The sequence below is a fragment of the Lactuca serriola genome, chromosome 5 (genome assembly GCF_051521515.1).
Source record: "Lactuca serriola cultivar US96UC23 chromosome 5, Lser_US96UC23_V15, whole genome shotgun sequence".
NCBI classification, from domain to species: Eukaryota; Viridiplantae; Streptophyta; class Magnoliopsida; order Asterales; family Asteraceae; genus Lactuca; species Lactuca serriola.
The window spans coordinates 75021662-75093750 of NC_136412.1; the positions used below are offsets into that span (position 1 = coordinate 75021662).

Below are 72089 nucleotides of genomic sequence, written 5' to 3' on the forward strand. Positions count from 1 at the left end.
ATGGATAAGAAGAATATCCCAACCATACTCTCTCTAATCTAATGTCTACATGGTGCACACATACAAATGACCACACACCTCCGCTATATATACTAATGGAGGGAATATGCTTTCCATACAAGAGAATATTCCAACCTAACTATCTCCCAACATTGTAGAGCATTTCCCACTCTAACAATCCCCTCCTAAATGATCGAATATGATGAGGGTAATATGCAGTGATAAAGGGTGTAACATCCGACTGTAGGCCTGGTGTTGAGAAGTCTTTGAAAATTTGAAGTTGTGATCTCTGAATCTGGAAATGGAATTTGTAACATCAAAGAACATGTAGAGGAACCAACGATGAGTATATATATATATATATATATATATATATATATATATATATATATATATATATACACACACACACACACACACACACACACTAGCCGTTTACCCGCGCCAAGCAACGAGTGATGAATTACTTTTTTTTTTTTTTTTAAAATTAGTTTCTAGAGGCGATTAGTTTCAATTCAGTGATTAGTTTTTCTTTTACGAACAATATATGTGTTATTGTATTTGTCGCTTTTGTGTATATTGGATATATGTTTTTCTATGTTGGATCCATTGGGTAAAAAATAGATCATTTCTATTTCATGATAACATATTCGATTCCATAGAAAACAAAATGCTTTATAAATAGCATTCACCATTTAAATATATGTATGTAAATAATTGTATGACATTTTGGGAAATAGTTTCATTTATTGTTTAGTATTAAGGGTTTAGGGTTTATGGTTTACGACTAGGATGTGAATACTTTTAGTCGGATAATAATTCATTTCGAAAATTAGTTTGTCTTTGGTGGGCGTTAGTTTTAGTTTACCAATGAGTCCTCTTTCAATGAATGGTTATGTTTTAAAAACATGTTAATTACAAAAAACATGTTGTGTATCTGCAAATAGATTCTTTTAGAGTATAGATTCCGTGATTCCCATTTGAAGGTTAGGGTTTTGGGCTTAGAATTTAAGATTTAGTGTTTTCCAAAAATGAGTTATCTAATCAAATATAAGTTAACTTTGTAACAACAAACATAAATTAGGTTAAAAATTGCTCATTTTAGATATTTTGTCATCTTTTTAAAAATGGCATTAGTTTTTAATTTTGAATATTAAGTTGTATTGTTTTTAAAATTATAATATCATATTGTTTTTTAAATTAAACATATGTTGTTATTTAATTTCATAGTTAAATTTTGTTTTCCATGTGGTAAATTCTATCATATGGGTGAATACGTGTGAATAAAGTTGATGTTCTCCGATCTCCAGTTTTTTATTCAATATTTTTAATTATTAAAGAATTAATACTCAAGTTAGATGTATCTCATGTTTTTTGTTATTTGGAAAACAATAGTATTAAATGGTATATATAATTATGATTTTGAAAATATTATTTAAACAATTTTTATCAAACCCAATGAACTCAATTGTAAAGGAATTGCAAATGTTTACTTGAAATTGCTTGTTAGAACAAAAAAAATAAACAAAAAAAATGTCATCAAAAACTAAAATTAAACATTAATTTAAATATTTAAAACATTAATAATCGACATTACTGTGAGAATAAACAAAATAATAACACTAATAAAAAAAAATAATCCTCATTTTATCTTCATTAATAAAAAAAAACAAAGAATAGAATAAAGAAATGGGTTGCATTGAGTTCACAAATCAAAACCCTCTGACGTTGGTTCTTTGGTTCTCCATTATCCGTACCTTGCATTTTCCAACTAAAAAATTAATCAATGTTAGGTCTTTTTTTACTCCAATTTCTTTGACATACCGAATTTATGCATAAAATTTTGCAGCCTGCTGCTCTAAGTTGCTCTGCAAAAAGTAGAAATGTTTAGAAACGTACAAGCAAAAAAAAACAGCTAAAACAAAAAAAATTAAAAGCAGACAACTCCTCTGCTTGTTCTTGAGGTTTGATCTTCAACTATTGGTAAATTATGGGGAGCTCTTTAGGGTTGTTAAGTTGGGTCGGCTGAAAAGAAGAGATTGAATTCACCATAACAGATGAAACTGAGACTGAGGCAGTATCGTCCAACAGGGGGAAAGCCAACAAACTTACATGTGAGTAATCTAAAATCAACCAGAACATCATAGATTGTACTTTAGCATCTTTTAATAATCAATAAATGCAATAAGCAGTGAACTGGAAACGGAAGTTACCCACACCCATTCTGAGGGTAAATTGGTCCAAATTGGCCCTTAATGACTGGGCCATGAAGCCATAAATAAGCTAGAGGCCAAATTGTCAATCCTTGCACTTTTTAAACCATTGGACTTATTGTTGGTTACAAGACCTTGACTAACTTGGAAATATTATCATTACCACACCTGTTAGACAAAAAACATACACACTAATCAACCGGTTTTTCTAAAATACACAGTATACTTTTAATAAAAAACAGAAAACAAATATGAATTTGAGAAAATACAAAAAAAAAAAAAAAAAAAAAAAAAAAATCGAGAAAACAATTATACTCCTAACACAAAGAATAAATATAAATTAGTATTCCATGCATTAAGAACCTTCCTGTTAACTTAACACATACTGTAAATGCATTGAAATATATATAAAAAAGTTATTCATAAAACAATTCCAAGTTTATATTTCAGATATGCATTAGCAACATGACAGTTGGTTTTTATTCAGAATGATGTTGAATGCAAAACACTGAAGCACAAATGTTAAAGGAAACATATCAATGAAGGATGTTTTCATTTATTCTTTAGGGAAACATAACCACAAGTCTTTAAAAATGAAAGTAACATGAAATTTCACTTTAAATGAAAGTAACATGTTATTGTTGGTTTAAAAATGAGAATAACTTACTATTTTAGTCGAAAAAAGAAAGTAGCATGACTATTTTTTCTTTAAGAATGAAAGGTCATACTATTTTTTGCTTCAACTGGCTATGATTAGTCTACAAAATAGTAAAGGAAATAACAACATATACATACTAATTATATTATTTATTTTTTACCTGTGGAGATCCCTGGTTGTGGATCAATCATTGTCACTACTAACCCAACACCCTCCACATCCCTTTTCATGTCAATTAAATTGATGATAACCTTCATCAAAACATAACAAACATACCATATCAACAAACTGATTAGAAATCAATATTAACATAAAAACACACATTGGAAATATGGATCTAAAGAAAGATTAAAATATCTTGCCATCAGATTCGGTTATCAGAATGAGAAATATGAAATAAATATTATAGATATAGCAAGATCTAGCTATGACTGAAATATAGCAACATGCTTGACATAAATATAGCATATCCTACTAAATATTGCAACATGACTTATTTAAATGCTTCAAATAACCACACAAAGAAAGAATGAGGGGCTTAAGTAAGGTGTTTGGTGGTATGAGGCGAACCGGATTTTGCAAACAGATCAAGAGAATGGAGAGATGGATGTTACCTTGTTGCAAGTAGCAGGGTGTGGTTGAGGGCTGCGAACAACAGATCCTTTACATGCATACAACATTTGGCTCATTAAACATTAGTTTGTTTCTAAAAGATCAAGTAGATTGCATTTGTTCATTAGCAGCAACATAGACCTATAAAATAAATAGATTAAATCTTTAGAGAAAAAAAGTACAATTTTAGTCATACCCAAACATCAAACTCATTATTAAAACTCCAGTCAAATCTTTTTTAAATTGGACAAAAATACATATTACAAACCTTTCAAGCTAAATTGTCTGTGTCATCTACAATTTTTATTTGCTCCAGTTGCATCGTGGAGCTATATGTTAAAATGATCGACATTTCTAGGATCAAAACTTGTGGAAAAAAAACATACACACACACACACAATTAACCCATGAATTAAAAAAAATAATGAAAAAGCAAAATCAAAATCTGTATGTTACCTTCTCGTAGGGGTTGTGGTGTACTACGATTTTGGACCAAAGAGCATTGAATGGTAAGATTGAATCTGATTATTGAGAAAAGAAGCACAAATAGAGGTTCAAATCTAAGACTGAGAATTGAAACACAAAGATAGGCGTGAGTTTAGATACATGATAGTAAATCAAAGAAATCCAAACGCTTCACTCATAGAACCCATATCTCGTTCTCCTTCAAAGTTACTCTACTATTGAAACTAAAAATCAAAATCAAAGTTTTATTGGAAGAAAAAAGTAAATCAATAAGATTTGGCTGTGATGTAACAGATTCTCAACATTTATGTGTAAAAAAAGTATATAGAAGCTTACTTGGTTTTTCTTATGAAGATCGATAAGGGTTTAGGTAGTCGGTGAGGGGTTAGGTCGTCAATCACAGCATATGAGAAAGATTAGGTTGAGAGAGAGAGAGAGAGAGAGAGAGAGAGAGAAAGAAAACGACAATGGTTGTTAATGGTTGCTGATGGCGGTGGTATTTGAAGGAGAAAGTGATATCCTTCATAAGATGGTTACATTTCTTGATGCATAAAATTTAAAGAATTGTATGTCGATACCTTCCAAACACATGATCCAGTATTACTCCCTATTTCCCAAATCGCCCCTTGATCATTAACAATAACCAAAATAAGCTTAAAATTCATTCCAAGTGCTTATTTTCTGTAGTGGTGACCAGTGTGATCATAGAGAGGGTAACTGTGATGGTTAGGGATGGCGGAAATCCAGTTGATGAAGATCCTGGTGGTGTTGGTTGTGAAGATCAGGGTAACGGCGGTGATTTAGGGCTTTTTCATACGGGAGGGAGATAGTACAGTAAAGAGGAGAGAGAGAGAGAGAGAGAGAGAGAGAGAGAGAGAGAGAGGTGGATGTGAAGATTGGACGTTGGAAATATATGGGGACGGGCCGAGATAGAGGAAAATGTGATCGAGATATAGGGATTTGGTTTCAGTTGATGACTTAGTCACAAGCTTGAAGAGAGATTCTAAAGCTTACACCCGATTTTCGTGTAGATTTAGTTTGGAGACCAGTTAATTATGCATTTTCGTTAGCTTTCAAATTTTTTTTTTTGAATTAGTCTTTCTATTTTCAACTTAAAATTTAAGAAATATAAAATCCACTATGCATAAATTATAGTACTTAAACCTTAATGGTTTGGACGTCTTAAATTTATTTTTAAAAATAATAAGGTTTGTATAATAATATATATATATATATATATATATATATATATATATATATATATATATATATATATATATATATATAAAAGAAACCCCAATCCTCAAATCTGACCAATCCTTAAAAACCGATTAGGTTCACAGTCCGCCCTACGACCGTTGAACTGAGGATCTTAATATTAAATCACATAAATGCTTGAAATTCTGATCTCGAATCGCAATGCACCAAAAATCTCTAAAAAAAATACATCCAGAAAATTAGAGTCTGAAAAGTAAATAGTTTTGGATCAGGAGAACTTTAGCAATTCAAAATATTTGATCTGTAAAACCAAAAAATCGCAATGCACCAAAAATCTCTGAAAAAGTACATCCAGAAAATTAGAGTCTGAAAGTAAATAGTTTTGGATCAGGAGAACATTTAGCAATTCCAAATATTTGATCTGTAAAACCAAAAATTAATTGCATATCATATAACTAAATAAATCTTCATTTTCAAATGTCCTGAAAATCCAAAATCAAATAATATAATCAAATTTAAAACCTCATGATTTTCCCCGTATTTTTTTATCGAAGCAAGGGTTTAGGACACTGATGTTGTGAAGGCAACGACACTGTCCTCCGTCCCAAACGATGAAGATGATGATGGTCCATATTAAGCGGGGACGACACTAGGGTGAGAGAAGGAGAAGGTCCGATGAGTAGCCTTCGTCGGAGTCTGAGATTCGATGAGAGAGAGAGAGAGAGAGAGAGAGAGAGAGAACAATGATTTTTCTTTTTTTAGTTATCGTAATTAGAAAAAATAGAAAATATAAATATAAATGACAAAATCGTTATTTAAAAAAATCAAATTAAATCGGACATAACTTGCAAAAAAAAAAAAAATTGGATTTCTAATGGTACAACCTTTTTTAGACTAAAATAACAGTTTTCAAACACCCAGCCGACCTTTTATACAATTTAGTCTTTCTAAATCTATAAATATTATATCTATATTTAGTTTATTGAGATTGAGATGTATTACTCTTTCTTTTTAAATTTCTGTTTGCATTCCAAGAAGTTGACTTTTGTCGGCAATTTTGCTGCTGTTAGATTGCGTTGTAGACAAAGGGAACCGATTTGGTCATCCTCAGAATCTTCACAAAATCGATCCATAGGGGTGGGAGTTTGGTAGCGTAATCATCATTTTATGAACCACTGAACAGTCTATTGAGATTTCATCTAAATCGCAGGACATCAGCCACCACAACATCGAATTTTTTTGCAAATCAGCAGTGAATCGTTCTTTTTAAAGCATTAGGCTTTATTCGATTTCCTGGTACTAATTTCTATTCGATTTCCTAGTACTCATCAAAAAACAATATTGCAAGGTTAGCATCTCTTTACCTGTAATTTTACATATCTAAATTTCTGAACATGTTCTTCTTGGTGCGTGTTGTTACTCTATTGTGGTTCATCAATTTTTTCGCATCTCAATTGGTGAACTGCAATTATAAATTTTGATTTCAATTTCAAGTTTAACTTCTAGTTTGTCCAACCAATCTGTAATGTATCTTTGATAAATTGGGATTGTCAATGGTATATTTGTTAGTAATGGGATTAGAAATTTCAAATTAAAACCAAAAAGAAATGTGTGAAGGTCAATGGTTTTGGGGACCTTTTGTTTGTGGCTAATCTTTATGTCCAATGTCATAGGTTGTTAGTTTGTTAGTTTGTTAGCCACTTAGGTTAGTGTTGTATCTGTTATCTTGTACCTTCTTGCTGGTTCTTTGTTTTCAATATATTCTAGCCCGTTAATGATTTTGATTTATATATTTTGGGAAAGAAATCGATTTTGGTTCATGATATTGATGTTCATCTTGTTCAAGATTTCTACTGTTTTTTGCTATAAACCTGCATGCAACCTTTCATTATAAACTCTTTAATTTCATTTTGATGCAGCTGTGCCTAATAATCAATCATTTGTTTGACCATTCTGAATTTTGGGTTTCCAAAGTACCAATCCCATTGAAATTAGTTTTAGGTTTGGGGTTTTGAGTTTCCAAAGTTCCAATCCAATGAAATATTGATGTCTTGAATTCTGTCAATAAGATCATAGGGGAAAACCACAAGAAAGATTTGAAGTGTGTTAGAAAGCTAGCTATCTGCTAATTAAGTTAAAAATTATAGGATATATAAGGGAAGGGGTTATTTTATGTTGTGCAGGATCCCATATTATGTGGCATAGGGTTTTAGGCCATACTAGGGGAAATAAAAAGAAGATAAATGAGGAAATTTTTTAAAAAGTTAGGATAAATCTTCATTTCCGTGACTTTCTTTGTTAAGTTGTTTTTTGTGGTTATATTTTATTGGGATTTTATTTTTGTGCTGTCCCCGACGAAATTTTTTTGTTCCGCACTTGGTTAGTTAATGTGTTTGGCTTTATATATCATCAGTGAACCTCATCACCCTTTGTGCCTTTTCAGTTGTTACAATCTGTTTTCTTGAAAACTTTTCTCAGAAACAAACGAATCATGTCGTCCCTAGAAAAGTTTGCTCACTTAAGAATTCCACTGGAAGATATATTACAAGCAACAAACAACTTCGCTGATGAATATATAATTAGGCGTGGTGGTTCTGGACAAATCTACAAAGGAGTGCTCATTGGGGCCGGAGGCTCTGTCACGGTCGTATTCAAGCGGCTTCGTAGAGCATTTGGCCAAGGATCATCAGAGTTCTGGAAAGAGATTATGGTTCTTTCTAAATATAGACATGAATATATCATAAACTTTGTTGGCTTCTGTGATGAGGGGAACGAGATGATCGTTGTCTACGAGTTTGCAAAAAATGGAAGCCTCGACCTACATTTATGTAGTGCTAACCTCACTTGGTTGAAGCGCCTCCAAATTTGCCTTGGTGCAGCTTGTGGCTTAAGTTATCTTCATAATCCTACAGAAACCCAACAGAGAATCATTCATCGTGACTTGAAGAGCGCAAATATTCTTTTAGACGAAAATTGGCATGCAAAGATAGCTGATTTTGGTTTATCTAAATTTGGTCCGGCAAATATGATGAATACTTTCCTTTTTACCGATATGGTTGGTACACTTGGCTACGTGGATCCTCTGTACATTGAAACTAGCCTACTAACAAAAGAGTCAGACATTTACTCTTTTGGGATTGTGTTAATGGAAGTTCTTTGCGGAAGACTGGTAAATGAAGAGGGGAAACCGTTTCTTGGTCCCATGGCATGCCGCCATTATGAAGAAGGAAAACTTACGGAAATCATAGATCCAATTCTAAGAAAACAAATGAGCCCAGATTCCTTGGATCTTTTTTCTGCTATTGCATATCAATGCATGCAAGGAGACCGCGATGGACGCCCAAAGATCATTGAGGTTGTCGAAAAGCTTGAGCAAGTTTTGGAACTTCAACATAAATTTGAGGAGGCGTTAGCACATCAACAAGTAAGTTACTATATACATTAATTACTCAATTTTTTAAGACCCTTACCAAATAGAATTATAATATGAGATCAAAATAACTCATATTATAGTTTGCCTTTAACTTTTATTTTTCCATTCTTTCTTAATGCTAAGAGTAATTAACATTCCAAATATGTTTTACTTTAATAAATAAATTATAGAGTAAATTACATGAATGGTCCCAATGGTTTGAGGTAATTTGCGCTTGGTCCCTAACTTACTTTTTTAACTTGGAAGGTCCCTACTTTTATTTTTGTTACGCGTTTCGTCCCTACTGTTTGTTTTTGTTACGCGCTTGGTCCCTGTCTTACCTAAAAGTACTATTATTTAAATAGGGAAAAATGGTGGGGTAGGTAAGATAAAGTGAATTGGGGTGAGGTTGGGAGTGTGTTTAATTAAATAAATCCATGTCTTACCTAAAAAGACTGTTTGCTTTTGTAACTTTCTTTTTATCAATATTAACCGTTCAATATATATATATATATATATATATATATATATATATATATATATATATATATATACTAACTTTCTTTTTTTCAATATTAGGTTACAGATAATTTGAAAGACAAACGAGAAGGTGAAGAGGACTTCAAGGTAATGAAATTGAAATTCTAAACATAATTATAATAACTTGTTTTCTTATTTCCTTCAAAAATAAAACTTATTTCCTTCAAAAAATACTATAAGCGAATTTCTAAAAGTGAGGTATAGGTCCAAAACCAACATACTTCCTTGAACTTTGTCATTTCACAAATTTCATCTAACATGATAACTTTGAGGTAGGAGTCGAAATAGCGGCCAATCTCGGCTAATCTCGGCGATATTAGCGGTTGCACTATTTCTGAGGCGGTATTAAATAGCGCTATTTGAAACCGCTATTTCACCTACACGCGCGAAATGCTATACCATCGAGATCTCACCGAGATCTCGGCGCTATTAAATGTCCTATATATATGTATATATATATATATATATATATATATACACACACACACACACACACACTAACTTTCTTTTTATCACTATTAGGTTGTAGATAATTTGAAAGACAAACGAGAAGGTGAAGATGACTTCAAGGTAATGAAATTGAAATTCTAAACATAATTATGATAACTTGTTTTCTTATTTCTTTCAAAAATTCTATAAGTGAATTTCTAAAAGTAAGGTGTCGGGTCCAAAACCAACATGCTTCCTTGAACTTTGTCGTTTCATAATTTTCATCTAACATGATAACTTTGAGGTAGGTGTGTTGTGTCGTTTCAATGGTAACAAGCGCACTTGCACACACACACACACACACAAAAAAACATATCACTGTTAGAAAATCAACATCAACAACAATCATAACCCAACGGAAAATCATTAACATCAAAACAAGTTTTTTTTTTTATTGTGGAAAATTAGCTACATACTTCTAGCATTTTGATACGAATCAGGAGAGACGGGGTCGAATTTATAAGAGACGCAACACAAGGGGGTGATTAGTAATTTAATTAAAGTTAATTATAGACTTTATCTTTGTGATTAAGTTTCCTAGTATTTTGATTTTCGTTTATGTTTAAATAAAGGTTTAAATATGGGTTAGGGTTGACTTAGGGGGGAGGCATAAATTAAATGTTGTAGTATTTTTTATTTTTGGAGATCTCTCTAAATCTTGAATGATCAAAACCCGATTGTTGATTTCCTTTAAGCATTAAGCTAATAGTAATTATAGTTTTGATCCGATTTTATTAAATTGGTATATGATAAGCCCCCACATTTCTGATATCTTTTTGGCCAGGGGTAGAATGGTCTTTTCTGGTATTATGGCTGTTATTGGCTGTTTTGTTAGTGGGAACAACACCTGATTATGTTGGCTATTATTCCCTTTTGTCTTGTCTCTAGTGGTAGTATATATAGTCCTTTTGTTTTAGAGAGACAGAAGGTAAGAATTTGTATGAACTAGAACTTTGTTCTTTTGGAGAGCCCCTTTCCTCTCGAATGACTTGGGAATTAACTTAATATTATTAAGTATTTTTGTTAGTATAGGGAATTATCTTAATATTATCAAGTATTTTTGTTAGTATGTCTGGAGCATACGATAGATTCAACAAGGGTCCATCAGTATAAGAGCGTTGATTATGGCAGCAACACTATTCGTCGAATCGTTATTCACGCTACTATTTACCGGAATCGCTATTCACACTACTGTTCATCGGAATACTATTAAAGCACTACGATCTTGAACCATGACAAAACCAGTTAGTCGTTCTGATAGCACCAAGGACTCAACCTTTGATGGAGATCGCGATCGATTAGAGGAGATTAATTCGATAAAAGCAGATGCAGAAAAGAAACAGGCTATTGCCGACCAAAGGTATGCAAAACTGATTGGATTGCTCTTAATGGTTTCTCAACCCTCTAGTCTACCATCGTCGATTTCTTCATCAGGAAGTCAGCCCCATCCACTGTCGCAATCATCGAGCCTACCACTAATACCTCCGACCACTGTTATCCCAGTTAGTAGTAGTAACCACAGAACCTTTCTCGACATATCTTTCACAATCCATAATGCAGTCGGTAACTCCTCTGGTGAAATCCATACCGACACCTACGCATACTTGAGCGATATTGACCACACACCTGACACACACCACCGACAGACGGCTGGTTCCAATACCAGCCTCATGTTGCCAAGTTTGGAAGGAAGGATCAAAGGGGCCAACCCACAACATTTGCATTCAGAGACGTCTCGGGTTCAAGTAAAGGTCGAGGAAAACAGGCTTACTTGGACATGGGTGGGGGAAGACCAATATGAACCCGGGGGCTATAACGAGGCCTATGTATTCAACCACGACCTTATGGATGGCCATAAAAATCGAGAATGGGTACCAAGAACAGATTATCACTTGCGAAAGTTAAAGATTCCATTGTTTGAGGGTGAAGACGCATTTGGATGGATCTATAATGTTGGATGTTTCTTTGAGATCCAAGGTTTAGTTTTGTCTATAAAAAAACTAAGGACCGCAATATTGTGTTTGGAGGGACCAGTGTTGGCTTGGTATCGTTGGAATTAGCAACGTTCGCTATGTCGTACTTGGGACGAACTCAAAATTAATCAAAATTACCAGTTCCAGCCTTCGTTAGATGGAAGTTTACATGAACAGTTCTTGACACTTACTAAGAAGGCATTGTGCGAGAGTATGTTGACAGGTTTGAAGCCTTGACTGCCGAGCAGGGTGGTATACCCGAGCAAATTCTAGAGGGAAATTTCATTAAAGTTCTGAAATCCGAATTAAGAACATCAATACTTATGTTACAACAGTAGGACTTGCTCAAATATTCAAGTTAACATTGTTGATTGATGATAGCCGCTCGTGTACAATTTCAATAACCGAGAAGGGGATAACAAGGAGCTCCACCACTCGACCTCAAGTTAGTTTCGTCAAACCGCTAGCTCAGATCGTGGGGCCTGAGCAGAAGGTAACCTCGGTCACTAAAGCAGCTTGTAAAGGATTGACAGAAGCAGAAATAGCCATGAAAAGAGCCAAAGGTTTGTGTTTCCGTTGTGATGGCAAGTTCGGGCCGGGTCACAAATGTTCGGGAAAAACATTACATGTGTTATTGGTCGAGGAAGAGGATAATGAAGATGAGGGAGAGGACTCGAAGCATGCTCATCTTGACATGATATTGTTTTCGGCCGTTTCAGTTTGTGATTGACTATACCGCATTACTATGAAACTCAGAAGGCGTATTAATGGGATCGAGGTCGTTGTACTTGGACCATCTGCATCGAGGCCTTTCAAACCTTTTGCAATGCCACTAAGATCCAATATAGGTGCCATGTTTGATTACTCCTTTCTAAATTTGAAAGGCTTGCAAATGATAATAGGCCCCACATTTAAATATAAATTACTTTTTTTGTTTAATATTTTGAATACTCGATATTTGTTTACACTATATAAATATATTTATATTTAAAAATAAATTAATTAGTACTTATTATTTTTTTAACAAATTTCTTTAAATACCAAATTAATCGGAATGAAATAATATAATAATTATATATGTTTTAAATTCTAAAACTGGGAATTAATAGAATAAATTAATAAAATGAAAATTAAATCCTTTATTATTTTAAATCTTTACTAATTTTGTTTTTTTTATATAATTTTCATTGTTGTTGATGAATTCAAAATGTTGTTAGGATACACAACAATCCTTTTAAACCGTTAATTGCAAATGAATTTGTTGAATGGAATCGGAACATTTGAAGATAACGTGATCAATATTTTAATGTTAGGATTTTCAGGTTTTGTAACATCTATTTTATTTGAATCATAAATAGTTATATTTATGTTAATTTACTATTCGCTATTTTTATTTGAGTATATATATATATATATATATATATATATATATATATATATATATATATATATATATATTGTTTCTTACATCTATTGTGTGCCAGAATGTATAGATCTGAACCATCAGATGAAATATAATCAATGGTCATGATCTGAGAGTCTATGATATTACAATGGGATAGCATGTATCATATAATCACACAAATTTCAGCATAAGAGTATTTTGGACAATTAACTATATTTAAAAAAGGAAATTTTTGGATTTTTAGGGATAATTAATTCTCCTAATTTTAAAAGTCTTGATTGTTTATATTAATTCTAATGTAATTTGTAAACATAACCGATTTTATTCCGTTAGAATGTTGTTTTTTGTTAGAATGATGTTCTTTCAGAATTTTATTCTATTATAATATTATTGAAAAATAACATAATTCTTGAATCCTCGTTTGAAGAATAACAACATTCTAATATATTCTTATACATTCAAACTTAAATTCAAATTCTTACATATTCTAGCAGACTAATAGTCTTATACATTTTAATATAATTATACATATTCTAAAAAAATATCAACAAAAATAAATAAAATTCTTAAAAAATAACAATATTCTTAAATTGTGAGTGTGATCAGTCTTTTATTCATTCTTCAAGTTATTCCTATCATGTCTTCAACTTATTATTCCAGCCATTCCTATAAAAAATACAAAGAAAAAAAAAACGAAGAATGGTTAAAAGCATGTTACTTGCAATTCCTCTAACTTTATATATTATGGCAGAATGTGTATAATATGATAGAATCCAAATAATATATTCTGAAAGAATACATAAAATACATTCTAAAAGAATACATAGAATACATTCTGCTAGTTATAGATTTAATTGCCACAATACTTGTTTTTTTTTTTTATTTTTTTATTTTTTTTATTTTTTTATAACTTCATTCCAAGTCTTTCTTTGGTGTGATCAATATTTGATTCATTCTTGAAAGCATTCTAAAAGAATAACATGCATTATTCATTATTACCAGTTAAGCAAAATATACTTGTCAACAAACATTCTTAAAGACATTCTGACAGAATGCATTTATACAAATAAATTCTGACAGAATACATCACAAAATACACTTAAATCATATTATTTTCTTCTATATGACAAAAAATACATCGCAAAATGTTTTTACTTTTCCTATCTTGACAAATAAGGAGATTGAAATCTAATTTTGTCAGAATAATAGGCATCAAATTGCTGAGTGTTACTAACCTCATTCTAAAAGAATATTGTGTTTTCTCATTCTATTGTTTATGTTTTGATCTTTGGTTATGTCCATCAAGTGAAATACAAGTAGCAGAATACATTCTGCTAGAATACACCTAACATGTAATAAGATAAAGTACAACCAAACACACTAACACACTAAACACACTAACACACTAATCAATTCACCTAAAATCAATCATATACAAAATCAATCATGAGATAATGCACATCCAAACCCACCGATCAAACAAATTGTATATATTTTGTCAAGTTCTCTTTTAGACATTTTCACAAACACCTTACATGCAATAAGATAAAGTACAGCCAAACACACTAACATACTAATCGAATTCATCTAAATTAATCACATACAAAATAATCATGAAATAAACAATTAGATTTACAGAAAGGGGAAAAGGGCAAAAAGGGAAAAGTGCTAATGCTTACAGAAGCATCAATATTGTACTCCTCAATTGTCTTGCACCTGAATAAGCCACCAATTCCTGTGAAACAAAACCAAATCTTATTTACAACCCAAAAATCTAAAAAAACAAGTCAATTAAATTAAAAACAACCATTACAAACTTAGGGATATTTATTCAAATGGATTATAAATCAAATTCATCCACCAATTAATAGTTACACGTACAGGATGTAAATCATCCCAAATTACCTTAAAAAACAAGTGGCATAAAAAATTAATCTACAAACAGTAGCTCACCATGTTGGCAGAAGCTGGCCAACAAAAAGAGGGACATACATATCCAATGTGTGTGTGTCTGTGTCTATGTATGTCTGTTTGTGCCCGCCCGTATCTATGTCTCTATGTGTTTGTGTGAGAACATATTTTCCTGTTGGGTTTTTATTAAAAAAATTAGCTTCAAAAACTTAATATTTAACAACAGAAGACTCTATAATTTTAGAATAACATAAACTAGTTTAAACCCACCAATGATCTACTTGCAATGAAGGAATATATAAGAAGATGTCAACCTTTGTAGTCATTTGAATCCTCAAGAGCAGGCATGAATGTTGATGTAGAATGTGGAATGGAACTATCCCTTAGATGGAAAAACCAACAAGAACTCAACTTGATGAAGATGCTAGTTAAAATTCTTAAGCTTTAAGTTCATATCAAAATACAACTTAAAGAGAGCAAAAATACAAGCATGTAATAATACTCTAACACATTAAAAGAGAGAATGAGAGAAAGAAAAGCATGGTACGGTTCAAACAACTAGTGAATGCAAGAGTGCATGCAAGCCCTTTTTACATGTATCCTTTTTCCATATGGTCTTAACAAATAAGACTTAACATGCTCCTAACTTTTTACTTTAACAACATTTTCCATGCATGTCTTCTAGAAGTGTGTTCTTTAGATTAAACAAATCAAAAAGCCGTTCCCCTTTTCCCTTGTTAACTCTTGGCCTAAGAGGAAAAAACAAGACCCAAAATTTATAAAACTTCCAAACTCTTTTATAAGTAATAAACTTTGACTTTTGACTAAGATAAAAGTCCATCTAGTTTCTGGTACTCTTAGGTTATCTAAGAGTACACTAAAGTTCTACACTGACTTGTGTTATTCCCTCAATGATGGTAAAATGCATCACGAATGCATAACCATACTTAACACCAAATCAGATAGGCATTCAAATAACAGACTCTACCCTAAAGCAATATTCAAACACAAACATGCAAAAGGGATAAATCAAAGATGCTAAACCTATGCAATTCAAGTTATGCACACCTTAAGGCTTTTGTTTTATAAGTTGCCAACAACAATCCTAACTGTTCACTTCCACCGGACATGCTATTGATCTATTGGCTTATATAAGCATATAATGCATATAGCACATAAAACAAATAAAACATTTACTCTTATTCAGGTAGTTGTAGCATGCAATTACATCTAATAGTTAAATTTTTCTATCTGCATAATCAGATAACTACACTTTAAAATAGAGTTAGGTCATATAACAATGTTAGTACTCCTAAAGCAACAATCAAACATGAACATGAAGCGTGACAAAGTTCACATTCCTAAACCAACAATTTTTTAAAATTATTTGCAGGAAAAAAGTTTTCTTTCAAAATGTGTCATTTGAAAACTTGTTTTGAAAATTTTGAGCTTTTGGTTTGAGTTTGGACACACACAAATGTGTGCATGGATCCGTCAAACGATGCTATGATACCAACTTATAACGTTTCATTTAAAAAAAATAACTAAAAAAGTTAATGTAATTAAAACTCATCATAATTTAATTGACATTTCATTTGTAAATCTCATAAAACATAATTTGTTCCTTTACAAAGAAAAACTTGAATAACTCAAGTATGAATCCAACATGAATACTTCTATTAAATAATCATAATATTAAATCCTTTTCAAACTTCATTCAAAACATAAAAAGCAGATATCGTAAATAGTCATAAAAGTCTTACACAATCTTGTGCGATAAACACGCACACGCAGCCATACATACAAACATACAGAAATAGATAATCACATACATATATACATTCTGAATTCAAATGAATTATATTTACTCACTTTCTATGTGTTTGTTAATTGTTACCTGTCAATAAGCTGCATGTTATAGTGAGGAGGATAATGACCCGATCGGAAATTGATCCTTAAGCCATGTTTTGGACCAGATTTCTTTGAGTTGTGTGTGATCTGGTGTGTATAGTAATATTACAATAACCAAGGAATTTTAACTTTTATTTTTAAATTTCAACTTGGTAGGTGAAAACTATGGAGTATATGAAGATCCCATTAAAAGATATAAAGTCAGCAACTCATGATTTTCATGAGCATTTTAAAATTGGAAGGGGTGGATTTGGGGAAGTATACAAAGCAGATCTCTTCCACTTCGATTTCAGAAATTATGTTACAGAGAATAGAGTTCAAAGACTTACTTTGGCAGAACTCTCAAACTACCCAAGAAGACAAAGCACAGTTGCTATTAAGCGGTTGGATCGTAGATATGGCCAAGGAACTGCAGAGTTCTTGCAAGAACTCTCGGTGCTTCCTTACTTTACACACAAAAATGTTGTCACGCTTGTTGGATTTTGCGATGAGGATCGTGAGTGTATTCTTGTCTATGAGTATGCCCCAAATGGAAGCCTCCACGATCATATTCATAGTGCTAATACCACGAATAGTCATACATGGGCAAGACGTCTTCAGATTTGCCTCGATGCTGCCTCTGGGCTCCAGTTTCTCCATAACGGTCTTGGAGAACATTATAGGATAATACATCGAGATATAAAGAGCTCTAACATTTTATTAGGCCAAAACTACATTGGCATGATTAGTGACTTTGGGTTGTCAAAAATTGGCCCTGCAAATCGGGAAGCCACCTTTGTCATGACTCAAGTTGCTGGAACACCACTATACATAGATCCACAGTACCAAAAGACAAATATGCTGACAAAGGAGTCTGATGTTTATTCGTTTGGAGTGGTTTTGTTTGAAGCATTGAGTGGAAGGTTGGTGCATTCTGGAAGTTCCAAAGATGACCCAGAATTTGTACTCAAGATGGCTAAACGTTGCTTCGAGCAGAGAAACGTCAAAGAGATTATCCACTCAAACTTCAAGACAGAATTTGAGAAAGCTGGATCTTCCATTCAGGATGATGAAACCTGCCCAGATTCCATACATATATTCGCAGCTATTGCATACAAATGCTGCAAAGACAAAAGAGAGGACCGTCCCACAATGGTTGAAGTCGTGAAAGAACTTGAGAAAGCATTGAAGTCTCATGTAAGTCATTACTTTTATAACAAATATTGATCTGTGAGATGAGTTAACAACTCTTGAGCATAAATATAATTCAATTAATGATCAGTGTACGTACTTTTGTTTGTTATGATAAGTTAACATGACAGTTATATTGAAATAAAAGTAGAGAGATATTTAGCTTAGTGAATCGAATAAGATTAATCAAATGAAAAGTGGAATGGGCAACATGAATGAATATTTAAAAAAAATATCATAAGCAAAAGCTTACAATTATATCTGTCTCTTTTTTAAGCATAATATCGTGTCCCATGACAATTATGCAGGTAAACCGGGTGGAAGCCTTTAGAATAACACTTCGCGACATTAGATCTGCTACAAATGACTTCCGTGATATAATAGAGCAAGGACCACCAGGCGAGGTGTACTGTGGGGAACTTTCGTACTTAAAGGGACGTGGAACAGTTACCATAAAGCGCCTCCATCCTTCAGTGGATTCTTCTGGAGAAGAATTTGTTAAGGAGATTGCAAGACTTTATAGTTATAGCCATGAGAATGTCGTTCCAGTTTTAGGATTTTGTGAAGAAGGGACTGAGAGGATCATTGTTCTTGAGCATATGGTTAAAGGAAGTTTAAAAGATCATCTAACCAACACTAGTCTGATGTGGAAACAACGACTCAAGATATGTATTGATGCTGCATATGGGTTAGCTTACATTCATAGTCATGCTGATCAGACAGAACATATGATTCATGGCGACTTAAAAAGCAGTAGCATTCTACTTGGGGATGACTGGAAAGCTGCTATTTCTGATTTCATTGTATTCAAAGGTGCAGGAACTTTAGGCTATCTTGATCCACTCTATGCGACCACAAGTTCCCTTACACAAGAATCGGACGTTTATTCTTTTGGGGTGATTTTATTTGAAATCTTATCTGGGAGATTGGCAAATGAAAGGATTGAAATTGATCAGCAGCAGCCACTTCTTGAAGTTCCAAATGTTGAACTTCAACTAAACACTGCAAGTGGTACATGCGACGACAACGAGCCAGTGGCTTTTCTTGCAAATTGGGCATCAAAATGTTTCAAAAACAAAAAAATAGAAGATATTATCTTTCATGCTATAAAGAAAGAAATTGAACCAATGTCCTTGGTGATATTTTCAACTATTGCAAACCAATGCTTGATGGAACAATGGACTGACCGACCAACAATGACTAAGGTTGTAGAAGAACTTGAAAAAGCCCTTGATTGCCAAGTAAGTTCACTTAACAAGTAGATGAAGAACATATAGATTAGGGTTTCTTGAATAATATATTTGCATCTTTCACATATACACAGGATGAGTGGGAATGGGAGCAAAAGCTACCTACAGATTATAAAGAAATAATCCATATGTCAAAACGTCCAGTGGCCTCTACAATCAGAAAGAAGGATATCCATTCCCTCCTGTCATCGGGAATGCTACTTCACAACGAAAAAGTAGAGTCCCTTAAATCGTTTATGTATCTTCAATTGATCGCTTTATGAACTATGCTTTCCATAAACAAATTAATTTTCACTCACTCGTTTTCCACTTTTTATTGTCTTTTACACTAATAGTGGTTTTCAATAAGCATGGATGGAGCAAGAAATGAAATGGCATCTGCAAAAACATTTTCATACCGTGATGTTTCTTCTGTGAAGTGGAAATCCATACAAAAATCAAGGTTCTCTCTCATTCATGTGGTTAATTAACAGCATGTTCTATATATAAACTTTTTAGTCAAGTCGTTTTACTAAGAATCCTCTACTTGGTGTAGCCTTGTGGCATACAGCTATCTTTTATGAAATGAAACTTATAATTAGTAGCAAATCTCATGAGGGCTAATTGGTTTGTAGTTTTTCTCATCTTTGAGGCAAATAATGTGATTGCATTTAAAAAAAAGGAAAATGAAATATATTTTCATGAGAATCATATATGGTAACATCTAATATGTACATTTTGAGGAACTACCGACACTTGTTCCTTTTTACAATTTCCGTAGGAAAATGTGAACAATAAGAATGATCAATGGCTAGGAAAAAGGGTGGATTAATTGTATTATAAGATATATCAATATCATATAGAGTTGTTATATAGTTATATGCATGTGCAGATTCCCAAAGGTCGCAAGGATACCTGATATCTCAAATCTCAATATCGAAATTAAGATAAAAACTCAATTTCTAACTCCAGAGATGATGTATGGAGCTTACCTAGTGTTCAAGTTTTGTGATAAAAGAAAGGTTTCTAGCAGGCCGTTATACGTGAACCTAAAATATATGATGGCTGGTGAGACCTTAAGTGCATATTTTGCAGTGTGGGAAGTTGGAACCGAGTGGTTGAAAGTCAAACTGTTCCAATTTTCGAGTAATAATGGAAGTATCGATGTTGAGATTCTACTAGAAAGCTTGTCTCAGTATTATTGTGGCAGAGGGGCCATATATATTGAAGGCATAGAGTTTCAGGCCATTCGAAATGTAAGTCGAATAATGCATGCATCTTTCATGCTTATATTTATGGAAAAGATATGTGAATATGTCATAACATGGTTATTTAACTGTGTATAGGTTGACTTTGAACACAATAACGAATTGAAGGATGGAACAAACAATGAAGGAGTTTTGATCAATACACAGTTGGACATGGACTGGGTGGAAAAAATGTTATATCATTACGAAAAAATTATCAGGAGGTATGGGAAGAATGTCCATGTTGCCAATGGAATTGATAATAAAGAGGTGATTTATCGCCTTCTTTCTGAGGGAATTCATATTGACAAGGGTGAAAAGGTCTGATTTCCTTTCTTTTTTATGTACAAAAACTAGGCAAACCCTACAAATTATCATTCCCCTACCACCAACTTACTGTAGTATCATAATGACAAACTTGCAACTCTATGATGAACAGTTTTTCTCACTAAGCAAAGTGAACATGAAGAAATGCCACATGCTAAGGGCATCATCAGTTATATACAATTCCTTAAGCTTAAAGTTCAGCAAGCCTCCAACTGGATTAAGGTTTGCTTTTTTTGAACTGTCTTAATTACTCCTTTCATATCAAGTCATATTTATGTATATGCATGCGTACTTCAGGTTAAATATTTTTAACTATTTTTATTTGATATATATAGACCTAGAAAGAGAGATATAATTGTTAGCGTATATATTATGAAATGACTAATTAAAAGAGTTAATATAGGTGCAGATTTGCAAAGGTTGCAAAGATTCTGTCTCACCAGGATTTCCGTATCAAATGTGACATAGAGACACAAATGCTCTCATCAGATACAACCTACACTTGTTTCCTCGTGTTCAAACTTTCAAAAAAATGCCGTGGTCTCAAGTGCCCAGTGAAGGCTCGTGATTTAGTACACCATAGAAAGGAAAGAACCAAAATCATTTCTTTCAGGTACCCAAGCACAGTGAATTTGGACAAAATCAAATGGATTCCAAAACAGAGAGAAGATGGATGGATGGAGGTTATAGTGTGGGAATTTAAGGTTGATAACACGCATAATGATGAGTATATTCCTATGGATTTGAAAATGACATGTTTTGAAGGAAATATGTCTGGTCTTATTGTGTATGGAATTGAGTTCCGTCCTATAGCATAAGTGTATATTAAGTAACATTTATAAATGTTGCTCTAAGTGTATGGCAATCTGTTATTACATCTTTTGTACTTTTATATTAACTTAAAGGCTCTATAGAAGATATTTCCCCAATACTTCTTTTTATAAGAGGGAAAATTACAAAGTAAAAGAAAATACACACAAGAGCTACAACATTTGTTTTTCTGTTTATGTATATTGCATCAAAAGTTATAGGGATGCAATACCATTAAAACCAGAAAACATACTAGTAGAATAAATGTAATCCTAAAGTGGACATACATGATGATCATCATAGCTGGAGGAAGCAAAACAGCCATACCAACGATTTTCATATACCATGAACAAACCCTTCATCAACCACTCCAAAAACAGGTTCGCGCTCTTAATTAGATCCCAGATGCTGACAAACGGATGAGTGTTAGCCAAAACTTTCAATCCACTTGTATACGATTAATATCTTTCATGGATAAGGTCATTAATTTTCAAAAGACTCTCTATCTGTATTCAAGACATTATTTAAAAAGGAAGGTTTTAACCAATGCTGGATTATATAGCTACTTGGAATTTGGTAATGAAAATGGTGCAAAAGATTTAGACTGTGAAGAGATAGAAGTTTGGTCCAGGTTCTGTTGATTATTCCCATGGAAAAGAGATTTCATTTATAATGACAAAGCTATTTGGCTTCCCATGCCTTGTCTTCCTTAATCTTTCCCATAGTTGTGGACAATTTGGTAAATTTCTCATTCCCTTTACTCTATCGATTCTGATGACCCTAATCTTTCTTTTGATCGTATCTGCACTCTCTTCCGGAATAAATTTTTATTGATTCTGTGATTAATATAGAGCTTGATGGGGCTAAGATTTAAGTTTCGTATCAAAGAATCAAAAGAGCAAAAGAAATTTTCAATTTTCGGCGGAAATGGAAAATGAAATCGCTTCTGGAGTCGATTTTAGATCCTGTTGGTCAAACATAAATTCCGATCATGATTCCTTTGACTCTGACGAGCTTTATCAAGATGAAGCTGTTCAAAAACATGGTTGTATCTATTCCCTGGTCGTCACCCTTGAAATTCACATTCCCGTCAATCCTCTAGGCGGTGCCTCTGCCGCAGATGCGCCCCTCTGGCAGTTAACACTCTGGCCCTCCCAATATGTCTTTTACTTCATAATCGGTCTTGTATTTGTCGTATTCCTCGACGTGTTTTGGGCTCTTGGAATGCTTACTTTTGCACTAGGCAGCCCGTGAGCCTAGTAATGAGCATCCCATCTGCTCCAAGTTGAGGTGCACAATACAAACTGGTTTTTTGACAACCAAACCCAGAAAACCAAAACCGGTTTTGAAATATCCGAACTGGTTAGAACTGAATTGTCGGTTTGTAACACCCGATTGAAGGTATTTTTCATTTTTTTACCTTTGGTATGTAAATACTTTGCATATTTGCTTCCTAGGGGGCAGTTTTGCCATTTTCGGAAATTTCGGAGTACGCGGGCGTACGCATCTAGGGAGCAAACCCTAAATTTTAGGGTTTGGACCCTATTTAAGCAACATTATGACCCATGATCCTCTCATTTCTTAGGCTCCATTTCCCTTTGAGTCCCATTTCAAAACCCTAGCCCCTCTTGAGGAGATTTGACCAAGAAGAGCTTAGAAGAAGGAGCCTTGTTCAAAAGAGAACTTGTAGATCCAAACTTCACACACAATTTACAGCTTCATCTAGGTATAATGGTCGGCGTCTTCTTTATTATGCATGGTGGGCTTGTGGTTGAGTCCAGATTGAGGGATTTGGGAACTCGAAGCATGACCTGAACACCTGTTGGATGCAAGTTTTGGCTTAGGAGGCGTGGGGTTGTGATGGTTAGGGTATGGTAAGGTCATGGGTGGTGATCATGGTTAGTTGGAAGTGTTGTAAGACTGCGATGGGATCGTAGCATCCACCAGTTCGAGGTGGACTATCGTTGGAGGTGGTCATGAGTGTAAAAGGAGAATCAGTTCGTACCTTGGGCACGCTAGTCAAGATTGCTGATGAGTATTTCTCTGTATAGGATGAGGACCATTGGAGTCTGAGGTGGAGTCGGGCCTGTATAGCTCTAGATGGGTGGGACCCGTGGGTAAGGCCCGTGTGATTATGGAAATACAGGTGGGACGTGGTAGAGGCTGTTGGGTTAAGGTTTGGGATCTTGAGTCGCAGGATTAAGTGGGTGGTCAGTAGGTGTGATGCGGATGGGTTTATAGGCTGGGTAGCCTTGTTATTTTGACTCTTGGGAACCTGGTGGTCGGACTAGGTGTGAGACTTGTAGTCTTAGCGTGGTTTGGGGACCTTTATATCCCAGTCTAGTGAGGGGTGATTGTGAATCATAAGGTTTTGGGTGAAATGCAAGTGCAGATTTGTGGATCTCGGGTTATGAGTTGAATATCAGGATAGTTTTGGGTGGCATCTCGAGTTGGGTCTCACGAGTGTTTATGTGCAGGATTTCCTTTTTTAGTCTGATAAGAATTTGGGGTATCTATATGCAGAAGGTATCAATCGAAGGGTTCAAGGGTAAGGAGTGGATTCAATTTGATGATAGATCAAGCCATTGTGATTGTGTCTTGGATTGGTTCTATCTATAAATGGTATCAAGATAAGTCAAGACGGTATTATTGATTTGGATCTCGTGTGTGGAAATGCTTGTTATTCGGGAAATATGTTAGGTCACCTGTAGTTTGGGTTAAATAATCTTAGAGTAAAATATTTGACCCTATTGTGCAGCTCTGACCTGAGTCTAACCGTTGCAAGGATGAGTGTCCTACACGAAGGATTATCTGAGACTTCTCTCAAGAAAAAGTGTTATGCAAGGATAATTGGTATGTGTTTATGTTTTCTAATGTGAACCTCAGGTTATCAGAAGTTGGGTAGTCAGTTTGGCGATAAATGGAAGGGATTTAGCAATGTTTCAGTATGGGCGGTCCGTTAGGGAGTCACACCATCTTAAGACTTCAGACTTTAGGTTTAGTAAACGTGGTTGTTTTGCAAGGGATTAGTTTTGGTTGAGAAATGATTCATTCATCTTCGGGTTGGAGAGCCCTGCTAGGGTTGGTTTTGGTTGCCTTAGGAGGTTGTGGTGTGCTTGGGGTTATGGCCATGTTGCTCAGGTTGTCTGGTGTGTCGAGGATGGTAAGGAATGATTTCGAGGATGAAGTCTAATTTAAGTGGGGGAGAGTTGTAAGGCCCTATTCTGAATCGATTCCTTAGGCTTAGGGCCTTTGAAAAGGTGAGATCTAAGCCTATTTGGGTGCGAGTGATGTAATTGAAGTGATCCAGGTGTTCGGTTCGTGTTGTGGAGCCTAGAGGTATTTCGATAAAGTGTCAGTTAGGGCTTTTGTGGAAATTGAATTTTTGTTCAGAAGGTCTGAAGGCTGGTAGAAGTGTAGGGTTTCTCGTTACCTTACCGTAGATATAAGGATCGCCGAAAACGGACTTGTAATGAAAAAGTTATGGCCTTTAGAAGTTTGGTGGTTTTATGGTATAATCGGTTACGCGGGGCGTACACAAAGGGTATGCGGGGCATACTAGGGAAAAGGGTAGCACATGGGGCTTACCTTGGCGTACGATGGGTGTACTGTCTAGGATGGTCACGGATGCTCTACGGAGTATGCTGGGTACACCATATATACGTTAGGCGTACTCTAATCAGACCCAAACCCTATTTTAGGGTCTTGGACCTTATTTAAGCTCTTTATCTCATAATGTAACATCCCAATTTTCAAGACCAAAAATTTCATTTTTGATACAACGCTTTAGAAAAACATTTATAAGAAAACATCATCAAGTCATATCATTTCATAAAACCACAATCACATGTCTCAAAACCATATATAAAAATAATAATAATGTCAGACTACAATGCCAAGAATCTCATAATGCAGAAATCCAGTGTGCGATGCGCTGCTACCTTGCTAGCTCCTTCCCCATTGATGAAGATGTACCTGAAAACAAAATTGAAAACTATAAGCACGAAGCTTAGTGAGTTCCCCCATCATACCACATACCATACATAACACATACTACCAAGCATATCTGGGTGCCCAACCTACCCTGCTGAGCATACCGGGGTGCTTAACCTACCCCTACTAGGCATACTGGGGTGCCTAACCTACCCCTGTCAGACATACTGGGGTGTCCGAACTACCCCTCCGGTTTATCTTAACCGGTTAATAGGACTATTTCACCCCTACTACTACCATATAAAAGCATAACATAATCATTGTGTCAGGCATACCGAGGTGCCCGACCTACCCTTTGGTCCTATCGACCTGATATGGGGACTATTCCCCTACTATCACATAACATCATATCAGGCTACCAGACAATTATTATGAAGAAAATTATCTCTACTATAACTCTTACTAGTGAGCCAACCTTGGTGCCTTCGACCCACTTCTACTGGAAGGTAACTCACCTCAATGTCGTGAAGTGTCTGAACTGCCCTCGATGCTAGGATCAACACCTATCAAACTCCTACAAATAACAACCTTCCTTAATTACCATTTCATATTCTTAACCCTTTCAAGGCTCAACTAAGGTCAAAGTCAAAGTTAAGGTCAACACCCTGGTCAAAGTGAACTTTTGGTCAAAGTCAACATCTGTTTGACTCAACTAGTCGAGTTGGTCCACCAACTCGTCGAGTTCCATAATCCACAAAATACTGGAGCTTCGATTCTACTCGTCGAGTTCTTCTTCATACAGAATCGGGACCTTTTGCTCATGACTCGTCGAGCTCATCCTTGAACTCGTCGAGTCTTGCTTCATACAAGTTGAAGTGTTTAGTCCTTGACTCGCCGAGTTCTTCCTTGAACTCATCGAGTTCTTCTTCATATATGTTGGGACATCGCCTTGAACTCACCGAGTTCATCCTTGAACTCGTCAAGTTCTTTGATCTTCAGGTCCATATTCACATCTATCTTGTTGAGTCCTCTTCTAGACTCAACCAGATCGATCAGAAACACAAAAGGTTGGGAAACCATAACCCAAATCACCGAGTCCCATTAACGACTCATTGATTCCCCTATAGTCCATGTCTATCTAGTCGATTTCATTCGGGCTTAATGCATCCAGAACATAGATCTGACCTCCTAGGATCGATATATCACATAAAGTTACAAACTTTACGTGCATGCATGGGTTAACTAGCTCATAAAGACCCAAAATGAAGTCTACAAGGTGCATGGGACTCCCATGTCCATAAATTTGGCACCTTTATGCCATGGGAACCCTTAAACGTTCTACATTTGAATGTACAAACCTAAAAGTGGCTTCACTAAGACTTAGCGAAAGTAGAAACTAGCCCTAAATGGAGATCTAAGAAATGAATAGTCAAGGTATTAGCTTTATACATCAACTGAGCTGGAAATGTGCCAAAACCTCTGGATCTACTTGCTTTCTCTTGATCACCCAAGCCTCCTCTTTCTTCTGAAGCTTCAAAGACACACACAAATGGCACAAAAAGCTCAATAACACTCAATATACGATTAGGGTTTCGGGAAGAGAGTCCGAGGGTGGTGGAGGTTGGAGTGGAGACCCTATAAGTTGTTTAAATACGGTGCAAACCCTCAAATTTAGGGTTTCATCCAGACAGTTCTACTCGTTGATTCAGGGTTTCCGACTCGGCGAGTAGACTCTTCCACCTGTGTCCAAAATCCGCATCTACTCGACGAGTTGGGCCAGCAACTCGTCGAGTCCCAGTATAAAAGTGCAAAACTTATAATAAAAATACGTACCTGGAACCGAGCATTACAAATCTCCCCCACTTATTTTAGACTTCGTCCTCGAAGTCTGTTGCTGCATCTGGAAAAGCTCGGGGTAGTGCTCTCTCATCTTGTCCTCTGGCTCCCAAGTCCATTCTGAGCCCTTGCAGTGCTGCCATTACACCTTCACCAGTTCAACCCTTTTGTTCCTCAGATCCTTCGACTTCCTGTCGAGGATAGCTACTGGTCGCTTAATGTAGTTTAGGCTATCATCCACCTGAATATCCTCTAGAGGCACCACTGTAGAGTCGTCTATCAGGCACTTCAGCAACTGGGAGACGTGAAAGGTATTGTGAATATGGCTAAGCTCGGCTGGAAGATCCAGCCTATACGCCACCTTGCCCACCCGAGCTGCAACCTTGAAAGGACTGATGTACCTGAGGCCTAACTTGCCCCGCTTCCTGAACCAGATGACACCTTTCCATGGTGAAACCTTCAGGAGAACCATATCCCCGACATGGAACTCCAGGTCCGAACAACGCTTGTCGATATAACTTTTATGCCGACCAGGATCAGTCTGAAGCTTGCTCCAGACCTGTTGGATCCTTTCAGTCGTCTTGAGTACCACTTCGGTACTCCCCATGACCCTCTGTCCAACCTCTCCCTAGCATATTAGGGTCCTACACTTCCTCCAGTATAACATCTTGAAAGGGAGGATGGTAAATACTCGCGTGGTAGCTATTATTGTAGGAAAACTCTGCCAAGGGAAGGTAGGTAACCCAGCTTCCACCGAAGTCTAAAACGCATGCCCTCAAAATATCCTGCAAAGTCAGTATGGTCCGCTTGCTCTGACCATCTGTATGTGGGTGAAAAGTGGTGCTGAAGTGCAGACTAGTACCTAACTCATCGTGAAACTTCTTCCTGAATCTAGAAGTGAATTGCACGTCTCGGTCGGAAATCACGGAAAATGGCACTCCGTGTCATGCTAATACCTATCAAATGTTGACTTCAGCTAGCTTCTCGGTCGAGATGCTCTCTTGGATCAGTATGAAATGGGCACTCTTGGTCAACCGATCCACGATGACCCAAATCGAATCCACTCCCTTTGCGGTCCTGGGAAGCTTTGTGATGAAATCCATAGTAATATCTTCCTATTTCCACATAGGGATATCCAATGGTTGTGTCTTGTGGTGAGGCCTCTGGTGCTCGGCCTTGACCTTCCTGTAGGTCAGACATCTCTCGACGTACCAGGCTACATCCCGCTTCATGCAGGGCTACCAGTAATCAGGACGAAGATCCCTGTACATCTTCGTCACCCCGGGATGGATAGAAAACTTGCATTTGCGGGCCTCATCCATCAAAATATGCCATACTCCTCCACAGTATGGAACCCAGACCCTCCCATGCAGGGTCAGCAACCCCCTACTATCATAATCAAATGATGCCACCTGGCCTATGATCTGCTCACACTTTCGGCGCTCCTCCTTCATGCCCTCAACCTGCGCCTTTTGGATCCGCTCCAACAGTAGAGTCACCACCGTATCGTTAAGAAAATGTCTCTGATCGGGGCCACATTGAGACTAAGCGCATTGGAAATAATGTTGGCCTTCCCCGGGTGGTAGAGGATCTCACAATCATAATCCTTCACCACGTCTAGCCACCGACGCTACCTCATGTCCAGGTTCGGCTGATCCATGAGGTACCTCAAACTCTTGTGGTCCTTGTAAATAGTACATCGGAACCCATAGAGGTAGTATCACCAAATCTTGAGGGCGAAGACAACCGCCCCCAACTCCAGATCATGCATCGAGTAATTCACCTCGTAAGGCTTCAGCTGTCTCGAGGCGTAGGCAATAACATGCCCCCTCTGCATCAATATCGGGCCCAAACCTGAAATGGACACATCGCAGTACACTAGAAAATCCTCCATTCCCTATGGCAAGGCTAGGATCGACGCCTCGCATAGTCTCTGTTTCAATGTCTCAAATGTTTCCTGCAGCTCAGGCCCCCAACAAAAGACCACGACTTTCTTCGTCAACCAGGTCAAGGGCACGACTATCTTGGAGAAGTCCTAAATGAACCTCCGGTAATATCCTCCCAATCCCAGGAAACTCCGAATCTCAGATGGTGACTTCGGAACCTCCCATCTTATCATGGCCTCTACTTTGGCCTTGTCAGCCAAAATACCGTTTTGGTTGACAATGTGCCCAAGAAACTGCACCTCGTGTAACCGGAACACACACTTGGAGAACTTGGCGTACAAGCTCTCCCTCCTCAAGATATCCAAAACCTCTTGCAAGTGCTCCTTATGTTTCTCATGCGACTTGGAATAAACCAAGATGTCATCAATGAAAACTATCACAGATCGATCCAACATCTGTCTGCATACACGGTTCATGAGGTCCATGAACGCGGCAGGAGCATTGGTGAGCCCGAAGGGCATCACCACGACCTCGTAGTGGTCATAGAGAGTCCAGAAAGCAATCTTCTGTACATCCTCATCTCTGAACCTCATCTGATGATAACTTGAGCGCAAATCTATCTTGGAAAACCAAGATGCTCCCTGTAGCTGGTCTAAAAGATCATCAATCCTCAGCAGTGGGTAACGGTTCTTCACCAGGTACTAGGTCGATCCTGAACTCTACCTGCTCGGTCTAATGAATCCCTTGTCTAACAGATCATTCAGTTTTATAGACAACCCCTGCATCTCAGGAGGAGCAAACCGATATGGTGCCTTGGCTATCGGAGCTGCACCAGGTACTAGGTCGATCCTGAACTCTACCTGTCTCTCTGGAGGTATCCCAGGAAACTCCCCTGGGAATATGTTTAAGTACTCTCGCACCACTGGTACATCACTCACAGTCGCATTACCATCCTCTCGGGTATTCATAACATAGGCAACATACCCTGCGCAAGCCTATAGAAGGTAGCTCCTAGCCCTCGCTGATGAGCATAGAGTTGGTCCATGATGTGGCCTCTCGCCCTGAATCACCAGCTCTCTCCCACTTTGGGTCCTGACCCGTACCAACTGTTGCGCATAGTTAATCACTGCCCCATTAGCGCTCAACCAGTCCATGCCTATGATAACCTTGTTCCCAGGTAATAGAATGGGAAGTAAGTCTACTAGGTAGTGCTCCTCATATAGCCTCAATACACAATCCCTAAAAACCTCTAATGCCCATACTGATCGGTCGTCAACAATCTCGACTTCAAGAGGGAAATCCAACATGGTCGAAGACTCAGGGAACCTCTTTCTAAGTGCAAGAGATACAAATGATCGGGTAGCTCCCGAATAAAAAAATACCTAGACTGGGATACCGTTTACATCGAACGATCCTAAACAACACATAAAACATATACATAAATATCATAAATGACATATAATAAGAGCTAGGGAGAAGAAAAATACTCTTCAACACATCGGGTACGACACGTGCCTCCTCAGCGGTCAACTGGAAGGCCCGACTCCTCACCACTGAAGTATCTACCTTGCCCTGTTGGGCATCCCTAAGTCGTAAGGTCGCTTGAGCTGGCGCCGCCACTGGTGTTGCTGATACTAGTCTCGGGCAATCGACCTTTTATGGCCCTTCTAATTCCAATGGAAGCAAATCAGGTCTAATGTCTAGAATGTGGGGGTAGGGGAAATACAATCCCTGCCAAAGTGTCCAGTCTTGCCGCACTTATAGTAGCCCGATGACCCTAGTATACAAACCCCCTCATGTGGCTTGTCGTATTTCCCACAGCAGCTCCGACCTTGATGGCCCTTCAACCTAGAGTCGAATCCCTTGGGTTTCTTCCCCGAAACCCTAGTAATCTTCCTCGTCTCCACCTTCCTCTTCCTGAGGTGCTCGATATCAATGTCTCTCTCCTTCACCCTTGCAATCATGTCCTCTAATGTGGGGCATGCCGAGTAGCTAACATGCTTCCGAATGTCAGCTCTCAACATGTCATGATAGGGCGTCTTCCACATCTCTTCATCCCATGCATACTGAGGCACCAATATGGCCCTTTCTCGGAAATTGGTGGTAATCTCCACCACCGTCTTAGTCGTCTGATCATATCCAAGAACTCCCTAGCCAGCTGCTTAAGCTCCATAGCCAGTGTGAACTCGGCCCTGAACTTGGTCACAAAATCCAACCATGTCATGGCCTCAATGACTGAGGCTCCCAGTGAATCACTGATTGACTCCCACCAATCTCTAGCTTTGTCCCTCAAACAGCCTATAGCATAGTGGACCTTCGACCCCTCAGGGCAAAAGCTCGTCAACTGAACAGACTCCATGTCGGCGATCCACCTCCTGGTAATAATGGGGTCCTTTACCCCGTTGAAGTCTAACGCACCACATCCCCTAAATTCATTGAAGGAGAGTGTGTGTGTGTCCCTACTTGGACAGATGTCATGTCGCTCCTGAACGCCCTAAGGCGGTCCTCCATGATGTGTGCAATTAGCTACACCTCATTTTAAATTTATAACCTAACTACTTAACTAACTAAATGCACCTAGGCAGTGTACCTAGTCAAATTATAGAATAGTTTAAGTAAGTCGGGTGTCGATCACAGGGAACAGTTTTAACTAATTAATCTACCTACTATTAAACTAACCTAATTTCTAATGAAGAGAAGAGTTTTATCTAACTTTGCAAGTTTAGAAAAACTTAATTTTTTAACACAAATTCAATCAATAAACAAAACACTTCTATTAGTTTGAATCCACTTTCCCTCAATCGTTTATAAATTAGTTATGACAATTATTGTTGGTTACCAATTAAGATAGTATTAGCAATTCAGTTCTAAATTTACTCAAATTAATTAATTCATGTAAGTCTATGTATGGTCACACAATATTTAACACATAATCAATTATTGAATATGATTGGAGCCATGTAAGATTGATTTGGAAAACATACTTATGGTCATAATATGAGTTCTCTAGCACGGCTTAATTCAACAGTTTAATTACTTATCTAAGATTGGTTTGATCTTAGCTCTAATAAACTAGTGTTCATTGAATTATTAGGTATTCAAATTCATGCAGATTCATATTCACTAACTACACAAAATAAGAATTTAAAGCAATCAAATATTAAATCAAACATTCTAGGTTCAATCAATCAAACACAAGTCATAACCAACAAGTAAATTCAAATCTAAAGTATTAACACCATGAGTTCCAACTTCATCTAGCTAACAGAAGCAGCTAGATTTAGCTCGACATGCTAACAAATAAACTAACACGAATCATATTCAAAGACATATTTAAATGTACCAAATCTAGAATTAAATTAATAACTTCTCTTCTCCCTTGGTGTTGAAAGCCAATTCCAGACCTCTTCTCCCTTTGAATTTCATCTCCAGGAACCCTCCAAGTTGGCCAAAAGTCTCCCAAGTCGTAATGATCAAGAGTATATATAGTTGTTATAAAATTTGCGGTGCATGTCGTGAATGATACAATCATGTCGTGACTTTTCAGGAATCCTTATCGGGCAAGGCTTTTTTACTTCACGATACTTATCTTCCAAAATATTCATGACATGTCGTGAACTTGTGGTTGACGTCGTGATTTGAGCTGATTTCGTGGGTTTCTTTTTTCTTTTATTATTCAAGCCTCCAAAGTTCCAAGCTTTCTCGTTTTTAGTCCCTTTTCTTCAAGAATGCTTCTATTTGGCTGTAAAGTATAATTCAAGCTTATAAGTATCATTATTCAATACAAATAACCAAAATATTAATTAAAACATACTTAAATATTTCTTAAAAATATGTATAAATATAACAATATCAAAATACCACACACTTATTCTTTGCTTGCCCTCAAGCAAATTTAATTATTTTAAATTCAAACTCTTATCACTAACATCACATAGATCAATCCATTTCAAGCACAACCATTATGCCAAGACTGCAACACATGCATTTGTATCTAAAATTTTCCTAAGGACCCCCCTAATTCTAAATACTCACATTCCTCATGAACACTTGCCCACTTCTTTTGAGCAATGCTTATTTTATGCATCCCTCCGAATCCATCCGCGAAAATCTTTCTAACCTCAAGGTATTTTTGTAAAGCTACCCAAGCATACATAATCTAGAAATTACAATTTTTGATACCATAATGGCGCTCTTGGAATTCTTCACCTCTTTGAATAATTGGTCTTTGATTTCTTTGAATTCACGACCTTTTTTTATTTTTGGTATCCTCAACTTTTGAATCTCTTCAGAACTTTGATCTTTTGATTTTCACTTGATTGCTCCAAAATTCTTACAACTTTTCTTGTAATTCTCTCTCTTTTTTACATGTTGTAAATCCCTAATCTGCCTGTGTATCAATCAAATCCGTTTGATGGTGCGGAATCCCAATCAAACGGATGATGTCAGATAAAATAGAAGAAAAGGAGAAGAAGAATACTGTGAATCTCTGTATGAATTGATTAGAATTAAAGTTCCAAATACAAAAGATTCACACACATACGCTCCTTGTTCTCTCTGGCCGTAAACTCCTTCTAGATCATCAATCTTTACTCCTCACCCTAACACCTTTATTTATACTTGAATATGGGCTGGACACACATGGGCCGTAAATGAGTTTACGGTCGTAAGGTGTTTACGGCCGTAAACTCAGCCCTAAACTAGACCATAAATTCATAAAATATTACACAAAAATATAATTTCCCAGAAAAGCAAAGTATAAACCATATTTTGACCTAACAATCTCCCCCTTGGTTTATAGCTTTCTTTTCTTAATTGAACCAACAAGCTCCCCCCTAAAAAGTAGTTGGCCCTTCTTTTCAACCTTCAATGAGAGCTTGGCTTCAGCTTTAACCTTCGATTTCTTCACAGCATCAGGATGAACATATGAATCTTCAATGAATGACTTCATCTTGAGCACTTGAGGTTTTCTTCAGAATTTAGCATTGAACGAACATTGGGTAAGGATGCTTGATATACTGATTCTTGAAAGATGGCGCTTTCAGCTTGAGAATCTTCAGAGAGAACATCAGAGAGAAATAATTTTCTAGATCACTTCAGCAGGTTTAAGATAGCAGCAGACTGATTGAGGAGGCTTTAATGTAATCCGTCACATATTCTTCAATTGCAGCTTCACCTTGCTTCTGGGGTTGAAGGATTGAATTTGAAAGAATAATCTTCATTTCTTGCTCCTTCGAATGCGAATTCTTCGATGCTCACGGATGAGGCTTTGGCTTAGAAATCTTCAACACAAACTCCATGAGTCTTATCTATACCTGAAATCACTTTTCAAGACAAAACAAAACTAAAAGAAAACTTAGCACACAAATTAAAACAGAAACAAAAATATTTTTGGATTTTTTTAATTTTTCTAATTTTTTTAAATTTTTTTTATTTTTTAATTTTTTTTTATTCTCCCCTAGTATTTAAATTAGAAGAAACTATGAAAAATTTAACAAAAACAAAAATAATATCTAACTTTAAGAGTGATTTGGGATCAAAGTTTTTAGACAACCTTTATCCACTTGTCGGTATCTTTCATATTCACATCTTTGTCTGGTCGATCGTCGGTATTGTTGTCCACTTAAACACGAAAAATTGTGACAAATTTAGGACATACTATTTGTTACAAGACAAGTGAACTTAAGTTCCTAAAAATTATATCTGATCCTAATTCCTTAGATACTATATCTTATGGACCATTCATCTGACGACGACCAGGGATATTGTTGTCCACCTAAATTGAGCAGCGTGATCTATAGACAATCTTTATGAGTTCAATTTTAAGTGTACTGGAACGTGTTTCCCGCTTCCTTATATGCCCTAGCCATCAAGGACTTCCAGAGTACTCCTTACATCGGGTGAGCAGACAACCATTCAGAGAGAGAATAGATTCAGAATTCTATTACTTATTACTTTAGAGGGGTTGAGAAGAAGAAGGTTGCATATGCTGTGTACCAGGTCGGATTAGAAGTCACGCAAAGGAGACAGCATATGGCTAACAGATAAGAAGAATTTCACATATATAACTTGCAGAGAAATAGAGTTGCATATGTTTCAATCCAGGTCGGATCTCTTCCAATCACGCAAAGGGTTGCAACATATGACTAACAGACGAAAAGAAAGAAAATGATATTCTACAGACCTAATTTATCGGAATTTACCAGTCGCCCCATCCAACCGGAATTAAGGATAGAATCCGCACATCGAGGAAAAGTTAAACCACGGTTCCAAGTACGGGTTCAATTAATGTGACGAGTAGATTCCCATATATATCTCCCTGCTCAACCTATCCGAGCGTCGTATTGTCAGGCTGAACGGATCTAACTAGGTCAAAATTTGTAAAGTCTATAAATTTTCTAAGTTCAACTCTGCCTAGTCAAGTCCATTTAGAATTTTTTTTCGTGCCTACCGACGCATCAAGTCAGAGCATAGACCCTTCAACTTCGGGTACGTTACGCAGACGCAGGTTGCATGTTATCACTTGATAATATCACTTCCCAAAACATCTCCCTCAAGCACCACATTTCATAACCAACAAATTTTTTATTTTTTTTTTATTTCTCCCCCTAAATTTGTGCATAAAAGAGAAACGAAAGTAAATGCGCAAATTTAAACTATCCTAAAACAAAAATTAGTCTTTAAAGCGAATCAGGTTAAGAAAAACTCAAGAGTATAGAGAAGAAAATGCAAACCGTAAGTCACCGATTGAATCTGCATTCAGAAGGTCTAAGAACAGCACGCGTAATCTCAGAACAGATCCGAAAATTCTTTACGTCATTAAGCACTAACCCCGTGAATGATCACTTCTTTTCTTCCCTTCCGGCAAAGGACACATACTCTCAAACAAAAGTCTGAATGTTGTACAGTTGAGATATGTACCCTATCATGTGCCTGGAACAACCACTACCAACAAACCGAAGTCTGATGATATACCTCCATGGCTGCTCCGACACAGAGCGGGATCAGTTGGTCTTTGGAACCCAGTCCATTTTGAAACTGGGTCGACCTTTGTCATCAGTGAAAGGTACTCTCTCCCATGACATATCCTGCTTATCACAAACAGAAGACAATGAAATATTAGAGTCATTAGAAGATTTGGGAGTTTTCACCTTTGGTACCCATCTGTATTCGGGTTTAACCCATTTCTTGTTCGATCCGATGGGTGCCTCGACACTTGCTTTGGAACTTGAAGCCGATCTTTGAGATGACTTTGACCTAACCAGTCTTGGCTTCACTGGAGCATCTCTTGGATTAGGCTTCTTGGCCGACATTTCCTTCTTTCCCTTGGGATTCAGATTCTTTGCCTTGTGGGTTTGATTCTTGGCCTTGTGTGCGTTCCAATCACCATTGTCTGAACGTGACCTGGAAGGGTTTCTTTTGAAGTATCTCCCACTTGGCGCGTTTTCCATCCTTGTGCGCAGTAGGGAACGTATGCACGATTTGGACAGTTTCTAGCAATGTGTCCAGGTGTTCCACAGTGAAAACAAGTCTTTTTCTTCACTAGGGAGTTGTCTCTTCCTGCCCCTAGTGGCATATCCTTGCCTTGTCTCTTGATTTTTCCACACGCACAGTTGCAACAGGCACTCTGTTTAGCTTGAAATGGTGGCCTGTATTTACCAACGACAGGTTGATTAGAAGCAGTTGAGTTCGAAGCAACAGATTCAGAGTTCAAGGAGTCATTGGTTTGCTCAGAAGATCTCTCCTTATTCTCATCCTCTGCTACTTTACCTGCACATGTAATAGAAACATCAGTATTTTCAACATTAATAACTCCTCCTGACACAAATCCATCTCGTTTGCGATATCGAAGATGTGCCTCTCTATCAGTTTCGTCTTGTGTCATAGGGATGGATGTGTAGTTATGATTATAAGGAGGAGGTACACTATCATACCCTAGACCTTTGTTTTGATTTTCTTTGAATTTTAATTGGGTTTCATATAAGGACTCGACTGTTTGACTTGATGCAGTATAATTTTTGAAACTAACGTCTGTTTTTCCACACTTAATTTTTAAAGCGTCAAGTTCTTCAGTTACAGCAGCAAGTTGTCTCTTAACATAATCATAATTTTCACACTTGTTGCTGTACTCTTCCTGAAGTTTCCTGAAGTCCTTGGTTTTTGCTTCCAACTCTGCCTTTAGGGGTTTCTGTCCTTTCCTGAGTTGATATCCTTCATATCTCAGGTCTTCAACTTCTCTTTTAAATATATCAATTTGTTCCCGAAGAAATTTAATCGTATCTTCACATGATTGAGAACATGAAACTTCACATGAATGAGAACATGACACTTCATTGACCGGAAGGTTTACAGAACTCTTTAAAGCATCAAGCTCTTCAATTACTTCATCAATACTAAGACGATTGAGATCTTTTGTCTTCTTGATGACAGCTACATTCATATCCCACGATTTTGGAAGTGAATTCAATAGCCTTTTGTTTATCTCAGATTTGGTCAAAAAGATCCCAGCAATATTCATCTCAGTAGTGAGTGTGGTAAATCGTTGCAACTGAGCTTCCAGGGTTTCTCCAGGGATATAATCGAACATGTTGAAATTTTGTCTTAAGATATCCTGACGACTCTCTTTCATGTTTTCAACTCCCTCGTAGACCTTAAAATCAATTAAAAACCACAACTAAAAGCTAAGATAAAAATTAAACGTCAAATTTAAAATGCCTTTTTTATATATATATTTTTTAAAGTCAACCTTAAAAGTCAAATTTAAAAAAAATCAAACTCAAAAGTCAAACTTGAAAAGTTAAATTTGAAAATTTAAAAAATTAAGCGAAAAAGTCAAAATTTAAAGTCAAAGGTCAAACTTGAAAGACAAAATCAAGATTTTAAATAACAAGTCAAAAACAAAAATCAAAAATAAAACAACTATTATTATTATTTAATTAATTAATTTATTTATTTATATATTTATTTATTTTTATTATTATTTTGGATGAAAAAGGAATTTAAAATAAAATGAAATCGAGTTTTTGGGTTAAAAGTGTCAAATTTTCAAAAGTAGGTGCGAAAAAGACGGGTTATATTTTAGTTTCGAAGGAATGGAATAGTTGAGTTGGTTAAGGTGCTGGACTTCTATGGGGGAGAACCGAGTTCGAATCCCGGCACCCCCTTAATCCTTTTTCGATTTTTAAGAAAGCGCTGATGCGAGCTGCTGTTAGCCGAGCCGTCCAAGCCGACCGCAAGCTGCCAAGCCGAGCCGCAAGCCTCATCCGGCCGTAGTTTCCGGCCGTGAACTCCGAAACCCTAGCCGCCGGCCGCAAACTCCGACCAAAAACACCGATTTTTCGACTTTGAAGCTCCAAAACTCGATCAAAAACCTTTTTTTTATGAAAAACACAAAGAACAAACCCCCCTTATTTTTGCGAGATCTATCCAAAAACGCAAAAATATTTCGAAAATAAGATCAAATAATGCTCCAAAATAGAGTTTACAGCCCAAGAACTCGGTGTTTACGGCCGTAAGCTTGGACCGTAAACACAGAATATTCGATTTTTGGATGAAACAGAAAATCCTTTTGACTGATACAACTTGGCTCTGATACCAATTGTAAATCCCTGATCTGCCTGTGTATCAATCAAATCCGTTTGATGGTGCGAAATCCCAATCAAACGGATGATGTCAGATAAAATAGAAGAAAAGGAGAAGAAGAATAATATGAATCTCTGTATGAATTGATTAGAATTAAAGTTCCAAATACAAAAGATTCACACACATATGCTCCTTGTTCTCTCTGGCCGTAAACTCCTTCTAGATCATCAATCTTTACTCCTCACCCTAACACCTCTATTTATACTTGAATATGGGTCGGACACACATGGGTCGTAAATGAGTTTACGGCCGTAAGGTGTTTACGGCCGTAAACTCAACCGTAAACTAGACCATAAATTCATAAAATATTACACAAAAATATAATTTCCCAGAAAAGCAAAGTATAAACCATATTTTGACCTAACACATGTATAACTCACTTTTTCACTAAAAAACCTACATGCGTAAGCAGGGACGCTTAACTTCAACCTTTATTGGTTAAGGTATTAGCCTAAGTGCAATGACTACATAAGCTTTCCTGGATACATTTCTGGTTTAGGTTGCTAAACATATTCTGATCCTCAAACTAAGCGAGGTTGTGTTTTAATCCCATGATTTCACTATAATAAAGGGGGCCACAAATGCATTATAACGTATATAGGGTCAACTAAACATTTGAACTCTCATCGGATCACCCCATATAATACTAGTAATTTAAGTTCAAATTATTATCACTAGGATTAGATTATTATTTCAAACCTTTTAAAATTTATTTCTAAATTATTAAATTTTACCAAATTTTCTAGCAATTTAGTTTTTCTACCCCTACCCCACACTTATTACATACAAGGCCCTCATTGTCTGCATGAAAAAAATTAAAAGCAATAAAAGGGAGAAAAAGGAATAGACTCCCCTAGGATAGAAGTGGCAAGATCGAACTCTAATTGGGTGGATGAAGTGTGCATCTTGAATATGGACCTCTTCTTTGAATAAGGAACTTGGATCTTGAAACATGCGACATATGTAGATTTGCCAACAAAATATAGAATCGAGCCTTCAATCTTCAACAAATGTGTCTGAAATCTCCAAAGCGTAAAGTACAATGTGGGAAAGCAAATGCCATATTGGATGGTTGAGAAACTGAGCCATAATTGTCTTCATAATAATCCCAAGAAGAAAAATGGTGACACATGAAATAAAATGCACCAATGGTCTTCATTTTTGTGGAAAAACAAGATTCACAACGTGAATCCTAAGAACCACGACGTGAAGTTGCTAAACCATGAAATCTGGAAAACATTGAAAACCTGACTCACAACGTGGACCTTGGGGATTCACGACATGAGTACTGGGCAAACAGAAATTTTTTTGCCTTCACCTCTTAACTTCAAACAAATGTATTAATAGATTAAGACATTTCTAATGCATGATTTTATGACTCTTCTCTAACTCTATCCTCTCTCTTGACTCACCCCACACTTATTTCTAATCGTGGGTATCGACTCTCGATTCTAACTCTCTCTCGGCTAAACATAAACTCTTTTCGTATCTCGACATTTCTCTCCAGTGACTCCTAGGAAATCTGGAATAAAAACCAAAGAAGAGACGAAGTAACATAATAACTTTGATAGTCTTACAATCTTAAAAAAACCAACCTTCAAAACAAAATAAATGAACTAAATCAAATGAAATTAAACTAAAATAAACTAAAAACTAAATATCACTCATCCTCCTCATCATAGTGTGCTCCACTTGTCCCAGCTCCATCGCCTCCACGATTCTGGTACTCACTTCACTTGGGAAAATTGGGTAATGGTAACCCAAGTGTGGTGGTTGCTCAATATTGAAATGTCGCACCATATTCTCCATCGTTCCACCAACCCAATTAACACTCAATGACAACTGATCAAAATAACCCGCCATGTCTCCTCCAAAATGGGCTCCTCCCAATGTGCACTTTGTTGCACCAATTGTCCTCTATCGCCTCTTCCTCTAACATTCCTCCATCCTCTTAGTCTTGGTTGAGGAGCGGGTTGGTCATGTTTCTCAGTTGGTTGGTCGTCATCCTCTTCACCATCAGAATGCACAATCCCCCAATGCGTCCCATAGTTCCTTACCACCCGCATTGTCTCCAAATACCCCAATGAAAAATCACTCCCATCCATGCAAGTCAAGGTCCTCATGATGTCGGGAATTATTATACCGTAGGACCGGGCCAACCAGGTCACAAAATGTCCTCCACATATTAGGTTCCCAAGTCGAGAACTCAGTGTAGACTCCGCCAAATAGCGGGCCAAAAAGTACGGCATGTTGCAACACATTCCCGACTGCAAATTAGACGATAAAAAGAAAAAATTAATCTTTGTAACCTTGTATCCATGGCGCCTATGATGAATGGAAAAAGTGATGAGTGGTGAATGAGATGGTGAATTGGCGATTTGATACTCTTTTCAGTGACACACCAGAATTGAACACCCCCGATGCGATGTTGCTCCAGAACTCGGACCCGGAAACTCCTCCCACATATCCACGGACAGCCTCTCATAAGAACAAAGTGAACTCTGGGGACACAGCCTCATGGGACTCATAAAATCCCATCCTCCATGAAAATTCAACCAGGCTACATTCCCGATATTCTCCTCCTAAGCGAAAAACCAAGGCATGCGGATAATTGGGATCTTGAACATTCTCATGAAATGATACAATCGAGAAAAACTCCACACATAACTCCTTATAGACCCACTCTTGAATAGCAAACAGATTGTTCCACCCTTTTCATGTAAAAGAGTAGCCATTCCCCAAAAATAACTTTGTAAGAAGTGTGTTTAACCGAACCAACAAATCCAACGCCCCTCAACCTTTGCCAATTAACAGTCGGGGCAATAGCGAACTCACAATTATGTAGCCATCCCAAACGATTATTCCAACGCGTAAGAACATCTCGTGACACAGTCGTTGGGAAGACATAACATGGGTGGAAGTTGGCCACCCCTGTTGGAATCTCGTACCTAGGAGCCATTTCTGTTAAAAAAGAAACAATGAAAACAAAACACAAAATATCTAGCAAATTAGAGGTTTAAATAGCACAAGGTTTTATCATGCCCAAAATTCACGTCGTGAATTCCTAATAATTCACGTCATGAGTTCGTTAGTCTTGTTTAATCGGCCACGGCATAAGACATAATCGAGCCATATACTTTGTAGGGGTTTACTCATAGAACAATTCTAAGCATAATTTCGTCATTTTGACTAAGAACAAACCCTAGCCCTTTATTCAATAAACAAACTAAAATTAACCATTGAAATTAATAAATAATTACCTTAAAAGGCATATTACGTAAGCTAATGTGGATTTTGGAGTTGTGTATGGTTGAAATTGGAACAAAGGGGGACCAAGAACCGCATCACTTTGTGGGAATGGAGAAATGGGTTTAGGTCAAATGGTTTTTGTCCTTTATCTGTGGTCCCGTGTTTTGCAAAATTCACGTTGTGAGTTTTAGGTGACTCACATCGTGAGGCATCTTGGGCTGTGCGGTTGGGGCATCTAATTTAACAGCAAATAGACTTGTATACTTAATGGTCAAACACAAAAATGGCCCATAAATTTCTTTTGGACTCACATCGTGAGACACTCGTGCTCATGTCGTGAGTTTGGTCTGATTAGATTTTCATTTAATACATCCAAAAAAAATTATTAACTATAAATTTTAATTAATTACCTACCTAATTTAGGGACCCTACACTTAATGTTTTACCATTTATAAGATTACTTAGACGGTGTCAAACTGGGCTCGGGTTGCCTCCCGAGAAGCGCTTTTTTTCTTATGGAGTCGTGAGCCGGACTCTGTGCCGCAATACGTTGAATCTTCTAAAGAGTCCTGTTGAGAGGAAAACTTTGAGGAGCACACAAGAACAAACGTTAGAATAGGTAATATTGCGGAATAAAGTTTAACTCAAAGGATCATAAAGCTCAACAATAATAAGTTAGAGAATAGATAGTTAGATGCGGAAATATTAGGAAATATAAATGACAACAAGTATTGTATCAAGTATACACTTAAGTTGATTCTTAACAAGAATTACAGTCAATCCAAGTTAGTGAGTGAGATCAAACTTAGTGATGAAGTCAATAATGACTTGCTCTAAAGAGAGATTGTGATCAGTTAAGTTTTAGAAGATATATGATGAGTAAGAAGTAAATAAGATGAGATGTGAGATTCAAGATGCATAGATTTCATTTAGTAAGAGAACTCTATTTATAGAGTCTCGAAGGTTACAAGTTCTACCTATTCTACTGTGGCCATGCAAGGCACACCGGATAAAGAATTGTAAAGACAAAAGGTTAAACAGATAAAACTAAGACTAAGTAGTATAATGAAGACTGCAGATGCAGTTCTTGATTGCGGTTGCAGATCTGGAGAGGGCTTCGGATCTTTCAAGTTTTAAGAGGGTCACTTATATGTTTCAATAATTCCCCCCTAAGTGACCTCTTTAACATCTCATCGGTTGAGCTTTAGAAATTTTATTAGCAGCCACCAAAACTTCCTTACTTAAATCAGCCATTTGATTCTTCGAGTGATCTCAAATTTAACTTCTTCAGTTGTGTGTTTAGATCTTTACACTGAAGTCAACGTGACTTCCAGTTGCCTTCGAGTCAGGCAGTGCATGGCTGAGATAGCAACAAAATATTTCACTTTGTTGTTCGTTCTTTTGAATATAACCCCCAACTCTGGAAAGTTGGTTGCACCTAAGGATCGGTCTTCATATCCTTCAGTTAATATGGGTGCGGGCTTAAGTGCAAGAAGATTGAACTTTTGAGCCAAGGCAAGGTGAATGTCCGCATCTAGTTTCGCAAAGTCACACATTGTGCTCTTGAGGTATTCACATGCTCTTTCAAATGCGATCCTCATTTTCGAGTATTTTCCAGATTTGAGTTGAAACACTCTAGCAATAAGAAACATCTCTTTAGGATTCATACAAGGAAAGTCAGCTTGAGTCCGAATGTAGTCACATTCTCTTCTAGTAAGCGTATATTGAACGAACTCAACCTTCATGAATTTGTGAACCTTATAGTTTTTGACACCGGAGGGCCTGTCACAAGACCATATGCTCTCAAATTTGGATCCATGTTTACCATGGAATTTGTTCAGTCTTTTATTCTAGAGGCAGTCTTTGGTCATCGGGGAGGCTTAGGTCAAAAGGCTCAAACACCGTGAAGAACATTGCATTCGGGGAAATGAGAATGTCCCAATAGCCATCCTTCGGAGGCTCAATATATGTCAGTATTGGCATGTAGTCATCGTCTTGGAGCCTGCGGGTTGGATTAACCCATGAGTTAATAAGGGTTTCATCCATCCAAGTGTTGAACCCATGGTTTCTCCATATCCGTTCAGCAAATTTAGTAGCTTTCCAATCTCTCTTTCTTTAACGAGTTACGGGGGAGTCATCTTCATGCTTGGATGACATCATTGGAGCTAAGTTTTTGAACTGAGGAGTTTCTTGGTGATGAGGCGATTCCGTTTGTTCATGCACAATATGAGTGAGTGAAGGAGATTGAGAAGGTACCAGAGTCGTCTTTTCGGGAGATGGTTGCGGAGAAGATTTCGGAGTAGGTACTTTTTGAAGGGGACTTGGACCGACTTGAATGATAGTTTGAAAATATTGTTGATGAGAGTGTTGAGGAGAGACTTTGTCCGTATTGCGGTCTTCAATTCCCCCTCTTGAGGAAGGAACACATGGGTCCTCCTCAAGCCATTGTTTAAGACCATCAATTTTGGCAATGACGTCGTGGAATCGTGCTCGGAGTACATCACCAATTTGCTGATTATTGGGGATTGCGGTTTTGAATAGTAGATTGTGAATTTCCTTGGTGAGCTTTAGGATCTCTTGATCATGAACACTGGAAGATAAGGATTGGTGGAGGCTGTTGTTAGTTGATTGAAGAACCGAAATAGCAGACTCATAAGCATTGTGGGTCTTTGCAACAAACTTTTAAAAATGAGCATTTTGGTCTGCGATGGCTGATAGAAGTTCCTTTTTGATGGTGGATACCTCAGTGATGAGTTTTTCCGCAGTGGTGATGAACTGTTCGTGATCAGCCTTTCAGTTTGTATCCAGAGCTCGGATACCCATCTCGACTTTGAGAGAGATTATCTCAACAGCTAGTATTTCTCTGGCTTAAATACATCCAATTCGTTTTATAAGCTTTTCTAGACCAGGAACGTCTTGCGGTTGAGTGTACTTTACCGCAGCCAGAATTTGACCAACCTTAGCTTCCAGGCTTAGAAACTCTTTGTGAGATACAACCATTTTCTTCTTCTTCTTTTTTTAGGCTTAGAGGTGGAATGTTGTGAACCGCTTGAAGAATCTTCATCAACAATCATCATAAAATCATCCGAGTCCTGAGGTGTCCACTGGGTTCACGGATCCATGCACATTGGTGCTCATTATGCCTAAACCACCTGGTTGTAAGGTAAGAAGAGTAGGATTTCCTGAGATTTCTCGGTCTCCTTGACCCGTAGTCAAGTGTGGCCTCGGCTCAGTTCTGGCTAGGGCTAAAGAAGTGCCATGCGGTTGGAATTGTGTATCGAGTGTTTGGATGACCGAATCAAGGATGGAGCGCAACTCTTGTTCTTGAAAGAAATGCAGGCGGGAGGCCCTGGAGACCTTAAGGCACTTGGAACAAAGTGAGTCCCCTTAGGATTCATTCGGGGTCGAGTCTCCATTTGAAGATGAAACAAACACACCTTCTGTGTCCGAGTAGCTAGATAGGGTTGATTGGAATAGGTTTGCAGGAACCCCAAGGACTACTAGAGCCTTTTGAGAGGTTGCGGTATCAGTCCGGATACGTATTTGGCTAGGACCTGGGTTGGTCCGTTGTTTCTTATGGACTATAGCAGGACCTAATTCACTATCAGACTCGTCAAAATTAATGGGAGGGAATTGATCATAATCTTCATCCGAGGACGATACGGTCGTGGACTTGCGCTTTTTCGAAGTTTTGCCTTTCTTTGCTTTGCCACGGGGGGCTTTCTTTTAAGATACTAGTTTTTTCGGACATCGGGATAGAGGAAGATGAGATTTAGTTGATGTGGGGGCTATGGTACTCACCACACAGTGGGGTTCTGTCAAGGCCAATATAGACTGAATTGAAGGAGGCGGGGTAGGAAGGTATGAGTTGATACCTTCCGTAGCCTCAACATGATTCGTGACTTCTTGCTTTTCAAGTCCAACAAAGATCAAAATATGGACAGGAAGACATCTATGTGGTCCAAATAAAGATTGATCTTTAGAAGTGGGGTACAATTTAGATCTCTGGTGATCAAGAAGCTGATGTCGTTGCCCATGCTTAGATGTGCACCGCGGTGGAGATCAGAAATGCATAAGGCCAAAAAATGAGCAAAAGTTAGCTCTATAGGGGCTGTCTTCATATTCTCTTTGGGGATATATTGAAGGAAGTCATCCCACAAGATTTGCCCGTATTTGACATCGTTGCTAGTGAATATACTCCAAACCAATTTCAGTAGCTTCAGTCTCATATTATCAGTGCCCCCGGTTCTTCCTGATAAACTGCGGATGATGAAATGGCACATAAATTGCCAAATAGCAGGCAACAAGTTTTTCTTTAACTCTCCAATTCCCTTGAGATTCTTTTGATATCCCATCTCGTAGAGTGTGGGAATGATGTAATTCACGCTAGGAGTGACAAACTTTGTGCCAGGAAGAACATGCAAGTTGATCGCATTCAGGAACTTCTCTTTAGTCAGGACGACCAAAGAATCATCAATTAGGGCCATATGAACTTGATTAAGGTTGTTGAGGGGTCGATATGCAGAGAATGCACACTTGAAAAGAGTTGATAGAGGGATAGCATCAGTGAAGGAGTCAAAGGCTCCAAACATAGGATGATTTGAGAGGTATTTGATCACCAGACTGATTGCATCATTGTAAGAGTGATGGTCTTCGAAGATTGCTCTAAAATTTCTAGATGCAATTGAAAGCGATTGATTTCTTGTAGCAGATTTTGAACCAGTGGGTTGAGCGGATCCAGAAGCCTTGGATTGCTTCTTTGAAATGCAAGACTTCACCATTGTAGAAAAAAGTTTAAGAACTTCTAGAAAAGAGTTTAATTGCAAGAAGGTGAAGAAGATGAAGATCGTCGAGAGGGTTTATAAAGCGTAAAGCTTTCTTGGGGGGGGGGGGGGAAGAACTTTTATGCTTCTGGATCTGAAACGCTTATTGGATTTACCTTATTTATAGCTGTGAATCGTAAAAACCCTTGGGTTTTAACAATTTGCAGCCACAAATAAAGTAAATAAAAGAAATTTGTTTTTTTTTTATTTTGTTTATTATTTTTAATAAAGAAAACATTTAATGATATGTCAGGCCCATAAATGCGCGTTTGGAGAACGTATGGTGAGGGGAAAAAGTCCATTGAATAAAGTGAGAATTTGGAACGGATTTGACATGTTGGATGGGGGGAGTTGACAGTTTAAGGAAAAGATTTCCAGAAAGATTTATTTTATGGAAAACTATTTTATTTGTCATGATACCTAAAATAGGTCTGACATCAAAATACTATTTGAAAAGGAACTGAAACGTGAAATGCTATAAACGAATGTTTTTTTATAGTGTTTTAATATTCAATGAGAATCATTTACTATCACACCAAGTTCCTTGAAATTATGAAGAGGATGAGAAATCATTAAGTGACTGCAGATTCATCAGTCATTGCAGATTGGTTCATACTTGCTGATTGGGTGTGATACAACCGCAGTGGAACAACCTGGAGAACACTTGACAAAACATAAGATATAACAAACAATAAGGACCCAAGAGATATATGTATGATATATGGTTGCGGTACACAATGTATACTAAAACCATCTATCCTAGATATATCTTACTAGGACCACAACGAAGACCAGAGATAGTCTGCGGTACCTATTAATTCAAAAAGAATTTTGGATCCGAATTCATCATCCCTAACATTTGCAGAAACTTGTTGAGTTTTGTTGAGTCAAGAGCTTTAGTAAACACATCAACAATCTCTTCATGAGTTTTAACAAAAATTAGTTCAATGTTACCTTTGAGGATGTGGTCTTTGATAAAATGATACCGTAGTTCAATGTGCTTCTTTTTCAAGTGATGAATAGGATTGTGAGAAATAGCTATAGCACTCTTTGAATCACAGTAAATTGGTATCCGCAACATCCTGTATCTGTAGTCCATAAGTTGCGTATTCATCCACAAGACTTGTGAACAACAACTAGCTGTGACCACATATTCTACTTCTGCGGTAGACAATGAGACACAACTTTGTTTCCTTGATGACCAGATGATGAGTCTTCCACCGAGAAATTAACATCCACTTAAAGTGCTTTTTATATCCAATCTACATCCAACATGATCTGCATTAGTGAATGCTTGAAGACTGAAGTCGTTCCCAACAGGATATCAGAGGTCGAGAGCCTTGCTGCCCTTTAAGTGTCTGAGAATTTGTTTAACTTCAGTCAAGTGAAACACTTTCAGATCGGCTTGGTATCTTGTGCATACGGCTGTTGCAAAGACGATATCTGGTCGTTTTGCGGTGAGGTACATCAATGATCCAATCATTCCTCGATAAGTTTTGTGGTCTACTGTTTCTCTGGAAGGATCAATAGAAATCTTATATCTGAAGGCCATAGTGACCTTGGCTGAGGAACAGTTGTCTATTGAGTATTTCTTTAGCAGTTCAGAGGTGTATTTCTCCTGATGGATGAATATTCCTTGCAGAACTTGTTTTATTTGAAGTCCTAGAAAGAAATTATTCTCTCTATTCATGATCATTTGGAATTTGTTGGTCATGAGCTTTGCAAAATCATCTACCATCCTCTGATATGTTGATCTGAATATAATATCATCCACATATATTTGTACAAGCATAAGGTGACTACCGTTCTCTTTTCTAAATAAAGTGGGATCAATCAATCCTCTTTTGTAACCGGACGAGACGAGAAATTCTGAGAGAGTCTCGTACCAAGCTCTTGGAGCTTGCTTAAGACCATAAACCGCTTTCTCTAGCTTGTAACAGGGATATGGGAATTCAAGACTTTCGAAGCTCAGAGGTTGTTGAAGATACACCTCCTCTTTCTATTCACCATTTAGGATGGCACTCTTTACATCCATTTGATGTACCTTAATGTTCTTGTAAGCAGCATACGCTAAGAAGATGCGTATGCTTCCATTCTGGCTACAGGGGCGTATGTTTCATCATAATAAACACTTTCAAGTTGACTATACCCCTTAGCGACTAGTCTCACTTTGTTTCTGAAGACCGCACCGCATTCATCTAATTTATTCTTGTAGACCCATCTTGTATAAACAATAGCGTGACCTTTTGGCTTTGGAACGAGTTGACACACTTTGTTTTTTTTCAAATTCTGCCAATTCATCTTGCATTGCGGATATCTAGTCAGGTTCTAATAAGGCTTCTTTGATGGTTCGGGGCTCGACCGAGGACATGAACGCTGCATAGTTACAGTGGTCAGATAAGTCTTTTGAAGATCGAGTTTGGATACCTTCGGATGGGTTTCCGATGATTTGACCCGATGGGTGATCCTTTGTCCATACATGAAGACGTGGTTGTAGATGATCAACGACTGAGGTGGAGGGAATGTCTTTTATATCAGAGTACTCTTCAGTTGGGGAATGCAGTTCCTCCTGGACTTGAGAACAGCCTGCAGAATTATCTTGAACTAAGGGAGTTGGATCATCATTTTCTTAAGCAGTTGAGAGAGGTTCCCCTGGATTGTGGATGGGATTTCCCCTTGACCCTGAGATGGTTCCCCCTAGATTTTTGAGAGAGTGATAACCCTTGGGTCGGTTCTTGTGTAAATGGTCTCGATGTTATCATTGTCTGAGTCTGAGGATACAGTTGAAGGTAGTGATCCTTTGCAGGGAGGGATAGGAGATGCATCCTCAAGAACTGGTACTTCGATGGTTGCCACCTGATCCGGAGTTGAGCTTTCTCCTTCAATTAGTAGATAGGAAGTATTGAGTGACGCTTCATCGGATAGAGTAGGACCAGAAACTTCGACATGTTGCTGTTGAACTTCCAAAGACACGAGAACTTCAAATAGTTGTGTTGTCTTTACAGGGTCAAAGAGATTATCATATTTTATTTCAACTATGTTAAGAGGACCCGAAGAGGATATGATATCACTTTCTAGGATTGCTTTAGTTTCATTCGTTGGGCCAGTGTTGCGAACGTAGTAGTCATCGAATCTGACGTCAATGCTTTCGACTATTAGTCTTGTACGTCTTATGAGAACCGTATAGGCTACTTTGTTTGTTGAGTAACCAAAGAAAATGCCTTCATCTGACTTCAGTGAAAACTTGTTCAAGTGATCCTTATTATCGATCACAAAGCATATACACCCAAAGATGTGAAAGAATCTGACATTCGGCTTGCGGTTCTTATGGCCCTCATATGGAGTTTTGCTGAGACGCTTGCACACAATGCTTCGGTTTTGAACAAAGCATGCCTTGGCCACTGCTTCGGCCCAGAAGTAGAGAGGAAGATTGGAAACATTCAGCATAGATCTGGCTTCTCCCACCAGAGTTTGATTTATTCGCTCTACTACTCCATTCTGCTACGGTGTGTAAGGAGCTGAGAAATTATGGCTGATCTCCTTTGAAACCAAGAAACTGTTCAAGAGATGATTAGAGAACTCGTTTCCATTATCACTTTGGATGCGTTGTACTGGTAATTGGATCTACAGTTCAATATCCTTGATGAAATTGATCATGATATGCGGTGTTTCAGACTTGAGTCTCAAGAAGAAGACCCATGTGAAATGAGTGAAGTCATCTACTATAACCAGTATGTATTTCTTGTGATGGAGACTGGATATGGTATATGGACCACATATATCAATATGTAATAGCTCAAGAGGATTAGAGATTGAAGAATCAATCACCATAGGATGGCTTGCTTTGGATTGTTTGCCACATTCATAGGCAGAGCACAAGGTATCGTTGCTAAATTTGAGAATTAGGAGACCTCGGACAAGTTCTCCGATGACCAGGTTGTTAAGATACCTGAAGTTAAGATGAGCTAGCTTGCGATGCCATAACCAGCTAACCTCGGATACTACTTTTGACAGAAAGCATAACTACGATTTTCCAATTATTAGAGAAACTTCCAAAGGGTACATGGTCCCTTCAGACTTAGATTTGATCAAGCATGTGCTTCTATCACTCATCATTATGTTGCAGTAATCCTTGTCAAATTCAACTTTGTGGCCTGCTTTACATAGTTGTCTTACACAAATGAGATTGTGTTTGAGACCTTCCACATACGCAACCTTTTGGATAGATAAATTCCTTGTAGTAAGAACACCACAACCTCAGATTATCCCATTCACGTTGTTGCTGAAAGTAACATTTCCACTGTTGTAGATTGGCCTGAAATCCCGAAGGTATTCTAACATTCTGGTCATGTGCAAGGATCAGGAACTGTCAATTAACCACTCCTCTTCTTGTTCCACCTTACACATCGCCTGAAATCTACACGGTTAGTTTGGGCACCCAAACAAGTTTGGAGTCTGGGGCTACAGGTGGATTTTTTATAGATGCATGAACCAAGGTTGCAGGGATGGATTTCGTGTTAACTTTAAATCCTAGACCTGGGTACTTGTGAGCTTTTGGAGTGTAGTGAGATTTTGAAGAGTTACGAGACTTCTGAAAAGTGCGAGTTTTTGGAAAGCATGAGATTTCATACAAGTACTAGGTTTTTGAAAAATATGATCCTTTTGAAAAGAACGAGGTGGGGCTCGAGATGAAACCTTTTGATGAAATCCAGATGAAGATTTTTTAGCATTACTCCTGACATTATTTTTGATCAGTGGTTTGAAAGGTGTCAGATTAGTCTAGGAACCAGTCCGAGGAAGAGATCGAACATTTGTGCTTTTTTGCTTTTGAAACAGTGTAAGGTGTGTATGCACATGTAAATATTTTAGGATGTGATTTTTCAAGAGGTTGATGTGATTTAACAAGTGTTGGTGTTGGCAAAATCCCCTTCCATTTTGGGTCGTCTGAGGAATAGATTATAAAATCATTTCTTCAAAAAGACTATACTTTCTTTTGGGTTTTGTCAGGAGTCTCTGAAAAAGTTTGAGAAACTGTACATTCCTTTTTGAAAAAACAGGTTGAGAAAGCAGGCTTTTCTGGACTCTTGGGATTTGAAATTTTGATTTGAAATTTTTTTTTCGAAAAGTTTTTCAATTTTTAATTACAAGTTTGAAATTCTTCTTTGAAAGCATTTTTGGCAAGAGTTTCTGAAGAACCACAGTCAATGAGATTCAACTACGGTTTCTTAGAGTCCTTAGATAGCTTTTTAAAACAAGGGCTTGACTCATCTGAACTAGATGATTCAAGATTCTTGGAACTTGACCATACTTCAAATTTTCTATAGGCAACTCATGATGGATTAGCTAAATGGTCACATAACTCTTAACTGTGGTCTGCGGTAAGGACGATTGAACTACCGTAGAGTAAGATTGAGTAGTGGGACATTTTATGAGGGGCGGTTGGTAAGACTGTGGTTCAAAATTGTAGTGGGCAAAACTGCGGTCTGAAGGTAATGAAGGAAAGTTTAGAGGAGCCTCGGGTCCATCCATAAGAGTTTCTTCATCAACAACTGATGAAATCTGAGATTCGGGATCAATTTTGTCAATGATAGGGATTTGATCACTTGGGTGATCTGAGGATTCAGGAATAATTTCCTCAATAACACAATTGTTGCTCAGATTATGAATTCAACCAAAATGAGCTCTGATGTCCTCTGGAAAAGTTTTGCCATTGATAGGGAAATGGAACTCTCGGTCCGGAGGAACATAGGGACGGTCTTTGTTAAAACGGGGTGATGAGTCCTTTGCGGTATTGTACCCATTGGACCAACCCCAATTACAATTGTTATCTATGGTTCCATTATTCACAAGGTTCTCAATAGCTTCGCTTTCATTAAAAAATCTTTTCTATTAAAAGATTTAAATGTACATTTTCAGTTTGAGCTAAATATCTTTGATTCAAAGCTATCCATAACCACATTTCACACAACATTATAACATCTTTTTCTAACACTAGATCCCTCTCTAACATAGCTACTTAGAGCCTCTTGTCCTCTAGTCGTCCTCTTACATGAAACTTCTCTTGGGACGCTATATTCTTCTTATCTAGGGCTTTGTTATAGTCTGTAAGGACAACAGCACATGTTTCATTTAGGTTGTCTATGAATGCTTGACAATCATGCATGCTATAATTAAGAGTTTGGATCATAAGTTTTACCTGCTCAACGATGCTTAGAGTTCCATCCTTAGCCACGTAGCAGTAGTTCTTTTCAAGCTTGGTTGACCCATCCTCATCCGCAGTTGCCATCATAAAGATCTTGCCTTTTCCCTTGATTTTGCTGTCCTCATCTTCATCTCCGGATAACCATACTTGATGGTCTCTCTTGACATGGGCTACGTATACCCTTTCTTTCTCCTTTTCATCCATTTCTTGAGTCATTCTAAGGTAGAATGATCTGTCTTTCACCATATTGGCTTTGCAATCTTTAGCATAGTGATTCTCCTTGTTACACTTGTGACAAATTATGACATCAGACTTGTCTTCATTTGAGGTACCTGAGTCATTCTTGATAGGTTGTGGTACCTCTTTGGATTGAGTGTTTTGAGGTTGCGATGATGGGTGGGGATTTTTTGGATACCGAGAATGGTTATTCTAAGGATTGAAGTTGCGGTTAAAGGGAGTCTTAGTGAACTGCTGATTTTTGTGGAAAGATGAGGGTGGTAGCCGATTGAATTGTAGGCTAACTAGAGCTCCTTCCCCTTCGATGAAGAGCTACCTGAAAACAAAACAAAAAACTGTAAGCACAAATCTTAGTGAGTTCCCCCATCTTACCACATACCATATATAACATATACTACCAAGCATATCCGGGTGCCCGACCTACCCTGCTGAGCATACCGGAGTGCTCAACCTACCCTTGCTAGGTATATCGGGGTGCCTAACCAACCCCTGTCAGAAATACCAGGATGTCTAACCTACCCCTCCGGTTTAACTTAACCGGTTACGGACTACCATATAAAAGCATAACATAATCATTCTGTCAAGCATACCGAGGTACCCGACCTGCCCTTTGGTCCTATCGACCGGATATGGGGACTATTCACCCTATTATCACATAACATCATATCATGCTAGCACATAAACATAACAGATACCAATATACCATATAATTATCACGAAGACAATTATGTATACCAAAACTCTTACTAGTGGGTCGGCCTTGGTGCCTTCGACCCACTTCTACTGGAAGGTAACTCACCTCAATGTCATGAAGTGTCTGAACTGTCCTCGATGCTGGGATAAACTCCTATCAAACTCCTACACATAAAAACCTTCCTTAATTACCATTTCATATTTTTAACCCTTTCAAGGGTCAAATCAGGTCAAATTCAAAGTCAAGGTAAACACCATGGTCAAAGTCAACTTTTGGTCAAATTCAACATCTGGTTTACTCAACTCGCCGTGTTGGTCCACCAACTTGTCGAGTTCCATAATCCACAAAATATTGGAACTTCAATTCTACTCTTTGATTATTTAAAGAAATTGTCGAGTTCTCCTTCATACAGAAGCGTGACCTTTTGCTTATGACTCGTCGAGCTCATCCTTGAACTCGTCGAGTCCTGCTTCATACAAGTAGAAGTGTTTAGTCCTTGACTCGCCGAGTTCTTCCTTGAACTCATCGAGTTCTTCTTCATATATGTTGGGACATCACCTTGAACTCGTGGAGTTCATCCTTGAACTTGTCGATTTCTTTGATCTTCATGTCCATATTCATGTCTATCTTGTTGAGTCCTCTGCTAGACTCAACCAGATCAATCAGAAACAGAAAAGTTTGGGAAACCATAACACAACTCGCTGAGTCCCATGAACGACTCGTCGAGTCCCCCAGAGTCCATGTCTATCTAGTCGATTTCAGTCAGGCTTAATGCATCTAGAACATATATATGACCTCCTAGGATCGATATAGCATGTAAAGTTACAAACTTTACATGCGTGCATGGGTTAACTAGCTCATAAAGACCTAGAATGAAGTCTACAAGGTGCATGGGACTCCCATGGCCATAAAGTTGGAACCTTTATGCCATATGAACCCATAAAGGTCAATATCTGAATATACAACCCCATAATATCTTCAGCCTCCATCCCTCTAAACCCTATAAATCAACCCCTAGCCCCTATTTGAATGATTCTTGAGCTTCAAAGTGGTTTTATGTGTGTTTTAGGTGCTTGAGGAGGATGAAGGTGTTGGATTTAGTGTCTAATCTCATAACTATAATTGGTATATACTTGACCCGAGAGTAGCATGATCCATTTAGGTTGCATGGCACCAGAATAATTTGTAGGATGGACTTTTGAGAAGAGGATATTTATGATTTATTAATATATTATAAGTTCTAATATATTAATACGAAATCATATTATTTAATTAGTATTGATCAAGACTTAGTTTGGAATTAAATTTGTGATCAAAAGAAACTAATTAAATAAATGGGGATTGCTTTGGTAAATCATTCATACTTATAAAGTGGGCATATGATCCATAGTTCTTCATGTTGGCTAAACCCATGTGGTGACCCATGGATAATCCATGGAGGTTAAAACTCATGGAGCATGAGGAATGTGGAATGTCATGCACATTAGGGTTTGCATGGTGTAATCGTAGTTGTGTTACACTATAGAAAGAACCCCATAGCTACCAAAATCGACATTTAAATGAAAGAAAATAGGGCTAGCTGATTTTGAGTGCAAGTATACTTCTCTCAAGTTCTTCCAAGTGTTGGTGGTGTTGTGTGAAGCATTTAAGGCATCACACTTGGGGTGCTAGGCTCTTAAAGGCTTAAGGAATCAAGCTACAAGAAAATTATGTCATTCTACTAGATTTTTGTATTACATATACTTCATGGTATGTTAGTTAGGATGGAGCCTTGGAAAAATCAAAGTTAGCATGTATAATAGAGAAAACATAGATCCAAGGTTTCTAGGGTTGTATGCACACCTTAGGAGTGTTAAAATGCTCAAAACCCTGCAGTAGTATCAGAGACGAGGCTTGTTTTCAATTATACTTGATGCAACTTATGTTTATAGCTTTAAAAATCAAAATTTTGGTTGTCTAGACAGTGGATTCGTTGAGTCCAAGCAGAAATTCATCCAACTTGCCAAATCAGTTCATGCACTCGATGAATTGGTGCTCCAGATTGCAGATATTTGACTTTTAAAGTTGGAATTAGACTGGGATCATTACTCTATACTGTTTTCTACTTATAATCATGTTTTTGGTGTGCTAATGATCATGTTAATCCAATTTCAAAGATAATTGTCAAAGTTTCAAGTTTTATGTTAGTTTATATGATTCTTGAAAATTGTTGAACTGAATTATCCATGCTTATGAATTTTTGGTAGATCATATTATTTGGCAATTGCTTGTTAGTTTAATTGTTGATCTAAATTATCTAAATTCCTTTTAATGTACTCCATAACTTGTCCTTAAGTTATGGAATTCCAAAAGTATTTTCCTTAAAAGTTATTAAAACTCATAAGTTATAGAAATGAAACGTTTTGAATAGTTTCAAAACTTGTCCTCAAGTTTTGGAATTTGTAAAGTCACTTTAGTAAACTTTAATTCCAAACCCTAGAATTTTAAAAGATTAAAATTCAATCCTTATACTTTATAGTATTATAAGTTAATAATATATATATATATATATATATATATATATATATATATATATATATAAAGATAAAGTCAGTCTTACCGTTAGTAGGCCTCATTCACGAAGCCGGTCTATAAGGGGGGGTATAAGGTTACTACCTATAAAATGGCAGTTTAATGGGTGTCCAATCTCACCCACCACTTCCTTGACTGGTGGAGGGTCGTTAGCCGAACGGGTAGGATAGGACTATAATTCTCATTAAGTGTAATGATAATAAAGTACCTAAATGTTTTATTAAATTCCAAATCTTAGTTACTTTAGGAAAATCTAAAATTGATGCTAATCCATGAAAATTGCACTTTGCACCTTACCAAGTCGTTAATGGAGTGTGTGTGGTTAATCGGCACATTAAATTGGAGTAGTAAGGGTGGCAAAGGGTGGCTTGATGTTTATCATAAGATCAATGGAGTGTGTGTCGTTAATCGTCACATTGATTGGGTGATAAAGTCGAGAATACTAAGCACATTTTGCATGGTTATTCACACCTTGTTTGTGATCCTCGGTATCCTAGTCTCAAACCTGAAGGGCATAATCGAGAATTAAACATGTCATTGAATTATTCAATGAATCTCAAAGGATCTAGGAGTTTCAATCCAATTAAAACCTAATATCTATTTCGTTTTTCATTGTGGAAATTGGTAAATTGTCATTTACCTACCTTCAAATATTTTGCAAGTTGGATTACTGCATCCATATTCCAATTTGTACAATATTGTGTTGGGTTCTAGCCTTAATATTTCATTTGGGTGTTATATTAAGGATTATATATCTAATCTAAACTTTGTCTTTCTTCTTTTCAGATGTCTTCCAACATTGCTTCTTGCTCAAACCCTATCGACTCCTTCTCTCTCATGAACCTTTGTAGGAGAGTCATCTTCGATGGTTCAAACTTCAATGATTGGATTAGGAACATCAGGATGCTCACTCGCTATAAGGATAAGGAATATGTCCTCAAAAAGGAGCTAAAGGAAATCGATGAGTCTTCTGCTACTCCTGAGGAGATTGATGAATTTAGGGCACATGAGAAGGATGCCATCAAGGTAGCCTGTATCATGCTTGCCACAATGTCGACTGAACTCCAAAAGTCCTATGAGGACTTCTACCCTTTTGAGATGCACCAGGACCTGATGGAAAGATACCATCAGAGTGCTCGTCAAGAGAGGTATGAAATAATCTATTCCATGATAACAACAAGAATGAAGGATGGTGAACCCATCACGGTCCACTTGTAGAAAATCCAAAGGTTTATGGACCATCTACTAAAGTTAAATGTGAACTTCCTGAGGAGCTGACGACAGATTTCATTTTACACTCCTTAACTCCATTTTATGATCAGTTCCGCATGACTTATCATATGAATAAGGAGGAAGTAACACTTAGCAAGCTTCAAGGGCTTTTGAGGACCGCTGAAAATGGTCTCAAAGGTAAAAATGTTGTTTCTACTCCTACCGCAATTGCCCTATTCTAGCAATAGGACAAGCGAAAGGGAAGAAGAGGAAGGCTCCCTCAAAGAGTTGCAAGGGAAAGTCTCTTGATGGATCCCATTCAAGTGGGACCAAGGATAGTTTTGCTGCTCCCATTTCCATTCCTAAGGAAGCAGAGTGTTTCTACTGTCACGAAAAAGGGCACTGGAAGCAAAGCTGCCCCAAATACTTGCAGGATGTTAAGGATCGGAAGGTTAAACCCACCTAAGCAGGTATTTATACTATTCTATTTAAAAACTCATCACATACTAACTCTTGGGTGCTTGACACAGGTTGTGGAATTCATATTTTTTCTAATATGCAGGGTAAAAAGAAGTAAGGATGTGGAGCACAAGAAGATAAACCTGATCATGGGGAATAGGAAGGTTTCACCTGTCACCAAGATTGGAGTTTATTCTTTATTGCTTAGTAGTGGGTTAGGAATAGATTTTAATAATTGTTTCTACTCGTCGGATATGGCGAGAAATATTATTTCCTTTCATGGTTTGTAAAAACAAGGTTTTGCGTTTTCGTTTGATAATGAAATCGGTGCAATAAATGCTTATTATATTGATGTTTTTATTTTTATTTTAAGGCATTACCTTGTAATGGTGTATATGAAACTGTGAATGTTGTAGACAACTTAGAAAATGATGTGTTGCATATCGATTCTTCCAATGAATTGGATAAAGCATGCTTGTAACATTGTCATTTTGGACATGTCAGCAAGAAGCGCATAGGCCAACTCCAGAAGGCTGGAGTTTTTGGAGTCATTCGACTTAAGGTCGGATGACACTTGCTAATCTTGCTTGCTTGGAAAGATGACTAAATCACCCTTCACTGGTACTTGTGAGAGGGGTGAGGGTTTATTGGATCTCATACACACCGATGTGTGAGGGCCCTTCGGAACCGCCACAAGGGATTCTAACCGCTTCTATGTGACTTTTATTGATGATTACAGTAGATATGGTTATTTCTACTTAATCAAGGATAAGTTAGAACCCTTTGACAAATTCAAAGAGTTTAAACAGGAAGTGGAATATCAGTTGGGCAAGAATATAAAGATGCTCCAATCCAATCGAGGTGGTAAGTATCTTAGTATCAAGTTACTAGACTATATTAAGGATTGTGGAAGTGTTTCATAGTTGACGCCACTAGGACACCGCGGCTTCATGGTGTGCCTGAGAGGCACAAACGAACCTTGGTGGACATGGTTTATTCCATGATGAGTCGAGCTTCATTACCAATCTCATTCTTGGTGTATGCCTTAGAGACTGCCGCCCATATCCTTAATTTAGTCCCTACCAAGAAGGTTTCCAAATCACCTCACGAGATGTGGACTGGGAAGGCTCCCACATTAGACCACATCAAGGTTTGGGGCTGCGAGGCTTTCGTGAGATGCGAGACTCATGACAAGCTTGAACCTCGGAGTGAGCAGTGTATTTTCATTGGCTACCCACATAAATCCTTTGGTTATATCTTTTAAAGACCGAGTGATAATGTTGTCTTCATTGCGAGGAGAGGAGTCTTTCGCGAGAGAGAGGTCATAGGACAAGGAGAAAGTGGGAAGAAAATTGACCTTGAATAACTTCAAGAGTCAAGCGGTAAAGGAACCTCAAACACTAGCGATCAACCTGAGGAGGAAACTCCTTTTGAGCCGATTGGCAAGTTTGTACCTCTGAGGCATTCCAGTAGAGTTAGTGTTCCACTTGTGTTGTATGGTTTCCATATAACATCTGAGGGTGACACATTTATCAGTGATAGCCCACTGATAAATTTGGATGAACCTAATAACTACAAGGAAGCCATGGCAAGCCCTAAGTCTGCTAAATGGAAAGAGGCAATGGACATCGAGATTCAGTCTATGTATGACACTCAACTTTGGAACTTGGTTGACAATGTATCGGGTTGTAAGACAGTCAGGTGAAAATGGATCTTCAAGAAGTAGACCGACGTGGATAGGAATGTACACACATATAAGGCACTGACTAGTTGCGAAAGGTTTTACTTAAACTCTGGGAATTGATATTGATGAAACCTTCTCACCAGTAGCGAATATTGATTCTATTTGGTTTATGCTAGCCCTTGTTGTATTTCATGATTATGAAATATGGAAAATGGATGTCAAAACCACTTTCCTTTATGGAAAGTTGGCTGAGGATGTTTACATGAGTCAGCCAAAGGGTTTTTTCGATGCAAAGTACCCTAATAGAGTGTATAAGCTTGAGAAATCCATTTATGGATTGAAACAAGCATCTCGTAGATGGAATCTTAATTTCAATGAGACAATCAAAGAGTTTGGTTTTTCGAGAAGCGAGGATGAGTCATGTGTATATGTCAAGGCTAGTGGGAGCATAGTTATCTTTCTGGTATTATACGTGGATGACATACTACTCATAGCAAATGACATCCCAACCTTGCAAGAGGCTAAGTCCAGGCTTGGGAAGTGTTTCACTATGAAGGTCCTCGGAGAAGTTGCCTATATTCTTGGGATAAGGATATCGACAGACAGGAGTAGAAGACTAATTGGACTTAGTCAAAGTACCTACTGGGATAAGGTGTTGAAAAGATTCAGCATGCATGATTCCAAGAAAGGTGAATTACCGATGCAGAGCAACGCCAGGTTAAGTAAAGCTCAGAGTCCGAGTATAGAGGTTGAGATAGCTAAGATGAGTCGAATACCTTATGCTTCCGATGTTGGCTCGATCATGTATGTTATGACTTGCACTCGCCCTAATGTGGCCTTTGCTTTGAGCATGGTCAACAAATATCAAGGGAACCTAGGAAAGGCTCACTGGACTGTGGTAAAGAACATTCTCAAGTACTTGTGGAGGACTAAGGAATGGGTCCTTACCCTCGGTGGGAGTGATGACTTGAGAGTGGTGGGGTATAGTGACACTAGCTTTCATATTGACAAGGATAATTTCCGCTCTCAGTCGGGCTAGGTCTTTACCCTGAATGGAGGAGCAATAACTTGGAATAGTTCCAAGCATGAGACAGTAGCTGATTCAACTTGCAAATCGGAGTATATAACAGCAAGCGAGGCGGTGAAGGATGCAATATGGCTGAAGAACTTCATTAGAGACCTTGTAGTTGTACCAGCTATAAAGGAACCTATGGAGATTTTCTGTGATAGCGAGAGTGCAGTTGCCTTAGCCAAGGAACCAAGGGATCACGATAGATCCAAGCACATTGACAGAAAATACCACTTCATTAGACATCGAATAGAAGAAGGACTCCTCATGGCAAAGTGGGTATCATCATATGAGAAACCGGCAGATCCCCTCAAGAAGGGACTGAGTAGGGTTAAGCATTTACAACATGCAAGGTGCATTGGGCTGAAGGATGATATTAGTTTTAATGATTAGATAGCTTTCAAAACTTGTAATAGTTGAAATGTAATTGAAATTTTATGCTTAAGTAAAAGGTGTTTTTTATTTACTAGTGTGGTACAGTCTTGTGTCAATCATTTACTATTGTTTCATTTTGCATGTTGTGACTTCCAGAATAATTATGTTATGGTATATCATATTATTCAAACTATCCACAGTCGACCATATATTGGAAGTAGGTATTGAATCACGACTGTCATGAATTTGGTTTGTAGATTTGTCTGAACGGTATTAGACATAGCAAGTTTGCTACAACATTCATGAGTGTTGTCTGAGTATTGGATTCAACCCGCGCTCACTTATATCACTTCATGGAATTTATCTCGAGTGATCGTGAGACGGTAATATCATATAAGTCTTCTAACCTATATATATGAGTTGTTGACTATGAGTTGGTTGTACAATGATAGTACGAAAATGCATCGGTAACTCGATGTTATAAAACGTGTTGTTGTGTATGATTAGATGAATAGTTAGTACAAGCATATACTGGAAAAGTTTGTCTGTTCCTTTTAGTCCTTGGAGGATTAAAAGAGATATCTTAGGCCCCTTGATGATTTTGTTTTGGCCTATGTATCGGGCCTGGTCAGAACTAAATTGTTGTGTTCGATTAAGTTCTATGTCAAAGAAATCGGAAATCGGGAAACAAACTGCTGGACAATAAGTATGACGTTGTTCCATGTATTTGTCTGGCTGATATCTTGAACATAGGATTATATGATCACTTATCTAAAATGGAGCGTCTCGTTTCGACAGAGGCTTTTAAGAGCTGCGATTACTAGTTGGTGTTTTAACTCGTACTTGCAGTTATAGTTATTAGACTTATCCAAGTGGGAGACTGTTGGATTTAGTGTCTAAGCCCATAACTATAATTGGTATGTACTTGACCCCGAGAGTAACATGGTCCATTTGGGTTGCATGGCACCGGAACAATTTGTAGGATGGACTTTTGAGAAGAGGATATTTATGATTTATTAATATATTATAAGTTCTAATATATTAATATAAAATCATATTATTTAATTAGTATTGATCAAGAATTAGTTTGGAATTAATTTTGTGAGCAAAAGAGACTAATTAAATAAACGAGGATTGATTTGGCAAATCATTCATTCCTATAAAGTGGGCTTATGATCTATAGTTCTTCATGTTGGGCTAAACCCATGTGGTGAACCATGGATACTCCACAGAGGTTAAAACCCATGGTGCATGAGGAATGTGGAAATTCATGCACATTAGGGTTTGCATGGTGTAACCCTAGTTGTGTCACACTATATAAAGAACCCTATAGTTACCAAAATCGGCACTTAATTGAAAGGAAAGAGGGCTAGCTAATTTTTAGTGCAAGTATACTTCTCTCAAGTTCTTCCAAGTGTTGGTCGTGTTGTGTGAAGCATTTGGGCATCACACTTGGGGTGCTAGGCTCTTAAAGGCTTAAGGAATCAAGCTACAAGAAAAGGTATGTCATTCTACTAGATTTTTGTAATACATATACTTCATGGTATGCTAGTTAGGATGGAACCTTAGAAAAATCAAAGTTTGCATGTATAATAGAGAAAACATAGATCCAAGGTTTCTAGGGTTGCATGCACACCTTAGGAGTGTTAGAATGCTCAAAACCCTTCAGAAGGAACTTCTTGAAGAGTTATTGCTTGACTTGGAGCTTTTGGATCCAGGCTTTGTTCACCTAAATCTAACTTCTAGAGGTATGAAGTCTCAACCTTAACAAATCTTTCTTTTAGATCTAGCTAGGTGGAACTTTGTTATCATATTGGTCCCTTTGTGGTCGTTCTTATGAGTATAACTTACTCCAGAACCTTTGAGCTTCATATTTGGCCTTTTTTGGGATTATGGAGTTATAAAGTTTGGATCTTGATGAGTATAAATCTTCGATGCATGATTTTGTAGTGTTTTGGTGAAGCTTGGGACTTAGGGTTTTGACTTGGATCCCATTGGGTCATGATAAATCATAAATTCAGGAACTTTATGACTTAAGAAGTCCCTTTGAATCAGATCTAGAAGTTTACACTAAGGTCTTAAGGTATTAAGAAGTTTTTTAAGACATTTTAGAGTGATTTTTACCTTTATAGTTCATCTTTGGTGTTGGGCTTCATTAAACCATGCAAAGGTTTAAAGCCTTCTATAATGATGTAAAATTTTCAAACAAAATTTCATTTTTCAACACGGTAAATTACATATCACACTTCTCCAAAACTTCAAGTATCAATGTCAAACCATAATTTCAAAAATAGTTTATCACAAATCCAGGATCCAATAATAGATATAACTCCAGCTCAAGTGTGTGTGTACAATCAAGCTTGTGCCTTCCCACGATCCTCGGAAGTACTTGAAACCAATAACACATAACACGGTAAGCACAAAGCTTAGTGAGTTCCCTAAAATGCCACGCACATATAATAAGCCACTCAAGGCTATAGCTCTATAAGACCCTCCGGTCAATGTGTCTCAGTGGGACCCTCCAGTCCCACAACTCGTTGGACCTTCTGGTCCGGTCTAAGTGAGGACCCTCCAGTCTCACTACTCGTTGGACCCTCCGATCTCATAGTTCGTTGGATCCTCTGGTCCGGACTAAGTATCTCATAATATAGCACACAGTACATATCACACAGAAAATACATAACTCAAGCAAGCACATAAGACCCTATGGTCACACATAATTACCACTCTAGGTAAAGTATAGTGAGAAGACTCACCTCGTAAGAAGTTGGATAATCTTGAACTCGAATCACCGGTCTAGCCTCCGCCTAACACACACAATAATTATCCATAATTAATAACAACTTTCACAAGGCTAGACTAACCCTTCCATACACTCATAGAAGGGTAAAATACCATTTTACCCCTCCATGGGCTTAATAGACCACATGTTGACCAAACCCTAAAAGTCAACGGCAGGGAGTACGCTATGCGTACTAACTCTCTACGTTGGGCATACTCGGCTGCCATGCAGGCATCGGGGATGCTCGACCCCTACGTTACGCGTACTGGGATTATACCAAGCGAACGTCCTCGTTTCACTCTCCGCATTTTTTTGGTCTTCATCATCTGGACTCCCTAAAGTCTCTTAATCCATAAAGTCAGTGACTTTAAGCGTTTTCATGGCCGATTAGGTCACAAACACTCAAAACACCCATCCCCTTTCCTTATGAAGCTCATAACTCATGCATGGCTTACTCCAAACATCCAAGATTGGATTTTTATGACTCTAGTCCACAAAATATACTGAAAAGGGGTAGATCAAGGTCTCTGGAGCTCATTATCTCAAAAAGTCTCCATCTTTTGGGACAAAACCCTCAAATACTTCATATGAATGAACCAATCAATAGAGTGAGAAAGCTTGAAGCTTTATACCTTTATGTGAAGCTTTCCACACAGCTAAGCTCATATCCAAACTCATGGGGCTCTCACTCCTTCTTCTACAAAGCTTCTTCTCTACTTCAAGAACACAAGATTACACTCACAAGCTCTCAAATGCACTCTCCAGCTATAATGATGAAGATTTACAGTTAGGAGGGTTTGGTGTCTGGGAATGGTGGCCAGGAATGAGGCCATCATGTCCTTTAAATAGGGAGCTCACTAAGAATTAGGGTTTCATTTTGGGCCTAGTACGCCCAGCGTACTAAGTAGCCTCCACGTCACATGCACGCGTTCGAGTACGTTGAGCGTACACTCAAGTACGCCTCGTGTACTTGTTTACCACCCTTTCTCTAATAAGGGCCAAAATGGACAAGAGCTTAAAAGATCAAGGTTTTACAAGATATACCTGGACTTGGGATGTTACACCTTCGACTTTATGGATCAAGTCACTTATATTTAGCTATTTTGAGGTTTTTTACGTCTTGGCTTAATGGATTAAGAGCTAGAATTATGAGTTGGTCAAATAGGAGGAGTATGCTAGGTGTACAAGCCTATACATGTAGCGTACAAGCTCTTAAGCCAGTACGCCCTTAGCGTACAAGCTGAGTACACCTCGCGTAATCAGTAGAGTGGGATTTTGGTATTTAGGCTTCGATTTGGGCCAACTTGTGGGCTTTGTTGTTTTGGGCCCTGTTGATCCATTAGGTTTTGGGTTGATATTTATTTGTAGAGGCACACTATGGATTAGGGCCCAATTTGGAAAATTGGGTCATGGATTGGGCCAACGTAGTTTTTGGTATTGGGCCTTGTGGATTATTAGGTGTGGGCCTAAGTATTGGTCTAAAAGTCTGTGAGGGGTAAATTGGTCATTTACCCTAGTAATCGATTTATGGGTACGGATTAGGACCTAAATGTTGATTGGGCATTGCTTTAATAGTTCAGGGATCGATCCACCAACAACCACAGATTATCCGCAAGATTCAACAGTGCGAGGTGAGTCTCCTTACTGGGTTTAGCAGGTCGAAGGCACCAATGTCGACCCTTATTTTTATGTTAGGATGTTGGGAGTTTGTGTGACCCTTTCATGTGTTATCGGCTGCTATATATACCGGGCAGGGCTCGATGTCGGGCGAGGCCTGGTGACTAGATCATATGTTATGGTTTATGATATTATATGTGTTAGCTAGATTATGTGATATGATTACCGGGCAAGGCTTGATTAGTAGATTCTATGCTAAGTTATTAATATATGATTTTATGCTTACCGGGCGAGGACCGATGTTGGGAGAGGCTCGATGGTTGTCGAAAATGCTATAGTCTTTGTGATTATCGCACTTTCTAGTAAGATTATTTGTTTATACGATTATGTGTATCGGGCGGGGCCTAAAGTCATGCGAGGCCTAGTGATTGACAAATATGTAATCTGAGAGGGGCTCGATACCGGACGGGGCCCGAGGCCCAATAGGACTCTAGACACGTCGGGGCCAGAGGGAGGGCAGGGGGCAGTATGTGATTGATGAATGTATGGTATATGGTAACTTGGGAAACTCATTAAGGTTTGTGCTTACAATTTTCAGTTTATGTTTCAGGTACTTCGGTTTTGAAAAGGAAGAGCTCGGGATGATTGCATAACACACACCATATATTTCCGCATTTTGTGATTTACTATAATTTAATAATGTTTTGATAAATCTAGATCAATTTGGTTTAATGGAAATGATATGTATTAACGATTTAGTAACTTAAAAACAAAAATAATAATAATAATAATAAAATAAAAAATTGGTATTATTTTTGGGACTGTAACATCCCAAAAATGTAGGCCAAAAATTTCATTTTTATTTATGTTATTAAATAAAACCATCAGTATAAAAACATTCATAATAAAGTCTCATGTCAAGACCCAAGTGACAGTAATCAAAAACATAGTATCATAAAACCATATCAGAGTGTAATCCCCAAGGATCTCATGTGCGGAAAACATAGTGTGATGCGTTGCGATCGAGCCAGCTCCTTTCCTTTGAAAACGAAGTACCTAAAACCAAAACTGAAAACCGTAAGCACAAAGCTTAGTGAGTTCCCCCATCATACCACATACCATACAATCATATCACATACATACTGCCAGGCATTTCTGGGGTGCCCGACTTACCAGGTACGGCCATTCTGGGGTGCCGACCTACCCATGCGGCCATTTTGGGGTGCCGTCCTTCCCGTGTCAAGCCATTATGGGGCGCTGACCTACCCATGTCGAGCCATTCTAGGGTGCTGACTACCCTTCGGTCCTAACAACCGAACCTCGGGGACTATTTCACCCCCTACTACTACTACTATCACATATAACATAACATAAACATATTATCAGACATATCTGGGGTGCTTGAACTACCCTTCGGTCCTAACAACTGAACTCGGGGACTGGTCCCCTACTACTACCTCTATTGCATATAACATAACAAGCCAGCATGCAAACATATCATCACATACTAGCAGACGTACCTGAGGTGTCTGACTACCCTTCGATCCTAACAACCGAACTCTACTACTATCACATACAACATATCATGCTAGCATATAACTTATCAGGTAGTAGCAAACCTAGATAATATCACAAAGACAATCATCTATCATACGTCTCCTAACTGTGGGCCGACATTGTGGCTTTAGACCCACCGCTACTGGAAGGTAACTCACCTCGCACTACTGAAGTCCCGTAAACACAATCCCACACTTGCTAAAGTCACGCAGACTCAACCCCAACTGTTGGATGACAGATTCCCGAATTGTCAACACCAAAACAACACCCAATTAATAATTGCGTCCCAACACATAACCATAATACATATTTGGATAATTACTTCACTACCCCAGGCTTGGCTTATATAAGCCCAAGGCCCAATCCACAGGCCCAAAGCGAATTAGGAATCAAAGCCCAGCATATGACCCAATTTTCCAAATTAGGCCCAGGCCTATATGTGGTCTTATTATACAATCATTAAGGCCCAACTATGGTCCATCTATGGCCCAATTTTCCAAATTGGGCCTAACCCTCCACATGGGACTTACCTTAGGCCCATTAAATTATTTTAGTCCATATAATTATTCTTGGATGGCCCATTAATAATCCAATCATCAAGGCCCAATAAAAAGGCCCAACAATAAATCCAAGTGAAGTTAGGGTTTCACATAAAATGTCGATTAGGGTTAAGTTTCCTACTTAACCCATTAAGGAATTATTCCTCTAAGGACTTAATCCATTAAGTCCATCATTCTTCTAAATAAGTCATATGATGTGATTGGGCTTAATCACACAATTCTATTCCAATGGCCCAAATGTGGGTCTCGAAAAGTCCAAGCCCAGAATCCCAAATTAGAGTTTTCACATGAAATGATGATTAAGGTTCGGTGTTTCTTTCTTAACCCATTAAGGACTTAATCCATTAAGTCCATTATGCCTTATGCTAGTTTGCCAATGATTATTAATTAATATTTAAGATTTAATAATTAATTCTCGTGTGTGTCCCAAGCAATTTCCACAAATTAGGGTTTTATTGGTATTATGGTGTTCCAATCCAAATATTAGCACATTTATCAATTTATTGGCCTTTTATGATAATTAGGGCTTTATTGGGCCTAATAAGCCCACTAAAATCTTATTAAGCCCATATGGATTTAATTAGGTCCATTAGAGTCCATTAAGCTTCATTGGGCCCATTAGAGCTCCTTTGCGCCCATTAGGGTTTCTAGCACCCCAAACGAATCTATCACAAGAGGCAAAGCGCACCGCACCCGACACGGCGCAGCCGGTGGCGGCAGCCACCACCCTACGGTGGTGATTTTCGGTTTTCTTTTCATTATTCCAATTTGTAGTACACTTTACAATGGTAAATATCAACTAAAAAACGCACACACCCACTAAACACACACATACATAGCGGTGTATGGTGGCAGCCACCACCTCACGGTGGTGACGGTGGCTTTTACCGGGAACCTCGGCTAAACAGATGTATTACAATTCTCCCCCACTTAAATTAGATTTCATCCTCGAAATCATTCCTTACCATTTCTCATGCACCAACCACTCAGAAACATGGTCACTACACTAAGCATGCCCTAGCATTCCCAGGGTAACCATGACCAATCTTTGCTAAGCCCTAACCATCCACAAGTGAGTGAATTTCTTGCAACAAGATCACATCTACTCCGTCTGAAACCTGTTGTCTTGAGATGGTCTGATTCCCCGATAGACCATTCATACTGAATCATTACTGATGGAACCAACCCGCTTATCCCTCAACTGACTACTCCACTTTTGATAGCTTGAGATTCTCATTATAAAACAGGGTCACAGACCCAATTATCCTTGCAGACCACTAATACTTGGCTAAGGCTCAGATACTCCCGTTGTGAGTGACTTGGAATACCCCAAACAATCTGTTATTCTGTCCATACTTGCAACCCAAAACACAAATACTAATACTGCTCACATGCTGGAACTGCTTGAACATTGAACTGCTGAAGCAGTATGCCGTTACATAGCTGTTTCCCAAGATCTATCGAGACCTCCCTGGTCTCAATTCATCCGTCAGTCATCTGAAATATTAGGTTTCAACCTGACTACGGAGCCGAAAGACTCATACACAGTCGCTCTACACAAATTCTGAACGAAATCCTTCTCTGAAACTAGTTGCCACTATGGCTCTAACAAACCCTCTATCTAACCAATCAGGTCCATGCATCGAATCCTATCATCATCAAATCCAAGGCTAAAAGTGATTGCTACCTGACCAATGGTATCCTTATCTCACCCATCCTGAAGCAGTCCATTGCTCCTTTGATCTCATAACTGTAGTGATGTCCCTACGGTCTCATTACTGGCTTTACCAGATCATATCCATTTGGGTAAATCCGAAATCCAATAGGTGGATTTCCATATCCTCACTGCTACACCAGAACTGGTGGGTACTATTGTTCCTTCTGCATCCTAACAATGCGCTCACACTATCTACTAACCTGGTGAATGCTACGGCTACACCCGCAGTCTCACAACACTCTATCCTTATCCGACCGCTAGTGAATGCTACGGCTACCCCCGCAATCGTACAACACTTCCCATGCTAACTGACCACTAGTGAATGATACGGCTACCCCCACAGTCTTACAACACTTTCCATACTATCTGACTACTAGTGAATGCTACGACTACCCCCGTAGTCTTACAACACTTTCCATACCGGGTCGGACACGCACTCGACCTAACACATCACTGAAATGGAGTCCTAACCGGAACTATGACATGGTTCCCAAAACCTACTATCATGTGACCCCACTGTATCAGTACCATACCCATGACCGTGTTCAAAGCGTCATAGTAAACCATGAAATCATCTACATCCTCTTGCAGGGTGAGAATCAGTGCCTCGCACAACTGCTGTCTGGGAGTATTGAAGGCTGCCTGCTATTCAGGCCCTCAACGAAAGGCCACTGACTTCTTGGTCAGTCGGGTCAAAGGAACCGCAATCTCGGAGAAGTCCCATGTAAATCTCCGGTAGTAACCTGCTAGACCCAAGAAACTTTGAATCTCAGATGGAGACCTCGAATTCTCCCACTGTATCACGACCTCTATCTTGGTCGGATCAACTAGCATACCCTTCTGGTTGACAAGGTGCCCAAGAGATTGCACCCCACGCAACCAGAACTCGCATTTGGAGAACTTTATAAAAAGTATCTCCCCCACTTAGATTCAACTAAGTCTTCACAACACACAAGAATTGAAGGATTCCCAATCCTTCTCACTTTCTAGTATCCCACTGATGATAACCTGTGCTTACTAATGCTTGCGATTAATCACCAATTAAACCTTGAGATCTCACATCCTCGGAATTCTCGATGAGTACTCTTTACATTTGATCCAGTCTGACACCTCGATCCATCTATTGAAGGTCTCAATCTTCACTCTAGATGACAAATCCTCGTTCTCATTTCCAATCTTGCAGTACCACTAAACTCTAACCGAACACAGCCCCTGCGAAAACACAATTATCCTGATCATGCGATGACCAACCACTCATGCATCTAACACCCGCGATTGACACTACCCTTTTCATGTCACCAGTTCTGTCCTAGCAATGGTAGTGCCTTGAACTCCAAAAGTTCATCCATTGACAATTACCGACCATACCTGAACAATGATAGAACCCCTGAACGTTGACTTCACTATATAACTATTACTCTAACCTTGACCGAGGATCTTCCCAAACAATACTCTTGCACAGATCTCAACAAAGATCCGGAGTGATAACGGTACATGCGGATCCCGCTCCGCAAGATGCATCCCTTGTGGGTTCATCAATGACTTTTCGGCCTGCAAGATGACGTATTTGATCCCTGATAACCCAAACACTAGCAGGAAACCGACACGAGATCTAACTTATCCAAACTTACTCATAACTCCAACGCGATACGTATCCCCAACATACATCTAATAGCAATAGAAGATGACATTCCTGCAACATCTGGTGGAATACTAATCACCTTCTGTTGACATGACCAACCCCGCTACCCTGTAGTAGCCTAAACCCCTGTAGCGACAAACTCTCTTGTACACTGTCCTGTACGTGCTGCACTGACTCTGGCCCTGCTGGCTCTTCACCTGATGATCAGAAATCATGGGTCTCTTCCCGATACCCCTACTATACGCACCTGGGACACAACTCTCTTTTCAGGGTGCTCCCAAATCGATCCCGCATTTGCAACTCTTGGAAATCATATCCTTCAGGGTCTGACACCCTGTCACGCTCACTAGCTCTCTTACCAATGGCTAAGCTACAACAACTGGAACATCCTCTATCCCCAAACTGGGTCACAAACTCTTCCCTGAATCTTCTTAGATTCTCCAAGACTCTCACCGATTCGAGTATGAATCCTGTGCTTTCAGTAGTACGGGCCCAATACTACCTTCCACACCTATCCATACTTTCCTCAGCAATCCTCCCGGATCCTCCAAGTCACTTCCTCAACTGGTACACCCAAGTCTAACTGAGCCTCACTACTAACTCACTAAAGTATATCCTAGGCTTCCCTAGGTTTCCGAACTCACCCAGTCCTCAGCTGATGAAAGATTCTCAGTAATGTCAACTAGCTACCTCATGAATATAGCCACATGCAATAGAGATCAGATAATCCTTCAAGTAACAGACTCATCCGT

The 72089-nt window shown here is 38.1% G+C and overlaps 1 protein-coding gene and 1 long non-coding RNA gene across 12 annotated transcripts; one reads left to right on the top strand and one right to left on the bottom strand.

Moving 5' to 3' along the window:
- Positions 1–1534: 1534 nt before the first annotated feature.
- LOC145052631 (uncharacterized) lies at positions 1535–4926 on the bottom strand. Of its 11 annotated transcripts, none has more exons than XR_013684105.1 (5): positions 3940–4913; positions 3752–3849; positions 3486–3624; positions 3032–3122; positions 1535–2381 (listed from the first exon to the last, which is right to left on the bottom strand). It is a non-coding gene; the product is annotated as an uncharacterized LOC145052631 (long non-coding RNA). The 11 variants fall into 11 exon arrangements; XR_013684103.1 differs by having other exon boundaries at positions 3752–3812; positions 3940–4909; XR_013684100.1 differs by having other exon boundaries at positions 3486–4172; positions 4285–4926.
- A 1253-nt stretch (positions 4927–6179) lies between these two features.
- On the top strand, positions 6180–21709 carry LOC145052632 (uncharacterized). The gene is made up of 12 exons (XM_079000480.1): positions 6180–6514; positions 7645–8590; positions 9158–9205; positions 9641–9688; positions 16964–17983; positions 18286–19218; positions 19302–19442; positions 19563–19669; positions 20099–20462; positions 20553–20774; positions 20893–21002; positions 21184–21709. Exons 2-12 carry the CDS (start codon positions 7658–7660, stop codon positions 21596–21598), a joined length of 4341 nt encoding a protein of 1446 aa, XP_078856606.1. The 5' UTR covers positions 6180–6514; positions 7645–7657; the 3' UTR covers positions 21599–21709.
- Positions 21710–72089: the final 50380 nt, after the last annotated feature.

What these genes read in the sequence shown, in the direction of transcription:
- LOC145052632 (XM_079000480.1), top strand. Translation starts at nt 7,658, where the DNA reads ATGTCGTCCCTAGAAAAGTTTGCTCACTTAAGAATTCCACTGGAAGAT. An exon ending in TGCTACTTCACAACGAAAAA is followed by an intron (nt 19,443 to 19,562) that starts GTAGAGTCCCTT and finishes TTACACTAATAG; the next exon opens with TGGTTTTCAATAAGCATGGA. An exon ending in ATATTGACAAGGGTGAAAAG is followed by an intron (nt 20,775 to 20,892) that starts GTCTGATTTCCT and finishes TATGATGAACAG; the next exon opens with TTTTTCTCACTAAGCAAAGT.